Here is a 72089-nt window from a genome sequence, read left to right on the forward strand (position 1 = left end):
TGCATGGCCGGCAACACGTGGTGCCACTAACCCTGTTCAACACAAGCCGATCCCACATGCGAACACAGCACCAGAGTCCCTTCAGTTTTGTTAGTTGTTGTTTTGTTTAAATAAAATGTTTTATATGTAAATCTATACATGACTAAGATTCTTGTTTGTCCAACCGCACAGGGACAATTCCGGGTCCAAGAAGGTTGTTGGAGGTATGTTCGTAATGTGGGAAGAGGGTGCGTTACCTGCTGATGTGGGGAGAGGCAGCGTGAAAGGGGTATCTCTCACAGAAAGAACTCCGGTATGTTTTCAGAAATGCCTCGGACAGATGCCAGCTGACCGACTAAATCAAAAAATGGCTTTTCAATGCTTATGTAGTGTGACTTATGAACAGTTCGCACCCAGGCTCGCAGAGGGACAACTGCAGCCCGTCCGCTCGACTCACAGATGCAGCACTATGAGCCGCCCACTCCCAAAGGAACAGCAAAGTAGTTGCTCACAGAGGCACAGGCATAGCAGCGTACTAGCTCACAAAGTTAGAGAGCTGCAAGCCGACGGACTGGCCTTTAACGGCATAGCTGCAAAGTGGTGATGTTGGGCAGAGGGAGCGTGAAAGGGTTATCTCGCACAGGCAGAGCTCCAGTATATTAAATTGCCCCGGGACCTTTCTTTTATATTTTCACTTGATGCAAGAAAGCACGCTTTCTGGACCAAGACCTTTCTCCCTACCAAATTTGGCGTAATTCCGTTCAGCAGTTTGACCTGTAGCCTTGTCTAAAGTTTCCTATGGAAATTCCATTGAGAAAACACGTTTTCACACCTCCCACATAGCTCCCTGTCGCAGGCCTACTCGCTGTTGGTGTGCAGGTCAGTGGTCTAGTTGTCAACATGTCACGGTCACTCCCTGAGGGCAGGTTTGCACTAAGGGTGGGCGTAGTTCGCGAAGTAGCACTTCGCGAAGCTACGCAAAGTGAAGTTCGCACTACGCGAGCTACGCGTAGCACTTCGCGAACTGCAAAGTAACATGTTCGCACTGTGCAAGATGTTGTTTTCAATGATTGCACAGTGCGGACAAGCAACCGGCACTGTGCAATCATTGAAAATGGCATCTTGCACAGTGCGAGCTGTAGTTTTCTGCTGCTCGAGTAGATTTTTCCTCGAGCTGCAGCTTTCTCAACGCGAACTGGTAGTTTCTCATCGCGAGCGGTCGCGAGCATACGCGACCCCTCGCAATGAGAAACCTGACCTTCTCGTGTTGGGAATCTCGCCGGGAGGTTTATTTTCCATGCTCGCGATCGCGAACAAGGAAAAAGTCTCGCCAGGATGTCATTTTGCTTGCTCGCGGTCGCCAACTTGACGTTGAGGACCGCGAGCAAGCAAAAAATGACCGCAGCACTACGCAACACTACGCTACGCGTGTTCGCACTGTGCTACGTGCAGTTCGCGCAGTGCGAAGTAGCGCGAACTTCGCAAACTACGCGAGCGTAGCGTAGTGCTTCGCCCAGGCCTAGTTTGCACACACACCACACCCATCCGGCACATGCGTCACAGGCCATGTGACCATGGAAATATAATGGATCGACAACGTCACATTCTTTATTGCCGGTGGTGACTGGACGGCGGACGCTCCACAGATCTCAATCATAAAGAGTCCATGAAAAGTTGCGCAGAGGGTTAGTTGTCCTGATCTGTATGGCCATCAGGGGCCACTACACGTGGCGTGGAAATGAGTTGCACAGGGTTAGTGCCACCCGAAGCTAATGTGGCCATCAGGGGCCTGCCACCACATGGCGTGGACTTGAGTTGCACGGGTTAGTGCCACCCAAAGATAATGTGGCCATCAGGGGCCTACTACCACGTGGCACAGACTTGAGTTGCACTGGGTTAGGGCCACCCAAAGCTGATGGGGCCTTCTGGGGCCTACTACCACGTGGCACGGACTTGAGTTGCACAGGGTTAGTTGCACCCTAAGTTGTATGGCCGTCAGCGGCCTACCACCACATGGCGTTTACTTGCGTTGCACAGAGTTAGCGGCACCAAAAGCGGATGTGGTCTCTGCCATTGATGACTCAGTACTCAGCGACATGTGTGGGATCTGCTGGGCCGCGGAGCGGGTCCATATAATGTGCACCAAGCCATGGTGGCGGAACCGGGCCCTAGAGCTTTCACGGGCACATGGAGTGCCCACTGGTAGACACTCCGGTGGCAGCAGGTAATTATTTGGTCATGGATGCGCAGGGGTGGCAGTGTCTCTCTCTCTCTCTCACTTCCCTCTCTTCACTCTCTCACTCTCTTCCTTCCTTTCCTTCTATCTCTCTCACTCTCTCTCCCTTCTCCCTTTCTCACTCCCTTTCTTACCTTCCCTCTCTTTTTCTCTCTGCATTTTTCTTCCTTCTCTCTTTCTCTGTGTCTCACTCCTTTGATATGCACATTACACACGTCCTTATTTTGTGCTTTATTTTCCAGGCTGTGTCGACGACATTGATGGAACTGACAGGAGTCTTCCACCTAATTGTTTTGTGTTGAGTTTGTTAAATTCTAAATCCTGTATTGAATTGCACTGTGGTAGTGGGTGCATTTACAGTGTACACGCAAAATCAATGAAGAAATCTCATTGTATTTATATTGATTGGGAATAGTGGGTCACGTGCTGGATCTTGACGGGATACACTGCCCAGTTTGTTTATTTTTCTGTACACGAAAAAACCACATCACAACTTTCACAACGAAAGGCAAAAACTGCGATGCAAAACAAATTCCAGTGATAAGCCGCGTTAGCACCAGGGATTTTACACCTGCTTTCTGCTGGTGTTAAGCAGGATGACTACCTGCAGCATGAAAGGGAACACAGCCAAGAGCCACACCGGAACACCCACAGGTGCCATAGAGTCAATGAGCATGATGCACAGATACCCATGAGGGCCACAACACTCATCGCAACAACCCCACGACCGCCAACGCCCCCCGAACCCGCATCTGAGCAAGTGTGTCTGTGTGGTCATTGTGTTAGCATGATGGGCACAGGCCGTGCAACATCACAGTGTGCTGTCTGCAGCGGACGTTACCATATCACCTCAGATTTGGCAGTGGGCCTGGACATGTAGCTACGCATGCATACTCCTGCATTCACAAGCGGCGTGTGCTGGTCTGGCGTACACAGGTCAGCGCAGGGGTGTGGCTATCCGGCAAGGGGAACGGGGTGTCTCAGACATGTCCATGTGCAAGAAGTGCGGTAAGTGTGTCTCTGTGTTCTGGTGTTGGTGCCACAAGGGTCGCAGCAGTCGATGTTGTAAATTGGCATGCACCACCTCCAAACGGCAGTGTCACAGTGTGATTGGAATGCTGCAGGACATGCTGGAATAGGCATTACAATCGTGTGCTGTAGGACTGCACGGGATACAATAGCGCAGCACACAAAAGTGTGGGGGCTCGTGGGAGGGAGGAGCAGCTGTTTGGCAATGTAACACACAGTGAATCCACCCATGTGCCACGTGCTGGGCCATCTCATCCATAATGACCAGGGTCACAGACATCCGCACAACACCCACAACCGGTCTTTGTACACATCCTGTATGAATACAGCTGGAGAAGTTACTGTAGGGAGGAAAGGTTCTTTGTCTGAGCTATCTTGCGCTAATACATCTGCCATTCCGAGAAGGAACTTGCAAGTGGCCCCCCCCTGGCAGATACGATAATATTTGCATCCGTCTCTCACAATACGCACTGCACGATTTTAGAACAACGAGAACACATCCCACACTCAAAAGTCCTTTTTCGTAGTTAGCGTGCGTGAAATGGCCTTCACACGTACTCCCACCACACCCCTGCCCTGCACCCATTGCACACAGACCCGGCTCATTGGACCAAGCTGTGCCATTTCATCTACAAGCAAGGCACACGGCAAGCCAGTGCAGCTACAAGCAGAGCCACTGACGCAATGGCAGGGCATCCCGAACACATGGTCAACTCTATTCACATCCACCTATACCTTGCACGTCTGCTGCATGTCCTGGGTGCACTCCCTTTGGCAGTGCTGTGGATCACTTACCGGCTGAGTTTCCGCATTGCGGGCATCACCTGCATTCAATCTGTATTGTAATATCGCTTGTGCCTATCCGAGTGGTGCATGGATGTGTGCCTCTCCAACGTGTGGGTAGCTGACATGGATTACGATGGGTGTGTGCGCCCCCTGTTGGCCCATGACCAGGAGCGTCATGGTGATGCCCATTTATGGCATGCATGGATGTTTGGCATGCATGTTGGAAACTGGGCCTTGGAGATTGCACGTGTCGTAGTATGCAGTGAGCAAATTGACCCACATCCCGATTATGCTTTGGTGCACATTGGGTACAGTGGTTGGAGTCAGAAAATCTGTCCCGGTCAGCTGATGGATTACGTCAACGAAATGTCAAATATTGTGGACAACCATCACTCATTAGAGTTAGTGGCTTACACAGCTGCACTCGCGTTCATGGACGAGTGACAAGGTGCCTGCAAGCACGACTTGATGTGCCACATTGCACGTGTCCCACCGCATCATTGCACATTGTGCATCTGGTCACATGTTCCAAGATGACAGTGGACATGGCTGCATTGGCATCGACTCATGTCCGAGGCGCGGACAACCAACGCTGCTTGACACCGACGTGTGTTGGTGATGGACTACCCTGAGGTGAACATGGATGTTTTCCTATGTTCCTTATTCAAGCATGCTGCTGCATTTGTCTGCATATCGTGGCACTACTCTTGGCCGTACTGACACAGACTTTTTTTTATAAAGTTTCCACATTTTCACTTGTCTCCAAATGTGTTGTGTCTTCATTTGTATGCCAATGTGTGTGTCACGGACTCTCTGGCTGCCTGCCATACGTGAATTGCTACCCCATCCGGACTGTGACGCTTTTGGACGTTTATCCGCCACAGGCGGGTGCATTTGTGTCTTGTGTTCAATTGTGCGAATGTTTGTGTTTGGACAACATTGTGTTGGATGTTGGTGTGCTCTGCTTCCTATGTGTGTGTGCTGCATTGTGTGTGAGATGTCCCTTCATGTGAGGTTTTGTTCACCCTCCTCCCTTTCAGGCAGTGTGGTTTTCACTTCTGTGCTTGTTCAGCGGTGTGATGTTGGCAGGTTGTGTGACTTGTGCTCCTTGTTAGTGTGTTTCATATGTGATATCCTTTTGCCACATTTTCTCAAACATTTAACAGCACGTGCAAGTTAAAAGTTCACGATTGTTTTAAGTTCGAACAGTGCCTTTCAAATGCAAGTAGCAGGTGTGGTTGAGTTGACCAAAATTTATCCTATGATATGTACTTTTAAACTGCTTTTTCTTAACCAATCACAAAGATGGTTTTCCGCAAAACGAATGTGCACCCTACTTTTAAAAAACAATGCTTTTCATCTCCCAATCAGTTATCATTTTGAATGAAAAAAAAAAGTAGTTCCCCACCTTTAAACATATCTCTTATTCAACTAATAGACTGCATGAGCTACAAACATCTATCCATACTTCCCAGCCATACCTTCAAATGCTGGTGTGGATCGTAGGACATAGCTATGTTTTCTGGTGCAAGAGGTATGCAGAACAGAGACGTATTGACTTAGACCTAGGTTTACAAAATGTGGACATTAAATTGTTTGGACAGAGAGGATTGAAGTGGCACCAATTGTTGCCTTTGGTTAAAACCTTTTTGCATCTCCAACACCCTAACCTCATGATTGTGCACTGTGGTGGTAACGACCTAGGCACATTGACTGGTGTAGGTTTGGAAATGCTAATGAAAGACACCTTTTGACAATTGATGTTGCTTTTGCCTCAAACTGTCTTTGTATATTCCAATATAAGCCAAAGACAGAAGTGGAAATGGTCAAACCAATTTTGTCCTCAGATTAAAAAATCTAGGAAGAATGTCAACAAAGCTGTGTCTGCATACCTCAGAGACCATAGAATGGGGTCGATCTACAACAACAACATACGTTTTGATATGGCTGAAATCTACAAAAGTGATAGAGTACACTTCACAGATCAGGGAAATCAAGTTTTTCTGAATAACCTGAAGCTGTGCATCTGCACTTATATGTAGCTCCAACTAATAAACACAAGGGCTCTTTTTAGAGCCGCCTTATATTCCCAATATCGGTTTGCAGAGTGACAGCTGCGATCCGGCTAGCACAGGGAGACCTGCGGGCCATCGGGCAGGCTCGCAGAGGGGGAGCTGCGGCCCGTCGGCTCAGCTTGCACAGGGTGAGCTACGGGCCGTCGGTTCGCAAACGCATACCAGGGTGCTGGCTCACAAAGGGAGAGCTTGGGTCTAACTCACAAAGGGACACCAAAGGCCCTGCTAGCAGAGACACACCTAACGGACTGGCTCGCACATGTACAGCTAGGACCAGACGGCTCGCAGACACAGACCTGCGAACCGACGGACTGGTACTGTTTTATGCTTTAGGGTAGTACAGTGGTGTTTGTGTACTGTAGGGGGTTCGTGCTGGAGGTAGCGTTTTAGGGTTTAAGATAGTGCAGTGGTATTTGGGTAGTGTAAGAATAGTGCTGGAGGTAGTGTTTTAGAGTTTACGACAATGCAGCAATGTTTGGGTAGTGTAAGGGGTCATACTGGGATTACTGTTTTGGGGTTTAGGGTAGTGCAGTGGGGTTTGTGTAGTGTAGGGGGTCATGCTGGTAGTAGTGTTTTAAGGTTTACGGCAGTGCAGTGGTGTTGTGTAGTGTAGGGAGTCATGCTGAGAGTAGTGTTTTAGGATTTAGGGTAGCACAGTGGTGATTGTGTAGTGTGGGAAGTCATGCAGCGAGTACTGTTTTAGAATTTAGAGTGGTGCAGTGGTGTTTGTGTACTGTTTGGGGGTTCATGCTGGGGGTAGTGTTTTAGGGTTTAAGGTAGTGTAGTGGTGTTTGGGTAGTGTAAGAATCATGCTGGAGGTAGTGTTTTAGAGTTTTCGAAAATGCAGTGGTGTTTGGGTAGTGTAAGGTGTCATGCTGGGAGTAGTGTTTTAGGGTTTAGGGTAATGCAGTGGTGTTTGTGTAGTGTAGGGTGTCACCCTTGGAGTAGTGTTTTAGTGTTTACAGTTCTGCAGTGGTGTTTGTGTACTGTAGGGGGTCATGTTGGGAGTAGTGTTTTAGGGTTTAGGGTAGTCTAGTGGCGTTTGGGTAGTGTAGGGGGTTGTGCTGGGGATAGTGTTTTAGGATTTAGGGTGCTGCAGTGGTGTTTGCGTATTGTAGTGGGTCCTGCTAGGGGTAGTGTTTTAGGGTTTACAACAATGTAGTTGTGTTTGGGTAGTGTAGGGGGTTGTGCTGGGGATAATATTTTAAGGTTTAGGGTAGTGCAGTGGTGTTTGGGTAGGGGGTTGTGCTGGGGTAGATTTAGGGTTTAGGGTAGTGCAATGATGTTTGGGTAGTGTAGGGGATCGTGCTGGTGTAGTTTTTTAGAGTTTACAAAAGTGCAGTTGTCTTTGGGTAGTCTTTGGATAGTGTAGGGGATCGTACCGACAGACGGACTCACCGAGCTCCGAGCCGACAGACGGGCTTCTAAAGGGATAGCCGCGACCTGGTGATATGAAGAGAGGCAGCGTGTAAGGCATATCTCACACAGACACAGATGCCAATGTTGCCTCGCAGAGGTAAAACTACGAACTCGATGGCTTCTACACGGAGAGATGCAAGCTGACGGAGGAAATCACAAAATGGCTGCCAACACGTCCTGGTTTCAATCATTCACAGCCAATAAGCCACAAGCTGGTGCGTGTAACCCCTCATCCAATCACCTGTCAGAATTCTCAAATATCGATATCTGTAAAATTTGATATTTCTCAAAAACTACTGAACGGATTTACACCATTTAAACAAAAGCGTGCTTTCTGAACCATCACCTTTCTCCCTGCCAAATTTGGCGTAATTACGTTCAGCAGTTTCACCTGTAGTCTTCTGTAAAGTTTTGTATAGAAATTGCAAGGAGAAAACACATTTTAGGACCATCTTTTTTCTCAGCCCCTCCTACACCATTCACCCCCAAACTTTCAATATAAGAGCTAATCAAAAAAAGAGAAACGTTTTGGATAACTTCATAAAGATTCATCAAATGACGCCAAAGTTACAAGCACATAAAAGACTCCAGAGGGGGGCCGCACAACCCCCTTCCCAATACAAGTGAAGCCCAAGGCTGCGTGGACCCCAGTGCACCCCCGCAACCTCTGCGAGCCTCTGCTATTATTTTTAAGAAAACCTAGCCAACCCAAGGGCTTCATTAAAATGAAATGCGAGAACCCGTGACCCCAGCGCAAATTTTTGGGGCCCTGGGGGTCCTTCTGGGACCCCCTGAGCAGGCCTAGGGGGTCAGGGTTTTTCTACCCTGTCCCCTTCCCTTGTTTTCTACCTTTGTTTCTCTGTTTTTGGGTGACTCGCTTCTACTGAGCCATTAGATGGCTGCCAACACTTCCTGGTTTGGACTACTAGCAGCCAATCACAGTAAAGCTTGCGCACGCAACTTAGGCTCCGCACAGATATTGAAACTTTTATTTTTCTAATTCCTCAGCAACTACAGAATGGATTTACACCATTTTTAAAAAAGGTCGCTTTCTGACCCAAGCACTACCTTTCTGCCAAATTTGGAGTAATTCCGGTCAGTAGTTTCGGCTGTAGCCTTGCACAAAGTTGCCTTTGGGAAATTGATTTTTTGACCCTTATTTTTTGACTTTCTCAAAAACTTCTGAAAGGATTTACACTATTTAAAAAAAAGATTGCTTTCTGAACCAAGCTCTACCTTTTTGCCAAATATGGGGTAATTCCGTTCAGCAGTTCGGGCTGTAGCTCGTCGCAAAATTTCCTATGGAAATTAATATGGAGAAAATGAGTTTTGGGACCCCCCTTTTTTCTCAGCCCCGCTTGACAAATCACCCCCAAACTTTCAGGAGGGGAGCTGACCTGGATAGACTTTGTGTTTGGAGAATTTCAGGAAGATTCGTCAAACAACGCCAAAGTTATTATCAAATCAAAAAATGCTTTTCCTATGGAAACTAGGTTCTAACTATAACTACCTACTGACGACCACCAGTAGGTAATTTATATAGTAGAGTGGATTTTTTACATTTTAGCATTTATTTGTGTACATATATATACATATCTACAAAACTCCTACCTTCTATCCTCTCAGAAAACAGGAGCAAGGACCACAAATATGTGTAGATTTTTATTTTATTTAATCAAACAAGCACTAGCAGCATTACGAGTTTCGGCTCCAGGGAGCCTTGATCACGTGACTCGCTTAACGGTGCAGAGTCTGTTTTTATACAACTTTTTTTTACATTTTTTGCTTTTTTCTCTTTCCATTGTTAAAGTGACAAGTGCCCAATGTGCATGGTATAGCATAGACATAAAAAACATATTGTGAGCTAATGTTTTTTAACCATTATCATAATTTATACATTTTGGTTTAAATACCTTTACAAATTATGCATAGTTCTTATTTGTTTTTTAGAACATCCTGGTATAAATACCTGTTCAAACAACTTTGCAAATGGATACATTAAATGGTAGAGCAAAATACAGTACCTGTAAAAAAGTGCTTATGTGCTAACCTGCTTTTAATATACCGATTCATATCTAAAACTCGTGTAAAATACGCTGATAAAAGTGTATAAATATTCCTAAAACCCATCTAAAACCATGTACAAAATAGTGTAAAAACATTAGAAAAGTGGAATCTGTGCTGCAAATTGTCATCATTTTATTAAAAGGAATCTAATGTCCTATGGTCTTATGTTTCTATACTTTTCAAAAATTTCATGAATACTATTAGAGACAGGTGTATAATTCCTCAGTAATATTAGGACCTCCTGGAAATTTTGTATCGAGGTCTAGAATGTACCTAGTTTCTAAACGGCTGAGTGCCTTTTCTCTATCCCCTCCTCATTTGTATGGGGGAATAGCATCAATTATAAAATATTTAAGTTCTTTGGGGTCTGCATTCTGTGTTTCCCCAAAGTGCCATGCAACGGGGCAGGTAGTATCTTTATTTTTGATAGCTCTAATGTGCTGTAGTATCCTCTTGTGCCCTTGTATTGTGCTGCCTACACATCGTGGTTGAAAAGAACGTTGGTCTCAGGGAGTCCTAAAAGGTCCTCGTGTAGCCTCGGCTACTTTTAATGAGTGCAGTATTAATCTACAGAAACACTTTCATAGGGAGTCCAAGCGGGACTCAATGAGCAATGTATGCCGGGACACAGGGTTCGGAATGACGTCACATTTATTAGCAGAATAAATGGATTATCATTCAATACTTAGCGATAATAGTTCTGGTGCTCACACAAAAAAAGTGCAAATACATGAAGTGAAAGTGCTTAGTGACATTAAAAGCTTTACATCGCATTGACAACAAACTACAAAACTCCAAACTAATCAAATACAGTGGAGGAGTTTAGGTTGTCAGGTCGACGGCGTTTCGATCTTGTTAACTAAAGATCATCATCAGGACTGTAGTGTGAGCAAGTAGAATCTATAGGAGAAGAAAACAACGGAGTGGCCATATGTCCCGACGGAACTGAATTCAGAATTTTGAACGAGCATTAATTAAGGTGAAAGAAGAGTGACATGTAAGTTACGAAATAACAGTGATAAAAGGCGATGTATGACATTTCACAAGAGGCATTTACAGAGAAGCGTGCGCGGTATCCATGAAATTGAGAACCAGGAATTGGAGCGAGCAATGCTTGCATAAAGTGAAAGAAGGTGTACGTGATGACAGTGGAAAGAAAATGTATCCTGACATAAGGCATGCATTGAGAGGCCTGTGCAGTGTGGAAGTTGCCCTGAACAAACCTATGTTGGACGCTTCAAAATTAATTAAAGTCATGGGATTGCAGCCAGCAACTATGATCCAATTGCTGAGGTTGCGTGGGGCCGATGCCGGCAGACGGGAGAGCCCGGCGGAACTAATCAAGGTCATTGAGGGCACATGGTTCCTCCATGCCCTTACGCAAGCATTGCTCGGATTACATGGTGCTTGTCTAACAATTTCTTTCATTTTAACTACGAGGTATTCCAACAATCAAGAGGAGTCGCCATAGGGGCCTGCTTCTCCCCCAGCTATGCATGTTTACACTTGGGCTGGTGGGAGGAGCAGGTCCTAATGTTTGACCATGCTGAAGCTTGGAAAAATAATGTATTTTGGCTTCGCTATATCGATGATGTCTTTGTTATATGGAAAGGGACAATCTCCAGCACACAAGAATTTGTAGATAACATTAACTCTAACAATGTCAACCTTGAGTTCACTGCCCATATTAGTATTTTTGAAATGGATTTCCTTGATGTCCATATGTGGAAAAAACCAAAATTGAATCTCAATTATTTTAAAAAAACAACAGCAAGTAAATCTTCTTACATGCTCACAGCTTCCATCCAAGACATTTGAAGGACAGCATCCCCTAAGGGGAAATGCTTTGATTGCGTAGAATTTGCAGTCAAGCAAGTACTGCAACTAAATGTCAGGATGAGGCTACAACTAGATTCTCAGAATGTGGCTACTCAATGGCAACTATATCTTGTGCCATCAAATGGGCTAACAAGAAGAGCAGAGAATCAATACTATTTAGGGATTGTAGTGGTGATAAGATACAGTGTAAAAATAGTGACAAAACCACAGCATTAGATTAATTGTTCTGTTCAATCAACAACATTAATTAAGAACAATTTTTAATGAACAGTGGCCCATAATTCTGACGGATCCCAATGTAGGGCCTATGCTACCAAAAAAGCCCGCTATCGTGTTTAGAAAAGCCTCATCTATGAGCAATGGTCTAGTAACCAGTAGCCCAGAAGTAACTTCAACTAGTAATTGGCTTTCTGAGAGAAACAGATTTTTCAAATGTAGCTCTTGCAAAGCATGCCGCTATGGTGTGAATGTGTCTCAGTACACCACGGTTTTTAGTGACAAACCGTTAAAACTAAGGGGGTTGTTTACCTGTAAAACCGAATATGCAGTTTATATTTTAGAATGCACCTGCAAACTCAAGTATGTCAGAAGCATAAAACTACAAGCGCATGTGTGTACTTTACAATACCTAAGAGCCATCTCTAACTGAGATCCGACTTACCATGTTGCTTGGCACTTCAAACAAGTCCACAACAACAATCTTAGCTGCTTCAAATATTATGTAATTGATTTGATACCCAGGTTACGACGGGGAGGCAACCAGGAATGACTTTTGAGACAACATGAAAGCCGACATATTCTGAATTTAGATACCAGAATGCCCAATAGGTTGAACCTTGGGGAGGAGCTACATAGTTTTCTGTAGCGACTGGTTAGTGATATCCAAGTACGATCGAGAAAAACAATGAAAATAATTAAGAGAGAAATATGTAATGTGTGTCCGTGAGATATACCAGATTAGACTATAGGCAAATCACATTGTCAATCTTAAACAGTACGCTGCTATCTAATTTTCACTTTAACTATGCACTGCACTTTGCACACTAGGCACTTTATAGGGCTGAAAGCACTTGATACTGATGTTTTTGGGTTATTTTGCAGCTTGCTTAAATGTTGGTCATGACTGTAAACAATAAACTATTATTAATATCATACATCAGTATTCAATTGATATTTGCTACCTGCACATAATTGTACAACAATTCTTCTTTTTAAAACCTCTGATAATTTAGGATTTCAAGTAAGGCTGAATTAATTCTGTTAAATTAAATTTTATCAATAAGATGTATCATAATTTGTAGCTGTTTTCATTCCATTTCTTCCAATATGAGGCTATCGAATGGACTAATTTTTACTTACTCACTTTCTTCTGTTAATCTTGTTCATTGTTTGACAAATTTGTTGACTGCTAATATACATTGCCTTATATAAGTTTCTATATTTATGCATTTTATAATAAATTTAAATTATATCTGCACAATGAACTTTGATAGTTATGGAAGTGTTATACGCTCCTATATAAATGGTTTGGATAAACAAACTAATTGAATCACTGTACGAACAACTGTAGTCTGTTTTCCATAATCTCTAAACTTCATGCGGAGTCTGCTTTCAGTGTTGTTGTTTGCACTGTGTCATGTGGGAGTTTGGTAAGAACACAAAAGGAAACGCCTTCTAATTTTATTTATATGTGAACCAAGCCGGGGCGGGCCGAAACGCATTGTATCTTTTGGCAATGTTGTGTTGAAAATATGCAAACGGAGTCTGTTCCCAGTTTCTGTTCTGGACGTTGGGAGTACGAGTTATGTACATATATATATATATATATATATATATATATATATACACACACACACACACACACGCGCACAAACACACACATATATTACCTACTGGCAGTCGCCAGTAGGTAATTATAGTTAGGACATAGTTTCCATTGGTAAAGCGTTTTTTGTTTTACCAATAACTTTCGCGCCGGATGACGAATCAATGCGACATGTTCAAAACTAGATAGGCACTCCGGTCAGCTCCTGTCTTGAAAGTTTCGGGGTGATTCAGCAAGCCGGGACAGAGAAAAAAGGAGGGTCCCAAAACGTGTTTTCTCCATGTTAATTCCCATAGGAAACTTTAGACACGGCTACAGCCCGAACTGCTTAACAGAATTACACCAAATTTGGCAAAAAGGTAGCCCTTGGTTCAGAAAGCACCTGTTTTTAAAATGATGTAAATCCGTTCAGTAGTTGCGGAAAAAATAAAAAAATAGAGGTAAAAAAATCAATTTCCCATAGGAAACTTTAGACACGGTTACAGCCAAAACTGCTTAACGGAATTACACCAAATTTGGCAAAAAGGTAGTGCTTGGTTCAGAAAGCGCCCTTTTTTTAAATGGTGTAAATCCGTTCCGTAGTTGCTGAGAAAATAAAAAAATAAAAGTTTCGATATCTATGACCGCGGTTGATCCGCGCACCCTGCCGATCATGAGCTGTATTCTAATTGGCTGTCAACACTTCAACATGTAATCAATCTGGGGGACAGAAGAGCTGATATTTAAAGAGGTCCTGTTCCCATGCTCCTCAATGAACATATACAAAAACACACTGGGTGAAAAGTTCCTCTGTTAAGGCATGTATGTGGAAGGTGTCACTCTAGGCCAGTAGTGTTGTCGCTGGGAGATCTGAATTTCAGATCTTAATGCCCTCACACACCTGTTAGGGTATCATGCTTCATCATAGGGCACTCCTCGTTGGACCGGCGCTGCAATGTCCAACGGGCCTGGTGGCTACTTTGGCGGAGTTCTTTTGATCTGAGATCGCCGTATGTGAGAGGTGTATGTGGGCAGCTAGTGCTATGTGTATAATAACGTGAGTAGGTGAATTTTAAAACAGGCTCCAGATCTAAGAAAAAAGTAGAACTGGCATTGAGTAAAAACAGTGGTGCCACCAGCAGGACGTAAAGTACCTAGGTGGCTAGTGAGTTTATAAGGTTGACATGTTTCGTGTCATCTATGCTCCGAAATCGAGCAACACTTCTTCAGTTTTATATTGGGGAATTAATTCCTCTTCAATCCTGAGGGTCCCTGGGGGCCAACTATCCCACCAGGTACCTCCAGTAAGTGCCACAGAGCTGCGTTGCAGAGAGATGCAAAAAGGGGCGTGGCCTCTGAACACCTCTCTGCAACGCGGTCCCTGGCGCATAATGGAGGTACCTGGTGGGCTAGTTGGCCCCCAGGGATCCTTAGTATTCAAGGGGAATTAATCCCCAAACTTAAAACGTGCCACGGGGCGCATTTGCACAGTGGTGAAGGTAGGGGGCGGGGCCTGAGGTGACATGCATGCAAACACGCCCTGTGGCGCGTTTTAAGTTAGGGAATTAATTCCTCTTAAATCCTAAGGGTCCCTGGGGGCCAACTAGCCCACCAGGTATCTCCAGTAAGCGCCAGAGGCCTGCCTTGCAGAGAGGTGGCCAAGGCCACGCCCTTTTTACACCTTGTGCAATGGAGCTCTGTGGCGCTTACTGGAGGTACCTGGTGGGCTAGTTGGACCCCAGGGACCCTGAAGATTCAAGGGGACTTAATCCCCCAACATAAAATGCGCCACGGGGCGCATTTGCACAGTGGTGAAGGAAGGGGGCGGGGACTGAAGTGACATCTGTGCAAACATGCCCTGTGGTGTGTTTTAAGTTGGGGAATTAGGTCCCCTTCAATCCTGAGGGCCCCTGGGGGCCAACTAGCCCACCAGGTATCTCCAGTAAGCGCCAGAGGCCTGCCTTGCAGAGAGGTGGTCCAGGCCATGCCCCTTTTTACACCTCTCTGCAATGCAACTCTGTGGCGCTTACTGGAGGTACCTGGTGGGCTAGTTGGACCCCAGGGACCCTTAGGATTCAAGGGGACTTAATACCCCAACTTAAAACGTACCACGGGGCGTATTTCCACAGTGGTGAAAGGAGGGGTGGGGCCTGGGGTGATCTGTGCAAACACGCCCTGTGGTGCGTTTTAAGTTGGGGAATTAATTCCCCTTCAATCCTGAATGCCCCTGGGGGACAACTAGCCCACCAGGTACCTCCAGTAAGTGCCAGAGGCCTGCGTTGCAGAGAGGTGGTCAAGACCATGCCCCATTTTACACCTCTCTGCAATGCAGCTCTTGGGCGCTTACTGGAGGTAAGTTAGACCCCAGGGACGTCAGGATTCAAGGGGACTTAATCTCCCAACTTAAAACGGCCACAGGCCGTGTTTGCACATATGTCACCTCAGGCCCCCCGCCCTTCACCACTGTGCAAACGCGCCCCGTAGCAAGTTTTAAGAGGTAGTTTTAACCCCCCTGCCCTATTATGTACTAGGGCCTTACAGAGGAGGTCATGCTAATCACAGGGTTACCCCAACGTATAGTGTTCCCTAGTGTATGTAGGTGTTTTCACTGTATTCTAAGTGTCTTTTAGCAAACCACTGGCTCTAGGCCAGGCTAGTCAGTCAGTTACCACCAGTACCTGTCTGAAAACGTTGTGGGCACAGGATGATTTTGTAACAAGGCCTCTTTCTGCTCCTCTGTTGGTTCTTTCTGCACAAGTCTTGCTTCTTCCTGCACTTTTCTTCATCTTTGTGGACTTCTGTTACTTCGTTCTGCATTTCTTTTGCTTCTTTCTGTGCGTGTTTTCTTCTTTCTTCACATGTCCTACTTCTGTAGGCATAGTTAGAAACTAGAATTTGAAAAACCTTTGAAATTCACTGAAAAAACCATAGGTTTCAGGCACTTTATAGTTAGAAATTAGCATTTGTCATCAGTGATGTCACTGACCATGTCATGAGTGATGTAATATGTGATGTCATCAGCAGGTATTGTGGGGGCTTGAGTTATACTTAGGTTTTGTAAGAGTGAAATGTCCAACTAACTATAACGTCCCTGAAACCTATTGTTTTTTCAGTGAATTTCTATGTTGTTTTAAATGCTAATTTCTAACTATAACGTCTCTTAAACCTTTGGTTTTTTCAGTGAATTTGTTAGGTTTTTTAAATGCTAATTTCTAACTATGCCTACAGAGGTAGGACATGTGAAGAAAGAGGAAGAAAGGCGCAGAGAGAAGCAAGAGAAATGCAGAAAGAGGTAACAGAAGTCCAGAAAGACAAAGAAATGTGCAGAAAGAAGCAACAGAAGTGCAGAAAGAGGGAAGAGGGGTGAGAGAGAGGCAAGAGGGGTACAGAAAGAAGAAAGACAGGTACAGAAAGAAACAAAAGAAGTGCAGAAAGAAGGAACAGAGGTGCAGAAAGAGGCAAAAATGGTGCAGAAAGTCATAAGAGGGGTACAGAAAAAGGCAAGAGCGGTGCAGAAAGAGGGAAGAAGGGCACAGAAAGAGGCAAGAGGGGTACAGAAAGAAGAAAAATAGGTGCAGAATAAGGCAACAGATGTGCAGAAAAAGAAAAAAGAAATGTGCAGAAAGAAGCAACAGAAATGCAGAGAGAGGCAAGAGAGGAGCAGAAGGAAGCAAGAGTGGCTTGCCTACCATTAGGACCAATTTAACACCCACATTTAGCAATAAGTAACAGGTGACCATTCTATGTTTACAAAGGGTCTTCCACCATGCTTTTACACTTGTGGCTGTATTTTTGGTAACGTTTGAGCCGTTAGAGATAGAAACAAGGCTGTTTTTGTTCAAATCTGCAGATTAGGGAGCAGATGGCGAACTATGTGGCTAATGCAGAAAATGTATTATTGTGCGAAAGTCGGTGCAGCCAAACAGTCACATAGTTCTAGTGGCCCTGCTCATACCTTTGACGAGGTCCACAAGTGCTCCTCAGTGATTCCTTCTTTTTTGTCTCACTGAGTTCATAGTTGAGCTTCTAAGGAAACGAGGAAGACTAAACCTGAGGTTGCCACTCCCATACCACTTAATTACTCTCCATAACACATAATCCCACTCTACATAATTCCTATACACTAAATACCACATACTTTCTATCCACATAATTTCACTGCACAATATACCACATAATTCCACTACACACAACGTACATCCACTCCACTCCAAAAAACATTAGTAAAAAACCTTTGCATTTACGCCAATAGCTCTAATTCTCACAAATGTGAAACATATTACACTTCTTTAACTAGTAGTAGGGTTTGCAGAGTGGTGGAGAAAGGGTGCAGCGCTCTGGAATTCCGCTGTGTAGGACTTACAGGAAGTAACAGAAGGGCTTCTTGGCCCCCAAAGTCCCACAGGAGTAAATTGGACTTCATCCCCATCCCGTAGTCTGCCAGGAGGTGCATTTGCAGAGTGGTGGAGAAAGGGGGGGGCACGGCCTCCAAAGACGTCTTAGCAATCCCACTGTGTGGGACTTACTGGAGGTAACAAGAGGGGTGGCCCCCTCCTGGGCCAATTCTGGCCCTGGGGTCCCCATCCCCGGGGCAGGCCCTCACATTGGTGACTGTGGGGGGAGCCCCAATGCCCCCACGGTCCCTGCCAGCTCCCCACCTCCTGCGGGAGCTGGCATTGCTTTTGGGCAAGGGGAGCTGGTAACATGCAGCTCCCCATGCCCAGGTTTCCTGCTCTTGCTTCAAAGAAGCAAAGCAGAGTTTTGCTATGACAGGGCGGGAGCCGTGCTCCTGCCCTGCCATAGAAAACAGCAATGTTCCGAGGGTGGGCACCCCGGGACATTGCAGGAGCCGGCACTGGGGGGTGGCAGTCCCCAGAACCAGCTAGGGCTCTGGGAGGGGGCCGCGCGGCACCCATCCCATCATTTGCATAGCCCGGGTGAGGTGATGGTCCCCGGGGCAGTGTGGGGATGGGCAGGAGCCCCCCTACACTTTTTTACATTTTATTTAAGCCTTGGGGAGGTGGCGGTCCCTGGGGCTTGGGGAGGCCGTGAGGCCCCCAAGCATAATTAGGAATGCCCCAGGAGGTGGTGGTCCCTGGGGCTGTAAGGGGGCCGCATGTCCCCACACATAAATAATGAAGCTCCAGGGAGGTGGCAGTCCACAGGGCCCCCCCTACATAAATCAGCAATGTCTCCAGGACCTGACCCATCCAGGGGCTTTATAAAATGAAGCGGAGGAGCTGGCGCTTCATTTTTAAAACATTTTCAGCTGGAGTCGCACCAGATGCGTAAATCCGGCCGACATTTAAAAAGAAAATGCTTTTTTGGGCCCTGGGGGTCTCTGTGGGACCCCCTGACCAGGCCTAGGCAGGATGTTTTTACCCTGTCCTGTCCCTTTTCTTCTTTTTTAATGTTTTACTCAACTTTTTCCTTTTCCTCGTACCGAGTCACAAGATGGCTGCCAACACTTCTTGGTTTGAAGTGTAAGCAGCCAATCAGAGGCAATCTCGTGCTGGGGGGTCTCAGCCAATCCAATCTCACAATTTTCAAATATCGATATATGTACATTTTTAAATATCTCAAAAACTACTGAACGGATTTACACCATTTTAAAAAAGCGTGCTTTCTGGACCAAGAGCTATTTCTCTGGCAAATTTAGTGTAATTCCGTTCAGCAGTTCAGGCTGTAGCCGTGTCTAAAGTTTCCCATGGAAATGAACATGGAGAAAACAAATTTTGGGACCCCCCTTTTTTCTCGCCCCCCCTTGACAAATCACCCCAAAACTTTCAAGACAGGAGCTGAACTGAGTGAAACATTAGTTTTGAAAATTTCATGAAGATTCATCAAACAGCTCCAAAGTTATTGGCAAATCAAAAAAATGTTTTTCCTATGGAAACTAGGTTCTAACTATAACTACCTACTGGTGACCGCCAGCAGGTAATATATTTTATATATAATGTTAGACCTGGCATCCTTGGCTTGGGTTTCTCCTGCATTTTTGCCTTTGCTTAATGTATTTTTGCTGTCTGCTGGACTTTGTTTTGGCTGGTCTAGATGCTTTGGGCACTTTGCCACTGCTGTTCAGTGCCAAAGTGCAAGTGCTCCCTCTGTTAATTGTTGTCAAGTGTTTTCATAATTGGCTTATTTGATTTACTAGTAAGTGGATAGTACAGTGCACCGCGTGTGCCCAGGGCCTGTAAATCAAATGCTGCCAGTGGGCCTGCAGGAATGATTGTGCCACCCACATAAGCAGCCCTGCAAAAGGTTCTCAGGCCTGCTATTGTAATCTGTATACAGTTTGTGCTGCCATGTCGACCTGGCAAGTCCAATCACTTGCCAGGCCTTAACCTTCCCTTTTTTTTCATATGAGTCACTCCTAAGGTAGGCCCAAGGTACCCCTGTGGGCAGAGTGCTGTGTATGTGAAAGGTAGGACATGTCCTGATGTGTGTGGCATGTCCTGATAGTCAAATAATGCCAATGTTGTTTTTACTATTGAAAGGCTATCTGTCCCATAGGATGGAATGGGGAGTTTACTTATAACAACTTATAAGTATAACTGCCCATGGGTACAAGATGGGAATGTGGGTATTTTCTTGCTTAGCCATCCAGTGTACCTCTGCTAGGTTTGTGTATTGACTGGCTGGCTTTGGAGTGACAGGGGCCAGGCATGTGCATTCTGTTCAGACAGCCACTTGGGGGGTGAAGTGTGTCCTGCCTTTCCAGGGTGAGTCAGGGCTAGGCTAAATGGACCGGGCTGCATTTAGAGTAGGGAAGGAGATTTCCTTGACACCTTAATCGGCCTGGTCTGCCTTGGATAATGCAGTCTACACAACCCTGCCAGGAAGCTGGGCCAGAGACGATAGCACTGGTTTTTACTGAGCACAGACACTCTTTGCCACAAGAGAACAAAGGAAGATTGACTATAAAAATTGGGGCCCAGACCCAGATTTTTAGATTAACCCTGGACTCAGGAAGACCCTCTGCCAAGGAGAAGAGTTGAAAAAGCTGAGGGAGAAGTACTGCCCCTTTGCTGTGTGCTGTCGGTGGTTGGCCTGCAGTAGCTGTTTCTGCCAAGGAGAGGAACTGTGTGTGTATCCTGCTTGAAGACTGTCTCCAAGGGCTTGGAAGTAGAGCTTGTCCCTTGTTCAAGAAGTCTCAGGAACAGCAAAGACTTCACCATCCCTCTGGGCACTGTCTCTGGAACTGTGGGTTTAAATTGCCATAAAGAAGAGAAGAGCAGCTGACACCATCACTGTGTCCGTCACTGGCTTCGTGTCCTGCAGGCACTGTAGAAGGCACAGCTACACTTTGCACCACAACCCTGGTCTCACCAACGCTGTTTGGATGACCATCTTTGAGCCGCTACTTGCACCTCGTCCTGTGGCACCACACTCTGCCCACCCATGCTTCACTCTGCCACTTGGACTTCACTGATATATTGACCGGCTCCATCACCAGCACTGTGACCTGCCAGTACCGCATCAAGCACCGCATCGAGTACCGCCTAAGTCCGCATCGCAGCCCTGGTCTCACCAACATCAGTGGATGACTGTCACCGAACTGCTGCCTGCACCGTGCCTTGTGGGCACCACATGCTGTACCTTTTGACAATGGTTGCCCCAACCGACTCGTACCAATAGGATCGGACGCAATGAAAAAGGTACTGTATACGAGCCTGTCAATGCTACAGCTGACCCATATCAACATGATCAGCTGGAACTGTTAGACTCTGTTGTTTTCAGCATCGCGGTAGGCCCGGATAGAGCTACCAACTAAGAAGAACTGTGTTTTTGAGATATTTCTGCAATTTTAAGGATATCTTGCAAAGTACCTATTTTTAAGTACTGTATGTTGGATTTTTGTAATTTTTGGTCTTGTTTGGTTTAGATAAAGATTTGCTATTTTTCTAATGTGGTGTCCATTTGTAGTGTTTTCACTGTATTACTGTATGTGTGCACAAATTCTATACACACTGTCTCTGAGATAAGCCTATCTGCTCATGCATCGCCCTTATCCTGACTAAGAAGAAGGGTCCATACTTGGACAAAGGTGCAAACCATTGCCAAGTAGAGACCCCCATTTCTAATACACATATGTATATATACATATATATATCTATACATATACACACATACGTACATATATATATATATATATTCACTGAAAAAACCATAGGTTTCAGGCACTTTATAGTTAGGAATAAGTATTTAAAAAACCTTAAAAATTCAATGGAAAACCCATAGGTTTCAGGGGCGTTATAGTTAGCTGGACTTTTCACTCGTACAAAACCATTGAAATTCCCCTGTTATAGTTAGTTCATCTAACTATAACTCGCGCATCCGCAATGCACTGCTGATGACGTCACATATTACATCACTCATGACATGGTCAGTGACATCACTCATGACATCACGGATGACATCTCAAATGACATCACTGATGACATCACTGATGAAATCATCCAGTGAATGTGTGTTTTTCTGAAAATTACATATGTTTTATATATTTATATCTCAAGGTCGATGGAAGAATAAATGGGTATATAAGTGTCTAAATGGATGATTTGTTTTTGAAAAATTGATTGTATAACTGACTGATTAAGTGTATCTTAGTGAATACATGGCTTAGTGAGTAATGTTTAAATATGTAAATATCTGTATCAGTCTCTCACTTTGTGTATAAGTGGCTGCATGGGTTGGTGAGTAGCTACATGAGTGTCTTTATAGGTTATTAGTTGTTTTTTTGAGTATCAGTATGAGTGTCTGAGTGTCTGTATGGTTCAGTGGGGGGTATTATGTAGTGCATAGGTGCATGAATGAGTGACTCACTGTTTATATGTGTTGAAGACAGCATGTGTGCAGGACTGTAAGGGTGGATGAGTGTGTGCATGGGTGTGTTAGTGAGTGAATGACTCAATAGTGTCTTTATGAGTAACTACATATGTTTTAAAGTAGTATATGTGACTATTGGTGTATATAAGTGAGTATATGTGAGAGTGAGAGATTGGAAGAGTTCTTGATGAATAAGTATGTTGTGTTTCTATAAGTGATTGTTTAAAAGACTAAGTATGTGTAAGTTTCTGTAGAAGTAATTGTGGTGGTGTGTGTATAACTGTATATGCAAGTAAATGGATGTTTGATTCTTTATTAGCATGAGTGACTATGTGTGTGAGTAACTCTATGGATGAGTGGCGTTGTGTAACAGGATGTATAGGTGTATGAGTACATATGATGAGTGAGTACATGTATGAGTGACTGTATAGGACTGTTGGTGAATGAGTGGATGTGTATGTGGATCTTAGAATTACTGAATAGATTGTTGTAACTGATATTGGTAAGTCCATTGTTTTGAAAATTTTAGTTTCTATTTTTGAATGTGTGTATCTAAGGTTTTATTAGGGGGAGAGGAGGTCTGACACTCTATCACAAGGATGATGTCATCAGTAATGTCATCAGTGATGTCATTTGAGATGTCATCAGTGATGTCATGAGTGATGTCACTGACCATGTCATGAGTGATGTAATATGTGACGTCATCAGCAGTGCATTGCGGGCGCGCGAGTTATAGTTAGCTGAACTAACTATAACGGGGGAATTTCAATGGTTTTGTACGAGTGAAAAGTCCAGCTAACTATAACGCCCCTGAAACCTATGGTTTTTTCCATGAATTTTTAAGGTTTTTTAAATGCTAATTCCTAACCATAACGTGCCTGAAACCTATGGTTTTTTCAGTGAATTTCAAAGGTTTTTTAAATGCTAATTTCTAACTATGCCTACAGAGATAGGACATGTGAAGAAAGAAGAAAAAACGCACAGAAAGAAAAAAAAGAAATGCAGAAAGAAGCAACAGAAATCCTCAAAGATGAAGAAAAGTGCAGGAAGAAGGATAACGTGCAGAAAGAACAAACAGAAGAGCAGAAAGAAGCCTTGTTGCAAAATCATCCTGTACCCTCAACTTTTTCAGACGGATACTGGTGGTAACTGAGTCTGAATAACCAGTCCTAGAGCCAGTGCTATGTTAAAAGACACTCAGATTACAGTGAAAACACCTACATAAACTAGGGAACACTATGCATTGGGGTCCCCCTGTGCTTAGCATGACCTCCTCTGTAAGACCCCAGTATATAATAGGGCAGGGGATTAAAACTACTTCTTAAAACGCGCCACAGGGCGTGTTTGCACACGTCACCTCAGGCCCCGTCCACTCCCTTCCCCACTGTGTAAACACGCCCTGTGGCTGTTTTAAGTTGGGAGATTAAGTCCCCTTGAATCCTGAGGGTCCCTAGGGTCCAACTAGACCACTAGGTACCTTCAGTAAGCGCCACAGAGCTGCGTTGCAGGGAGATGTAAAAAGGGGCACGGCCTAGACCATCTCTCTGCAACGCAGCGCAGTGGCGCTTACTGGGAGCACCTGGTGGGCTAGTTGGACCCCAGGCTCCCTCAGGATTGAAGAGGAATTATTTCTCCAACTTAAAACGCGCCACAGGGCGTTTTTGCACACGTTAACTCAGGCCCCATCACCTCCCTTCACCACTGTGTAAACACGCCCTGTGGCCGTTTTTAGTTGGGAGATTAAGTTCATTTGAATCCTGAGGGGCCCTAGGGTCCAACTAGCCCACTAGGTACCTCCAGTAAGCGCCACAGAGCTGCGTTGCACAGAGGTGTAAAAAGGGGCGTGGCCTCAGAACACCTGTCTGCAACACAGCTCCCTGGCGCATACTGGAGATACCTGTTGGGCTAGTTGGCCCTCAGGGACCCTCAGTATTGAAGGGGAATTAATTCCCCAACTTACAACTGGCTAGGGGGGCGCTTGCAGAGTGCTGCAAGGAGGGGGCAGTGGTGATTACTGGAAGCACCTGGTGGGCTAGTTAGCCCCCAGGGGCCCTCAGGATTGAAAGGGAATTGTTTCCCCAACTTAAAACGCGCCATAGGGCGTGTTTGCACAAATCACCTCAGGCCCCGTCCCCTCCCTTCCCCACTGTGTAAACACGCCCTGTGGCCTTTTTAAGTTGGGAGATTAAGTCACCTTGAATCCTGAGGGTCCCTAGGGGCAAAATAGCCCACTAGGTATGTCCAGTAAGCGCCATTGCAGAGAGTTGTAAAAAGGGGCACGCAGAGCAGTGGCGCTTACTGGAAGCACCTGGTGGGCTAGTTGGCCCCCAGGGTCCCTCAGGATTGAAAGGGAATTATTTCCCCAACTTAAAACGCGCCACAGGGCGTGTTTGCACACGTCACCTCAGGCCCCGTCCCCTCCCTTCACCACTGTGTAAACGCGCCCTGTGGCCGTTCTAAGTTGAGAGATTAAGTCCCCTTGAATCCTAAGCGTCCCTAGGGTCAAACTAGCCCACTAGGTACCTCCAGTAAGCGCCACAGAGCTGCGTTGCATAGAGGTGTAAAAAGGGGCGTGGCCTCAGAACACCTGTGCAACACAGCTCCCTGGTGCATACTGGAGATACCTGTTGGGCTAGTTGGCCCTCAGGGACCCTCAGTATTGAAGGGGAATTAATTCCCCAACTTACAACTGGCTAGGGGGGCGTTTGCAGAGTGCTGCAAGGAGGGGGCATGGCCTCCGGTGCGATGCCGGTCCTTTAGTTATTTTATTTTTTTAAGAAGGAGGGCTGTGTGGCCCCCCCCTTCTTTTTCTAATTTATTGGCCCTGGGGACCCCATCCCCCAGGTCCTGCACCCTAATTTTTTTTGTTGAAAAAAATAAATTTAGAAGGGGGCCACGTGGCACCCCTCCCAAGGCCTTAATCGGCCCCGGGGACCCCAACCCTAGGCTATGGCCCTTTTTTAATTTTAATTCTTTAGGAGGGGGGCTGCGTTGCCCCCCTCCTCAGGCTACTTATGGCCCCGGAGACCCCATCCCCCGGGGCCGGCCTTTGTTTTTTATTATTTTTTTTCAAATATATTTATAGAAACACCTAGGACATGCTGGACAAACCGTATGTACCTATCACCATGAAGATTTGCGTGATATTCATTAAAAGGCGACTATCCATACAATGAATCCACATGGAATTTATTTACACCGCTAGTGAAGCTCTGACGTGTCTGACGCCCTACCGTGCCTAATACCGGCGCCCCCGCCGGGGGGTACTCTCCAAGTAGACACCCTCGTCGTTTATTTATACAAACATGGGTAGCTATTGACGGGCACATTTAATACACACGCACACCAAGCCATTCAAAGGGGATTTGACAAAAATTCGACCAAACTATGCAAGAAACCCCCCTCACGGTTAATAAAACACACATCCACCGCCGGATGTGTAATACTTTTTATTTTACTCTCTGGAAAGGAGACAAACCTCACTTGAGAGTCACAGCGTGCTCCTGGCCGAGCCCAATGCTGTGTTTTACCCACCAGTGCCCGCCGAGTGCCACACACCTCTGTGTTGTATTCCACCAGCTAGTGCGTATGCTATGATACTCTCTAGCCCATGTGCACTGTAACACCACCCAGTGAATATGTCATGCCACACTTGCCTTCACACGGGTTATATTGTCCCATCTAACGTGCCTTCCTCGATGCCTATGTTATAACGCACAGCGCTATGCCATACATATTACAATCTGGGATCCATATCTTTGTCACAGTGCATATGCAACGTTACACTCCTCAGCACATATTTTATATTACAACTTTAGAGACTAATTAGGTTACACAACACTGCCCTGTGCATATTACACTCCAAGGCGCATTTCGCATAGCACGCGCTAGTGCCTGTGCTATCTCACGCACTCCAATGAATCTGTCATTGCGCACAATGTATTGCATATTATATTTCACTACCCGGTTCATCTTATATCACACTTTTTGGTGCATAGTTTATACCATATACTATATCTAGTTTTCATTTTCAATCGTGCTCTCAGGACTATGTTCTATATAACACTGTGTCCACCTACCCTTTTCACGGGCATTACATTTTGCGATGGGGGTGGAGGGTCAGGGGGTGTTTCTGCCAAGTGAGCCCGGAGTCACAGTCACAAACATCCTCTTCTTCCTGAATAAAAGTGAGATTATGCTGCATACTTGTTCATATTTTAAGTAGTTCGCATAGACACACATTTTAAAAACAATAAAGTTCCTAATACCCACCTTCTCTGAACAGTTAGCTTGCTGCCCCATCCACCTCCTCCCTATCCTCTGTTGTCTGAATCCATGGACTAGCCTCCTCCCTCCTACCATGCATGGTCTGATGTGCTGCCACTGCCCTCCATTTAGCATGATGTACCAGTCCACTCCTCCTGCCCTCCATTGCCCAATTCTATGGCCCATCATTGACCTCCTGCTTAGCCTCTGTGCTTAGCTTGCTGCCCCTATTCTCCTCCCCCCTGCTCTCCGATGTCTTTGTGCAAGCCCTTGCTCCATCCTTTTTGCCCACCATGTTCCATGGACCTGCCACTCCTATCTACTCTGAGTGTTCTGTTGAGCTGCCACCTGCCTAGCATTGTCAGATGAGTGTAACCTGTCCCTGCCACCTCCACCCTGCCTGTCCACATGCCATGCCCCTATCCCCTTCCTCCTGTCCTCCATGGTCCATTTTACTGCCACACCCTTCTGCCCTCCCTGGTCTGTTGTGCTGCAACTGCTCCTCCTGCCTGCCCCTCATGGTCTGTTGTGAGGCCCCTTCCCCTGAGCTCTCTTGTCTGTGCCCAGGTCCTGACCCTCCCTTCTATCCTCCATGGTCCTTTGTGCATGCCCCTGCACCCTCCTTCTTGCCCAACATAGCCATTGTGCCACTAACCCTCCCGCTTGCCATGCATGGTCTTCTGTGCTGCCATGGCCCCTCCCACCTTCCCTGTGTGGTCAGGTAGCTGCCCCTGACCCCCACCCACCTTCCCTCCATGGTCTGTGTGTATTCCATCATAGTCTTACTATTGCTCTCCATGGTGTGTCTTGTTTCTAGTGCCCATCCTGCCTGACCTCCATGGTCATCTTGCTGCTCCTGCCCTGCCCCCTTGCCCCCAGCCCTCTGTTTCCATGTGCAGACCCCTATTCCGTCCCTCCTGGCTTGTCTGATCCATTGTTATGCCCCTGATCCGTCCCTCCTGCCCTTTATGGTCTGTTATGCTGCAGCTTTCTCTACTGTATGTCCATTATGGTCAGCTAGCTACCATTGCCTCTTTCCCCTCTGTTCTCTGTTGTCCATGTGCATGGTCCTGTCCCCTCCGTATTGCTTTCTATGGATTGTTGTGCTGCACTCCCGTCCTGCATGCCCTGTGTGGTGTATTGTGCTGCTGCAAACCCTGACGCCTGCCCTGCAGGGTAAGTTTGGTGCACCTCTCCATGTCCCTCCTGTCCTCTGTTATCCGAGTTCCTGTCCTTACCCCAATTCCTCCTGCCTACTATGATCCAATGTACCATACTTGCAAACATTTTGAACTTGGTAAGAGGGAGATTTTGAAAAAATCTGGGGTATTGATTTTCCCCTTTGACTTACATTGAAAAAGAGGAGATTGTCGACAGGAGACAGATCAAATAAAGCTCATTTGAGCTTAAAAACTTTGGACGTTTCCTGGCTGAAACGGGTCTGTTGGCATGTATGGTTCTACTACCACTGCCTCTTCTTTCTGCCCAAAATGGTCTATTATATTGCCACAGCCTCTCTTGCCAGTCCTGTATTGTTGGTTTGTTGCCCCTGGCCCCCTTTCCACTGCCTTCCATAGTCTGTTGTGCTGCCACTGCCCTTCCTGCCTGCCCAGTGTGGTCAAATTGTTGCCTCTGCACTCTCCTACCTGCCTTCAATTTTCAGAGTCCGTGCCCCTGGCCTCTGCCTCTCAACAGTATCCCAATGAACAACTAGATTGCTAACATTCTATATTTATTACAAAAGTGGGGAACGCCTGACGTCATCTTGATGTAATCAAAACTGTAATACCTACATGAGAGGGTCTTATTTGCATCAAAATTATGGTTAGTGCTCTAAAAACTAAAATGTGGACATATTTTCTGAGTTTTCAAATAGCGACAAAGAACTTTTAAATTATTTGTAATCTTTATGTTTTTTTATCCAGTTGACCACTTGATTAAATATTGCACTTAGGGGAGAGGATGTGGTGTTACTTCCAGAGCTACAGACTTTGCAATTGGGGAACCAGGTTGGAGTTTCTGCTTCAGCTCAACATTCTGTGATTCTGGTCAAATCACGTAATCTCCCCATGTCTACAACCAAAATGAATTTGATCTTGTGTGATGTAACCAATGCTCATGTAAAGCACTCCAATACCTGACAAGTCTGCACTATATAAAACTGCAAATACACAGAAAATAGGTGTTTTGCACACTTCTGTCATTGGGCTACATGTGGGCTACATCTGGGTGATATTTGTGCTGCATTTGGGCTCTTTTGTCTCTGGTGGCCATCTTGGGAGATTTATTTGTTATGAAGTTTCCTAATTTCCTCATTTACTGCAGTCTCCTCAGTAGGAAATGCTTTCAGTTTTTTACTTTGATTCCATCAAGAAGGTATTCAGATATGTCACGCATTTGCCATAAATTCTGAATGTTAGCACTCTAGTTGCTCATTAGATCACTGTAGTAAAGATGCTGCTCACCACTGAAGTCTGCTGCTGGTATTAAAAGTGCATGTTTCAGTCTGCATATCAGAATTTTTTAATGAAATAGAAGAGGATTTGAGAAGTCACTCAAAATGTGCCCTAATTCTTCAGCACTAATCATAATTTCTATGGCAAAATGAACCCCCTCATTGTGTTCCTTTTTAAATTAAATGTTTTAAGTGTTACCACTTTATTCCAATCAAGATGGCTTCAGGTGTGCCATACTTTTGTCATAAGTAAGACTGTCAGCGCTCTAGTTGTTCGTTAGAACACTCTGGGACATTCTCTCATTGGGCTATACTTGGGCTACATCTGGGTGATATTTGGGCTACATTTGGGCTCTTTTGTCTCTGGTGGCCATCTTGGGAGATTTATTTGTTATGAAGTTTCCTAATTTCCTCATTTACTGCAGTCTCCTCAGTAGGAAATACTTTCAGTTTTTTACTTTGGTTCCATCATGAAGACATTCAGATGTGTCACACATTTGCCATCAATTCTGAATGATAGCACTCTAGTTGCTCATTAGATCACTGTAGTAAAGCTACTGCTCACCAGGGAAGTCTGCTGCTGGTATTCAAAGTGCATGTTTCAGTCTGCATGTCAGAATTGTTTTATGAAATAGAAGAGGATTTGAGAAGTCAAAATGTGCCCTAATTTTTCTTTCGGCAGCACTAATCATACTTTCCATGGCAAAATGAACCCCCTCATTGTGTTCCTTTTTAAATTAAATGTTTTAAGAGTTACCAATTTATTCCAATCAAGGTGGCTTCAGGTGTGCAATACGTTTGTCATAAGTAGGACTGTTAGCGCTCTAGTTGTTCTTTAGAACACTCTGGGAAGCTGCAGTAGAACACAAAGGAATCAACTGACAGTCTCTGCCCTTGTTGGATGTACATGTTTTACTGAGAATGTCAGACTTCATTCTCACATGACTGAGAAAGATAATGTGAATTTACAGAAAATATGCTCTCAGTTTAGCTTATAGATCACCTTCCAAACCTCTGTGGCAAAAGCATGAGAAAATAGTTTTCTCTCAAACATGATTTAGGATATCACAGCAGAAGGCTTTTTCACATGGTAAAATCACCTTAGACCACACCACAATTCCTAAAATGAGTATGGTACCATCAACAAATGATTTATAATGTAACTAAAGTCTTAAGACCTTCTATTAACTGAAATGCTTTTTAATGAGGTGCTATCATGTATATTGGTCCCAAGATGGCTGCCAACACTTCTTGGATGAAGTACTGACAGTCAATCAGATCTCACGATGAGATGTGCGGTTAGGTTACGCCCAGATATATCTATCTTTTTAACTCTAATTTTCTCAGGAACTACTGAACGGATTTACACCATTTAAGCAAAAGGCACGAGTCTGAGCTGAGGACTACCTCTTTGCCAAATTTGGTGTAATTCCGTTCAGCAGTTCGGGCTGTAGCTGCGTCAACAGGTCCTATGGAAAAATGCATGGGGAAAACATGTTTTGGGACCCCCCTTTTTTCTTGGCTCCCGCTTGACGAATCACCGTGAAATTTTCAGGATAGGAGCGGACCGGAGCTGGGCAAAAGTTTGGAAAATTTTGCGAAGATTCTTCAATTGGCGTCAACGTTATTCCAAATAGAATGTTGTGGATTTCCTATGGAAAATAGGTCCTAACTATAACTACCTAGTGGCGACTGCCAGTAGGTAATATATATCTACATAAATATATATATATTTATTTACATATAAAACGCGAATCCAAAATGTTATCAAATAAATTATCCAGTTAATAAAGTAAATTTACTAAAAACATGAACATAAAAACAGTAAAAATAAAAGCAATGAGTATAAATTATAAAAAATAAACAAATAGTACTATACAAAATATGTAACCAACCAGAAATATATTGGAACCAGGAATATTAGATGTACTATTCCCATTCCAGTTTGTGTAACAGTAGGGAGAATGTTGGACTTCGGTAGGGCAATGTTAGGTTTACTAGTCCTACTGTTCCTACTTTAGTCTGCACAAAACTGGGGAAAGTGATGGAATTCGAAGGAGTTAAATTTACTATTCCAACTTCAGTCTGTGCAACAGTAAGGAAAGTGTTAGACATCGGCGGGGTTAAATTTACTATTCCCGCTCGAGTCTCAGAAACAGGAGGGAAATTGGTGGTCTTCGGAGGGGTTAGATTTACAATTCCTACTTCAGTCTAGGCAAAGTAATGAAAGTAATTCACTTCAAACACATTACATGTATGAATAACCTTATTAATGTATAAAAAATATTAAACTCTTACCATAAACATTATTACGTAACAAGTATAAATATATATTAAATAAGTATATATAAAAAATGTTCATAATAAATAATTAATTAACTATTCACTGTTAATTAAATTACTTAGCTGACATCTCACCCTCTACCCCTACAAACCCATCCCAAAATAACTAAGACTTATACAAACAACAGTAACACATAAAATGTATACATTAACTAAAACACATTAAAACAAATATTTAAAAAAAATCAACTATATTACTGAAAACGATATTAAAAACAACAATAATTCGTAAAACAATTTTGCTTACACAAAAACAATATTCTTGACAACAATATTTTTGCGTCATGATATTTTTGAATCACAATATGTTTTCTTTCCGATATTTAGGTCTTCCTATATTTTGAACTTGATTTTTTTTGTCTAAATACCAAAAATTCATCAAGCAGTTTAAGTAAAAGGTCTTTAGGCATCAAGACCACAAAGTAGCCTACAATTTAGGAATTCACACCATCTGCACCCTCAGTAGCCACCCAAACTGCAACTCTGGCAGCCATGCTACATACACCTTTGGTAGCCAAAACACTTGAAACACTTGAAATCTCTGCAGCTAAACCAACTGTACCCACTGGCACTGCTCTTTCTCAAGTGCCAGCCACTCAAGTCCCTTCTGAAGTTGATATATAATTAGCAGATACTGCTCAGTCACCTGCTGGGATCACTGCTCTGACACCTGTGGAAGACACTACTCTAGTAGATGCACCTTCTACCCTACTACTAAACCTATAACAACAGATATGTCTGCATATATTTCCAAGGTGAAAGCAGGTGTGAGTGAGCAGGCGTATTTCTATATTGCACATGAAGTATTCATCAATCCTAAGCTTCAAGGTGTGGAAGGTGACACCAATTGAACTTTAAATTCTGAAGATCAGCTGATAGAGAGGGGTCCTCCTTACCTCACATCCCATGAGGAAATAGACCTGCCACCACCAGGAAACAGGATAGTATTTCAAAATACTGCACACGTGCTTAAATTCCTAGAGTAAAAGATCAGTGCAATGGAGGCAGGGCAACAAGCTCTCATTGCAAACCATAGTTAACTTTTGAGACAATGTCAGCCTTACCTTCAGGAAGAGATGTAATGAGGGACCAACTGAACATCTTGAAGTAGCAGGCCCAGTCAGTGCACCTTTTGAATGGAGTATCTGGTCAAATCAAACACCTGTTCTCTCAGCATACTTACTGCCTCATCCCTATCATTAACCCTACGAATGCCGAAGGGCAGTGGGGAATTGGTACTGTGAAGTACACCCTGGCTTAGCTCCTGGAGTGTCAGAAGATCACTCAGGCACAGATGTTGCACACAGATTCTTTACCAGTTCACACTATTATCTCCTACCTGGCCAAGGAGGAGATAAGCTAGGTTGACACAACTGCCTGGTCCTGGGAATGTCCTTCCTGCTCAGAAATGTATGATATGATATTTTTTGCACATATGTTTCAGGACCTCATGGATGCTGGAGTTAGCGCATGCTTCATTTAAAATGTTCACCACGCTCAGTCCTGTGACATTTGCTCTTTATCATACAAGTGTGAAATAATTGTAGTGTGTGTCATGTTAAAAGTAATTCATGATAATGCTGTTTCTGAAAGTGCTTACATTGGCATCCTGCAGCTTTTCATCATCACTACTGTCGCCCCCATACTGAAGCTCCTCAGGCATGGTTATGCATAGCCTCACTGTAATGTTTTAAGACATAGTACATAGAGGTATTAAGAAGCACATTTTCTCAGACCTGTATTCCAAGGTACCACAACTATAATGCTGACATCTAAACATCCCCTTCAACAATAAACATACACGTTTGATGGTACTCTAAGTGCGGCTATTTTCTCTGTTGTAAAATTGCTCCTGCATAGTTCCTGCTTCCTGAAGTGGTGTCATGAATGACACTTTCAGGGGTACATTGAATCAAATGCAGAGGATATAGGGGCTCATAACGATGGCAGAACGAATGCCACCGTCGGGCTGGCAGTGGCGATCATTCCGGCATCCCAATGAGATTTACCCACCGCCATATTAGGATGGAGGTGGGTATCACGGCGGAAGCAAAGTTCGTCCGACGCTTTTCCGCCAGTGGCAATTGTAACAATTGCCTGGCGGGCAGAGCAGGGCCACTAATATGGCAGCGCTGCCTAGCAGCCACCGTCCACCATGTTAGGATGTGAGAAATGAAAAGCCTTTCCATGGCTGCGATGACGCCATGGTAAGGCTGGGGGGATTGGGTCTAGAGGCTCGTTGAGGGCCCCTCTTGTGTCTAGGGGAGGTGGGGTGCACTTGGGGGCTACCTATGGTACCCCCTATTCACTGCACCAAGTATCAGGCACCGCGTGGAGCCTGCCATGTGGTGCAGTGAAATGCTAGGCATGCTATTTTAACATTGTGGCGGGTGCTGCTGTTAGAAGCACCCGCCACAATGTTAAATTGCAGAATGCGACTGCTATGGTGGCGGTTGCATCCTAATTCATGGTGCGGGACCGCCGCATGTCTGGCAGACGGTCCAAACACCGCAGGGATGGCCATCCCAATGAGCCCCATAGTTATCTGAATGATTGTTCATGTCAGTGGGAAGTATTAGCATGATGATTTACAGGTGCCAAAGTATGCTGTTGATAATTGCACTTGCAAATTGATAATAAGTATTGGAAAGGGACCTCTCTATAGGATCAGCCTAGATTTTTACCTTCCTTAGCTTAACCTTTTTTGGCTGGCTTTTTGGACTCTCTGCACTATACTCCTGCTAACCTGTGGTAAACTGTATGTGCTCTCCCTTCTAAACATGGCTACATTGACCTACATGTGATTGGTACTTTTAATTGACTTATAAGTCACAAATAAATGGTACAACATGTATTCAGGACCTGCACATTAAGTGCTACTAGTGGGATGCAGCACTCGTTGTGACACCCACTAAAGTAGCACTGCAAATATGTCTCAGGCCTACCACTGCAGCCTGTAGTGGAGTTTTAAACAGCCACTTTGACCTGACAAAATAACCCTTTGCTCGGCCTGAACCTTCTTTTTTAATACCTATTATTTATCACTAAGGTAGGTAACATTTAAAAAGTTGGCCATGTATTTGTCACTTTTGCATGTCCTGGCAGTGAAAACCTCCTAAAGAGGTTTTTTCTCAGTTGTATGACTATCTACCCCATGGACTAACACTGGGTTACCTTATTACACTTAATAAATTATAACCTCAGTTTGGGAACAGATGGAGAAATGCTTCTTCCACTCATTGGAAAAGTAATTTGAAGTCCTCATTAATGGTAAAGTTGGGTTTTAAGTTACTATTCTGAAAAATACACTTTTAGAAAGCTGGCATTTTTCTTCTAAAAAATGTGCCTTTCTGCCAGTCTCCAGTGTCACAGGACTGTGAATTTTTCTCCTCTGGTGTGTTTTGTATTCCTTTCAGACATAGGCACAAAACAGCCTTGGGTGTGGGGCAGGGTGTTCCTCGCCTGAGCAGAATGCCCTGGATGTTGCACTCAGCCTTCCTGAACTTCAAAGGCTAGCCCCAGGGCTATGCCCACCCTTTCCTGAAGCATGCCTTGCCATTGAAAAATACCTTTCACACCTTGGCCTATTTCCCCTTTGTTCCTGTCAGGGGGTCCCTACCTGCCACGAGCCGGGTGAGGACTTTAATACGTGTTCGTTTCCGCCCCAAATGCAGGACGGACATGGTCCCTTTAAGGCGGAGTGGACATTCCCGGAGGAGGGGACCCCGCCTCTGACGTCACCGCCCATCCGCCAATCTGAAGCCTCGGTGCAGTTCATAGCACAGCGTCCGGAAGAACACGGCGCGACACAGACAGGAGAGGAGAAGTCGTCCCGAACACTCACGGAGGTCTTCAGTATCCAGGAGTCGGAGGTTTTAGAAGCAGTGCCACCGCAGGAGGAGAAGAGAGAAGACCCAGAGGCTGCGTCGTCCCAAGAGCAGAGAAAGCCGGGAGGCCAACGAGACCACGCTCCGCCCCGCCACGCTTCTGGAGAAGTGTGGCACCACAAGGTACGGGCCAGATTAAGGGAGCTCGTATTCTCACGGGGAGGGAATGGGTAGGGGTGGGTGAGGGTGGTCACGGGACGGTTGGGTGTGTTTTCGCAACAGCGCACCTCCCCCACACAAGTGCATTTCAACGGAAAAGGTCCCTGGTGATCCCCTCACTTCCCCTCCCCCTCCTTTCAAATCCGAAATCCCGGTATTGGAAGTAACCCCCGGTTTCTGTTTCCTTTTTCTTTGATAGAGTCCTCTGGATCTCTGTCGCCTTAATGCCGGAAGCGTCCCTGACTACCAAGGAGAACGACCGGACCGGACTACTCCGAGCATAACGAGAACTCCAACCTCTTTAAAGACTGTTCCTTGGGTGTTCTGATTATTTTATGAGCTGGAACTATGTCAATAAACGCTCATATCCTTTGAATATATTCCTGAGTCTGGGTCCTTGTATTACAGGGGATTGACACCCCTCCATCCCTTCTTCACAAGTGGCGAGCCAGATAGGAGAGACGACAACCTTCATCTGATGCAAGATGGAAAACCTCATTCAACAAATGAAGGAAGGCAAGGATAAGCTCGAATGGGCAATAGGACAAACCTCCACTCAAGCCGAAGCAGACCGCACAGCCTTCACCACTGCCATACAAGCTCAGGCCGATAGCCTATTGAAGTTGGCGGAAGATCAAAACCAACTCATGGCAGTATTGGGACAAGGGAGAACAAGTGCCCCTCCCCGGGAACGGTTGTCCCTCTACAGAAGTTCACTCCTGGGGATGATCCTTTGGCTTTCTTTTTAAATTTTGAAAGGGCCCTAGGGCCAGCGCTTGGCCCGGTGAGAGGTGGCCTTTTTACCTTGCCCCTCTTTTAACAGGGGAGGCGCAAGCTGCTTATCAGATGATTAATAAAGACGGCACTTCTGGTTATGCTGTGGTGAAACAGTATATACTCGGCCGTCTAGGGGTGGATGAAGAGACCCATAGACTCAAGTTCCGCCAAGAACGCGGCACACCAGGCGACCTTCCAAAGACACTCTTCTATAAGCTAAAAGCAGCTGCCGACCTGTGGCTCAAACCACAGGAAGGTAACATGGAAGAAGTGATGAATAAAATTTATATGGAACAGTTTATGGAAGCGTTACCTTATGGGACACAACGGTGGCTGAAACAACACGCAGGATTAACGCTTGAACATGCTATTGAGATGGCTACGTCATATGCGAGGGCTCAGGGACGACCCCCTTTAAGAGAACCTGAGAAGACCAATAAAACCATCCCGGGAAAACCTGACAAGAAATATATAAAGCCTCCAATAGAACCTCTCCGACCACGTCTACCTAAAACGGACTTTCAACCCAACCCTTGTCCTCAATGTTATGACTGTGGCGAGTGGGGACATATAGCAAGGTATTGCCGAAAAAGAAAAGAAAAGGAAGAAGAACCTATGGATGTGAGCTATGCCCCACATTCTCTTCTATACGCCCAGGAAACAGGTCCAATCTTCTATGTGAGTGTGAATATTCATGGGAGGGTGGTTCGAGCTTTACTTGACTCAGGATGCAGGCATTCGGTGGTTAGAAAAGAACTGGTTCCCCCCTCCTGCCTCATAACAGGGAAAAATGTTCACATAAAATGCGTACATGGAGATGTAAGGGAGTATCCAATAGCTAAAATCACCCTCTGCACTACCGCAGGCACTAGAACAGAAGTAGTCGTTGGGGTTTTGCCTACACTACCTGAACCTGTGATCATAGGAACGGATAATCCGGGCTTCGTCACTCTCATGTCTGATGCCTTACAGAGTACTCCCCGTAATAATCTTCTTACTTCTGAGCCATGGGCTAAGGATACCCATTTCAGGACCGCACAACTAAACGATTCTTCTCTTACTAATGCTTGGCAAATTGCCCGTTCAGGTCAGGATCCTGTAACCGTAACCTATCCCACCTTCATTGAAAAAAATGGGTTGTTATATAGGTTGGTCAAATCCGATTCAGTACCCCAACTCCTGGTACCTGTTGCCTTTAGGGACCAAATACTATTCTTTGCACATGCACACTTACTTGCAGGACATTCAGGTGTGGAAAAGACAGGGCAGGCCATTTTGCAACACTTCTTTTGGCCAGGGATCTATGCACAAATTCAACGTTATTGTCAAGAATGTCAGATATGTCAGCGAAGAAACCCCTATGTTCCACCTCCGGTACCTCTGAACCCATTGCCTATCATAGGTAAACCTTTTGATAGGATAGGAATGGACCTTATAGGTCCCTTGCCTAAGTCAGCAAGGGGCCACCTATATGCATTAGTCTTAGTAGACTATGCTACTCGATACCCTGAGGCCTTTCCCCTCCGGGCGGCTACATCGACAGCAATTGCCCAAAAACTCATCAAGGTTTTCGCTAGGATGGGCTTTCCTCGCGAAATCATTACAGACCAAGGAACACCTTTTGTCTCACGCTTAATGACCCAAGTCTGTAAACAACTCAAAATCACTCACATCAAAACATCTGTCTACCATTCCCAGACGGATGGTTTGGTTGAGCGGTATAATGGTAGCTTAAAGCTCACCCTGAATAAACTTCTATCAGGGGATGGTAAAAACTGGGATCAGTTACTACCGCTGGCTCTTTTTGTCCTCCGGAGCTAAAAACAAGCCAGTCTAGGCACCTCTCCTTTTGAATTACTGTTTGGTAGAACCCCGAGAACCCTTTTGGAAATCACCAAAGATAGCTGGGAAAGGGAACGAGCACACGAAGCAGAAACCTTACTAGACTATACCCGACAACTACAAACCAGGTTACACAAACTTAGAACTATGGCCCATGATCACCTGGCTATAGCCCAGACCAAACAAAAAACGTTTTATGACAGGGGCAAGAAGTAGAGGGAAATGGATGTTGGTGATTGGGTGTTGGTATTGTTGCCCTCATCAACGCACAAACTGAGAAAAGAGTGGAAGGGCCCTTTTAAGATTCTCAGGAAAATCGGTAGAACCACATACATACTACAAGTCAAGGATAACAAGACACAAATGTACCACATAAACTTGCTAAAAAGTGGCTGGGAAAACCTCCCCAAGCAGTCAATTCCCTTACACTTGCCAATGACACTGTTTATGACACCCCCATCAACTCTGACGTAACAACCGGACAACGTGAAGAAGTTTTATCACTTCTTCTCAGTTACTCAGACATCTTTTCAGATCAACCCGGGAAAACAAACATAGCCATGCATTCCATTCCTACATCTCCAGGGACGGTCGTCAAACAAAAGCCCTACCGTATCCCCGAAGCCAGAAGACATGCCTTCCAAGAAGAGATCAAACAAATGTTGCGCTCTGGAGTGATAGTACCCTCCCACAGCAACTGGTGTTCTCCGGTTGTCCTCGTCCCCAAACCGGACAGCAGTATTCGATTTTGTATCGACTTTAGAGCAGTGAATAGGGTATCTAAACAAGACGCTTACCCCCTTCCTTGGGTGGACGAGTTACTAGAACGCCTTGGTGAGGCTCGTTATATCACCACTATAGACCTCACCAAGGGGTATTGGCAGATTCCGCTTAACCCTGCAGATCAAGAGAAAACCGCTTTCTCTACCCCTTCTGGCCATTATCATTTCACAGTCCTCCCATTTGGACTGCACGGTGCTCCGGCAACGTTTCAAAGGGCAATGGATAAAGTATTGTCTTCTCATACTCAATATTCTTCCGCTTACTTGGACGATATTGTCGTCTACAGTAAGACGTGGGAAGAACATTTGACTCATTTGGAAAAGATACTCTGTAGTTTGAGGACAACGGGCCTTCACATAAATACCAAAAAGACTAGAATCGCCTTCAAGAAGGTGAAGTATCTAGGTTATGTCTTAGGAGATGGGAGGATAGAACCACAGACAGAAAAAGTTAAGGCTATCCTAGAAATCCCCTATTCCAAGACCAAAAGAGATCTGCGGGCTTTTCTGGGCCTAGTGGGATATTATAGGAGGTTTATTGCTCAGTTTGCCGATATGGCCGGACCTCTCACTGACCTCTTAAAGAAAACTCAGTCATCACCTAGGCTACCAGCACCTACTCCCAGGGAAACCAGTGAGTTTCATGCACTAAAGACTGTCCTTACCACGGCACCCGTATTGATTTCCCCAGACTTCTCGAAACCCTTCATCCTCCAGACCGATACCTCGGGAGTGGGTATTGGGGTGGTCCTTTCACAGGAAGATCCAGAGGGGTTGGAAAGACCGGTCCTCTTCATCAGTCGTAAACTGTTCCCCAGAGAAGCGGCTTACTCCACTATAAAGAAAGAGTGCTTGGCAGTCCGTTGGGGAGTGGACAAGCTCAGATACTATCTGGAGGGAAGACCTTTTGTTTTGTATACGGACCATGCCCCGCTGACTTGGCTTCAAAGGAACCGTGGTCACAATGATCGCATTCTCAGATGGTTCTTGGCTCTACAACCCTTTCAGATTGAAGTTCGGCATCGGAAAGGTCTGGAACAGGGGAATGCTGATTTTTTGTCCCGATTTCCTTTTTCCCCCGATCGGGGAGGGATGTGTCAGGGGGTCCCTACCTGCCACGAGCCGGGTGAGGACTTTAATATGCCCCGAATGCAGGACGGACATGGTCCCTTTAAGGCGGAGTGGACATTCCCGGAGGAGGGGACCCCGCCTCTGACGTCACTGCCCTTAGACAGTTAAAAGCCAAACCCAGGAAAGAGGAAATGTCAGACAAAGGGGTCATCAACTACCCATTTGCTGGCACTGGATATAAGAATAGCACCTTTATAACTTATCTTCATAACACTCCTGGACCTGTGGATGATTAAACAAATTCACTGCCCTGCTTTCTCCCGAAGGAAGACAAGGCCTTCTTACCTTGAACCTAGGAACCCCCAAAGTGACTCCAAGGGTCAGTTGGCTGACCACCTATTTGAGCAACAGGGACACAACAATCTTCCAGAGGCCTCCCTGCAACTGCCAAGCTGACCATGACAAACTGATCCTTCCTGGACCTGCTTGAGTCCTGCTGCTGGCCTCTGCTGGAGTGAGTCTTGATTACCAAATGGTGGACCTTTGGCTTGCATCAGAGTATACTCCTTCTGAACACCAGGTGCAAATCTAAAGGTTCAGGGCACTTTGCGACCAAGAACAGATTCTTTGAGATGAACAACAATTGCCTGCAACACCCGCCGATATGAATCTCCAGTGACAACTGCTCTTTGCATCAGCAAGACAGTCCGCGTCAGAAGAGACAGTCCGAATTGACTGCTAGCACGAAGCTCAAGTGACAACTATTCATGAAACAACAATGACCATCCATGATACCTGCTTCTTTGTTTTCTAAATTGGGATTTTTCTTGTGTTGTTGTTTCACTTTATTACTGTTTGAGTGCTGCAAAAATACTTTACACATTGCCTCTCAGTTCAGCCTGATTGCTTTTGTGCTTTTGTGCCAATCCACCAGAGTGTTAAGCATAGGTTTATTTAGTGACTTTTGCTGTACACCCTGACAAGGATTGTATTTATTATTTGAATCGAGCTTCCACTCCTCCCAACTTCTAACCCAGTGTCTTACAATGAGGTTACAATGAGGTTATGTGTTAGGCACCAACTGGGCTGAGGTACACAATTTGCACACTGTCCTCATAGACATTGTCAGTTATAAATGTGTACATCTTGTTCAGAGTTGTATTTGATGTCAGTAAGCTTGAACTATCACACCTTAAATAATACATCCTAATGACACAGTTACAGACTATTTCACTACAAAGGGGCATAGTGACATCTTTGGTGAAGAATGGTATATTGTGGATTATCACCTGAATCATTATGCTCATATCAAGATACATTTGCTGTCATCTGTTCACGGGAAAGCCAGGTTTGTAAAGCACTAAACAAATAGCCATGTTCTTTGGTGGTGATGAGTGGGCTATGCAACTGCACCTCAGAAATACGGAAGAGTACAACAACCAAATATTTGGCATAGTAACATGTGAAAGAGTGATCAACATTGGCCAACAGCTGTACATTTATGTTGCCATGCATTTTCTGAGTTTTGTGCAGTTGAGTATATTAGAAGTGAGTCTTGCTTCGGTCTGCGTGCAGGTGTGCCTTATTATTAGGCCTGGGCTAAAATTTCGTTCCGTTCGCGGAAATTGCGATAATTTGACATTTTCGCGTTCCGCGGAGAGCGCGAAAATGTCAAAATTTCCGCTTTCCGCAGCTTGGCGATAATTTGTTTCTTGCTCGCGCTGTAAAATAATACATTCTGGCGCGCGCGCGATCGCCTTACCTGAATCCCTGCGTTCGCCGACAAGTTTTCTTGATCCGGTCGCGTTCTCCATGAGATGTTGTATTGTTTTTAGCCATTTGCACTGTCTCGCGACAGTTCGCGCCCGCAGTGATGTCATGCGTTGCGCGATCACGTCTTTCTTCTCGCGATCATGCACCGCGAGACAACTCAAAACAAGATGGCCACGGCCGCGAGCAACCAGATGGGTAAGTTGGCGACCCGTAACTATGCAGAAAATTTCGCGAACATGCGGGAAAAAAACTTCCGCATCTTCGCGATATTTCCGTTTGTTTGCGATAATTTTAAACATTTTCGCGATAATTTGCGAAAGTGGATTTCGCAAATTCCGCCCACCCCTACTTATTATGGGTGTGTTATTGGTGTTATGTGTGCTTGCTTTATTGGTACTTGTATGTATCTTTATTTGTGAACACTGCTATGATGTCAAGCATGTCTGTTTTGATTCCCTTCAGTGATCATTCCCTATGTGGAAGTGGTTTTTATGGTGAAAATGTCCTATGTTTTAAACTCCCTGAAAGGCTTGTGATAACTTTCAATTTATTGCATCCAGTAGATAAACCTACTGGAATTTATGACAAGTGAAATATGCCAGTGGTTAAGCCATGAAATAATGTTCACATATGCTTTCAGATTATACTCATGCAAAGGTATCAATACATGCTATTTTATTGAGGAATACAGAACTGGCCCACCTATTTCTTATTCGAAGGGTATGTAACCTTTATCCAGCAGTCTTTACCATGCAGGTAAGTAACACAGGTAAGGTATGTTAATATGTTTTTACATTTACACCACATCCTTTACTACACAGTACTTTACTCTGCAGGTAAGTATATATTTTTGTGAATAACATTATTTTATAGAAAAAAGGGATACATGTGTAGGTAAAGGTCAAAGGGGGGTAAGGGTGATTTTAGGGTTGGGGCGGGTAGCGGTATTGGGCAGGGGTAATTTTCAGAGTAAAGGGGTGGCCAGAGGTAAAGGTAGGTAAGGGTGATTTAGGGCTAAGAGATGAGTAGAGGTAAAGGTAAGAGTAATTTTAGGGTTAAGTGATGGGTAAAGATTAATGAGGTATGGGTAACTTTAGGGTTAAGGGATGGTCAGAGGCAAAAGGAGATAACAAAAAAAGACTATATATTACAGAGTGGCAGTTGTCACTGTGTAGTTATAGTTAGGATTCTCAGGTATAGCAATTCCTCAAATGTTTACTCGCTAATAACTTTGTCACCATTTTACAAATCACCAAAGCAGTTTGTAGACCTATTCTTTTTTCTACATTGTCTCACAATGCAAATATTTTGTGCTGCTTAGTTAAGGGGTGCAAATTAAAAGTGTGGGTCCCAAACATTGTTTTTTCCACCAATGCATTTTCCATAGAGTTTGTGTCAGATGTGGCAATCAACAAAATGGTGAGATGTGTTTAGATGAGATTTGGCAGGAATGTAGACTATGTTGTGGAAGGGAGCCTTTTTGGTATTTGATCTTAATTGGTTCACTAGTTTTTAACTTATATGAAACAAAAACTTAGTGATACTTTGGGCCTCGATATACTACAACTACTTTAATGATACACGCCAAAACTTAATGAAATCTCTTGCAAAGTGAAAAGGCAGCCATATTGTTTAGACCACACTTTAGCCGTGTTGTGTGATCCAATCTAATAGATAGGGTATTACACATAATTTCAATGTAGAGGAAGGAATGAGCCAGTTTAGCAAACTCAGTGGAGATAGACAAAAGTAGTTTTATTGATTTATATATATTTTTTTAAGTTTAAAGAGTACTGCGGTACTATCGCAATAGTATATAGGATGTGCCGCAGTACTTAATTCATTAAAAAAATATCATATGTTATAAAATTAAATTAGAGACAATATGGGGTTTCTCTTAAAAGATCCTTTGTTTGTTTTTCCAACTAACCATATCTAAATGCGTCTGTGAAGCTACATGTTGAAGTTTGTAAGGAATAGATGATTACCATAAGTTGAAAAATGTAGTCAAACAGGACGAAACAGTGCCTTATTGGAATTTTTGATATCCAAATAAAAAATGGAAGACATTCCATAATTACAAAGGAATATTGATACACCCTTGTTGACAAGTCTCCAAGGGCCTCATGTAGGTAGCCAAATACCGGTCGGTAACGGCCGATTTTCGGTAATTATACCGTTACCGACCGGTATTTTGGCTTTTGAGATGTAGGGGGCTCATTTCTGTATTCGGTAATTTACCGAATCGGTAAAATTACCGAATCGGTAATTTTACCGATTCGGTAAATTCCGAATACAGAAATGAGATGTAGGGGGAGTGTGTGGGTGTTTTTTGGAGTCGGTATTTACCACCAACTATTAGTTGGTGGTAAATAATGAATGGATGTGTTTAAGCGTTTTAAAGCGCTTAGAAGTGTGCAATGTGGCAGACATACATGCCCTTAGGGCATGTATGTGTGCCACATGTGCACACATGGCCGAATCAGGGGTGCAACAGGGTGTCAATGTGACACCCTGCCACCCTTGCATGTGTTTCCCCCATTACCGAATCGGTATTTACCGATTCGGTAATGAGGCATACCTTCCCATCAATGGGAAGGTATGCCTCATTACCGAATCGGTAAATACCGATTCGGTAATTACCGAATTTTACCGAATCGGTAATATTTACCGACTCATTACCTACATAGCATTTACCACTTCATAAACACCGAATCGGTATGATTCGGTATTTATGAAGTGGTAAATGCAAGCCCACCTACATGAGGCCCCAAGTCTTTTCAAACACAGTACCATTTAGACAAAGACCACTCCCACTTTTGTCTGTGTCAAATCTTGGAGAAGATTAAATGTATGTTCGGAATCATAGACATTAAGGTGGAAAATATAGAGTCAAATTCAAGTTAAATGGCCTATATCATTGCCACCACAGTGGATAACAATAAAGTGGGGATGTCACATGCAGTAACAGAGGAAAGTAGATAGAGTAACTGATTCTATCTCATATCTCTTTCACCAATCCATGTTTTTTCTACATCTTTCAAACCTAAGTCAGTTTCCAAATCTGTTTTCTTGGCATGCTCTCTGGCCTAAAAAATTATACTATGCCAAACAAGTCAAACACAAACCGTTTTGCACATGCACTGATATATAAGAATGAGTAACACACAGCCAGACAAACAAATATATTCAGAGTTAAATGACTGGCCAGTAGGAAAGTACATAATTTTAAAAACTTAATTTTGAATGGAGGGCAATGTTTGGCTTCAATACAATGTGGGCTAGTATTGCAGTACAATGCAACCAAAAACCAAAATGAGTTAGGAAAATAAAGCAATAAAGTCTTACAAGTATTCAAAAGGCATTTGGAACACCTATTTCTGGTCACATAACTATGAAAACCAATAGAACAATAGATAAGAAATATAGTTAAGAAGAGAAACATTCTGTGACTGGTTATTAACAGAATATGGGCTATAAACACAGCCCAATAACACCAACAAGTATAGAAACTTTGCTGAGTGTTGGAAAGCAATGATCCTGTATTTCTTCTTCAAAGACGTTCCACAGAGATTAAAAATGTTACCTCTTTACCTTCATCTCTACACACACCACACCACTCTATCAAATGCCACTTTAATGTATGGCATCTACCTCTAATCTACACCACTCCACTCTACGTCGCTCCACTCTAACACACTGTATGACATCTCACTCTATGATATGCCACTACACTGTATGCCACTCCACTCTACAACACTCTACTCCACTCTAAGCCAATCTACTCCACTCTACCACACTGTATGACACACAACTCTACTCCACTCTACCATATGCCACTTCACTCTATGATGCCACTCCACTCTACCACGCACCCCTCCAGCGTACAACACTCCATACCACTGTACGACATTTCACACACTCTACAATAGTAAACTCTATAACACTCTACTTTTTTCTACAATACACCACTCTGTTCTAAGACACATCACTCCACTCTACGACATGCTACTCTACTTTATGACACTCCACTCTACAACAGTCTACTCCACTCAATGCCCCTACACTCCTTGGCTCTCTACTCCACTCTATGACACAGTTCTATACACCGCTCGACTCCACAGCATGATACGCCTCTCCACTCTGAGATGCTGCTCCATTCTCTCCCACTCCACAGCCTCTATGCCCCTCCAGTATACGCCACTCTAGTCCACTGTATAACACTGTACAACACACCCCTCCACTCAATGGTATGACATGCCACTCCACTATATGACTGTGCTTCATCACTGTAGTCAACCACACGCCACTCCACTCCATGGCACACCACTCCACAGTACGAGATGATGCTCCACTCTTCACCACTTCACTTTACACCCCTCAACTCTAAGACACTCTACTAAATGACACGTCCCTCATCTGCATGCTACTCCTCTCTACTCCCTTCCACTCTAAGACATTTTATGACATGCCATCATAGAACACACCACTCCACCTCATTCTAATTTATGAGATGCCATTCCACTCTATGCTACTCCACTTTATTAAATGCCACTCCACTCTATGCCACTTCACTTTACAACCACTACACTCTATGCCATTCTACTCCACTGTATGACCCTGTATGACACACCACTCCAATCCACTGTATGAGATGCCACTACACTCGAAGACACTCCATGCCACTTTACTTTTCCACATGGCACTACACTGTATGGCACACCACTCTACTGTACAAGATACCACTCCACTCTACTCTATTCCATTTTATGCTCCTCCACTCTAAAACGCTCTATGCCATACCACTCTATAACATGGCCCTCCACTGAATGCCACACCACACTATGCTCCTCCATTCTAAGACACTCTATGACATGCCAGTCTACAGTTTACCTTACAGTTACCTTTAATCTCTATGTTAATTACAATGTTGTATTTCTGAAGCCAAAATATGGTCAATATTGGTAGAAGCTCTTTTTTTGTGAAAATGTGGTTAGTTCTAAAAAAACAGTTTTGACTATTTGTTTTTTTAAACTTTTTTCTGGAAGTTTTTATTTCCACATGTCAGCATGACCAACCAACAAAAAAAGCTTAACAGAAAACAGGAGGACAACAAAGTAGATAATAAAAAACAATCGATGTTTCGGAGGGCACTGGTTAGCTATGAAAAACTCACAGTGTATGGTTAGATCTCTCTCTCAACAGTTACAGTATAACACATAATTTGAATCAGAAAACCTCAAAGGTGATGCTGGAGAGATAGATGTAGTGAGGGGTGGTGGAGGTCCTGCCAATGCTGAAGAAATGGACGGTCGTGCAGTAGCCGAAGTAATGGCCACTGCCTCTTCCAACTTCTCCTCATGCCTTCCTTCGGCTCTTGCCAACCTGGTTGAATGAGTCACCTGCTGGTGTTTCTGCACTCCTGTAGTACCAAAAGAGTACTGTTTGATGAGACATTACCTTCTTGAACATGTTGAAGGTTATCAGTTTGGCATTCACCTTCTTTCGCAAGCTGGCAAGATAAAAAACTTCCACACAACAGAGTCTTTAAGCTTCTTCCTTTGATTGACCTATTCCTGTTCCTCCTCCTGCATCCTTAGTTCAGTTGTGGCTGGTGCAGGTAAGAGTGGTGGAACAGGGCAAGGCAGGGGGAAGTCGACAGATGACGGAATAGGTTTATACATTTATTTAATTTTAACTATTCTGTCTTCAGTCGACTTACCACCCCCCACATCACCCTACCGTCCCACAACACATACCTGCACCACTCGCCGCTGCCTTCGTTCCACCTTTTCTTCCTCCTCCTCAAGCAGTACAGGATCTTGTTAGCCCACCATTGTAAATCACCAAAATATCAAAGGCAGTTTGGAGGAACCAGATTATCCCTGAGGTAAACAGTACACCCGTCACCTCTTAAGATCTCAAAGGAAATGGGGAAAAGTGGTGCAAACTTCCCATATCCTACAAAAGCCGGAGTTCTAAGCTAATGAAACTCTGTTTAACAAAAGCAAAGTACCACTGCACTTTATGATTGTACCTAAGACGTACTGCCTTACTCACGAAATACCAAAAGAAACATTATATATTAGCCTTCATAACTGACAACATCCTAGCTTTATCAGTCCGTTGCCACCAAGACATCAAGCAAAGCCAACCCCCATTTTTCTGCTGCTTTGTTGACCTGTCTGTAGCATTTGATAGGGTTGACAGACAGACTCTCTGGGTGAAAGTATTAAAATGGGGAATTCCACTTTCGCTCTTAAAGGCCCTAATATCTCTTTACTCGAAAACTTGGGTCGAGTGAAAACAGGCCCGTCATCTCTATCAGCCAAAATCTCTACGACTGGAGGTCTGAAACAAGGCTGCGTACTGACACACTTACTGTTCAACCTGTTCACAGTGGATTTGGGAAAAGCTCTGTCCAACAGCTGCCTGGTTCCAGCCCGTCTAGGCCATTGCATCACATCCTTCAATACGCAGATTATATAGTCATCATGAACCACACCAAAGTGGGACTTCAATGTGCACTGGACAGTCTACACACATACAGTGCAACAAATCACCTTACCATCAACCAAGACAAGATGAAGATCCTTGTACTCGGATGGCAAAAGAACAAAAAACAAATTGCATATACAATGGGCTCTATGACCATCAAGTCTGCTCCGAAATGCAAGTACTTTGGTGGTCTGATTCACAAAATCTGCTCAACCATATGCTCATAAAAAAGTCCTGACCTGACCAAGAAATAGGCGGCCATCGCTTAATCAAACTCAATAACAAGCTAAAAAGTCCGTCGGCAAGAGGGAATAAGGAAAGTCATTCAAACATCCATCCTTCCAGCACTCTTATATAGTCATCAAGCGTTCCCTGGTGCCTGCCTGGAAATCTTGGAGAGGGCACAGTGCGTGGTTATAAAAAGATATTCAAACTTCCAAAATACCTCCTCAGGGCGAGACTTAGGCTGGAGCTCAGACTGATTAAACAAGCACTAACCCTTGATGTCGACCTCCTCAAATACTACATTCGTATTTTGAAATGTCCTGAAAAATCCTTAAAATGCTGCCTTAGAGACATATTTGAAAAAACAGGATCTCTAGCTTACAAAATCCCTTGCCGCTACAGAAATAAAGCCAGCAGCACTCGCCCTTCCTTTTATCACATACGCAATCTGGAAAAAGACCCTTAAAAAACAAGTGAAATTAGCCTCATTTAAGCAAGACCAGGCTACTCTAAAAACATCTCCTTTCCTGGCCCTGTTAAATGCCTCATACCTGTTAACTAAACCCCAGCCTTACATCTCTGCTTCTCTTTATCCTAAAATGAGAAGAGAGATCATGTACATGCGATTCCTGGCACTACCGATAGTGGACTTCAGCTGGGCCTGAGCAAATCAAAAAACTGAAGGAGCATGCAGACTATGCGACTACAAACGATAATCATGGCTGCACCGCTTGTGCTGTTGCCCAGCCATAATGAACAAAAAGAGAATTCTTCTCAGGGAACTATACCTGAGTGAAAATGCAAGCACCTGCCTATAGGCTTCGGCAAATTGTTTCTCACAAAAGGAGCTCTTCCCCCTGGCTCGTTGCGCAAAATTTATACAAACAATCAGGGATGCTCTCCAGCCCCGTTCCGATCCTCTACCGCGTCCACGCATAACGCCAACCAGATATAAAACCAAGTAGTCATGCTCATATTCTCCAAAAGACACTTGCGTAGATGGAAAACTGAGCTCTCCGGTAGAACTTGGATCTGCTTAGAATGTTCAACAGAGGCTGGGGACTCCAACAATTTCATCCAACCAAGATCTGTTTTAAACTTCACAAAGCCCCAAAGCACAAGCACTTTATCATAGAACTAGGATCAAGGACAGTACACATGGCGCTAAAAGGCAAGGAAAGAATGGAAGAAACGGAAAACAGATGAGTTAGACAGGGGTCAATTTCCACCGGGGCTGGTTGTATATGAATGTGCAATTGTAAACATGAAATTCAAATCCTGCACCACATGACGGCACATAGCACCAACACCTTCCCAGAGAGTTGGGCCTATACACAAATCTTCGGCTGCTAATGGGAGACGGTCATAGACAGATAGTATGGACAGACCACAAAATTGGAGACTAAGCTTACTGGGCAAGGTCCAATGAAAAATGCGTAGCTTCCCGCACATTACTAGAAGTAATTTCGCTATTTTTTAACTTTGACGCAGGGGTCAAATGCAGATACTAGGGTTCTTTTAATGTCATTTTATTGTAATGCAATGGTTTTAATAAACTTATGCAAACAAACTTTAAACTGCAAACTACATTATATATTTCAAAAACAGCATAGCCATAATATAGGCTGGCTCTTCAAATAGCCATTGTTGTTTTATTCAAATAAACATATTTCACAAGTAATAACATTAATAAATAAGACATTATGGCCCTTACTATGATGTTGGGCGGACTCACTTCTGCCCGACACCATTGCGGAATTGGGAACGACTGACTTCTCGACCTCAGCATTACAATGCGACCGCACATGGTGTGGGCGCATACTCCCATTTGTCTATGGGACCTTGTGCTGCAGCCATAAACCCGCCATAACACTAGCTCCCATAGAGAAATAGGTGAATCTGTTCATCCCTGCACCCCATGGCAGGCACCTCAGGGTGCCTGCCATGTGGTGCAGGTTTTAACAATCTGCCCCCAACCGGAGGCCGTAGGTTGAAGGGGGCCCTGCTAGGGGCCCCCAAAGTTTCTTTCTAACAGACTTTCCATGTTGGAAATCCTGACATGGAAAGCCTGTGGTAAACTGACATCATAATGCCTATGGCAGAAACGCCGTCCATAGGCATTACGGGCAGACCTCCGACTGGACGATGGGTCCTTCAAGCCCATCAGAATCCAGCCAGAATGATAGGCTGGTTTCACTTTTGACCGCCTGCATCCTAATGTGGTGGTCAAAAGTGAAACCTGAGATGAAACCCAGAAAGTGGACCACAGGTCATAATGAGGCCCTAAGTGATTGCTTAATAAAACCAAGTAGGCGTTAAACACAGCCCAATACTATTAAATGCCACCAACAACTATTGCAGAGCTTTCCAAACTCTGTGTCGCGACACGGTACTGTGTCACCTGCCACATTTGGGTGTGTCGCGCAATGATGAGGAGATGCGCTCTATTCATTGATTGAGCAGGGCAGTACTGCGCATGTCAGTGAGGCAGTGCGAGGAAGAAGGCGAGGGAGACCATTAAGCTTGTATGCGCAGCTTCGTTCCCTTTGCCACACGCGTCCAATGAGCAGTCTAGTCCACAGAGCCCCCTCTGCTCCCCATTCCAGACACTCAGTATGTTTTGACAGTAGTGGTAGCCCGGGGACAAGCTGGAACAGGGGGAGTAGATGGTAGGTACACACTGACCCTCAATGACATAGCCTGGCTGCCATGGGCCCTAAAGCAAAAACGGAAAATGCACTCACTGTATAATTGCCCAACACATCCCTCCACCTGACATCAGTAAAAACTGCCTCTCTCATGGTATTTACAGGTCAAGGTTCTTGTACTACCTGTCTTTTCCTCTCTTCTCGAGGGCTTAATTTGTAATGCATAGTCACTAACAGGAACTCAGTGAAATCATGAGTTGGGCAGTGTTGTAATGCAGAACCCAAGGTGTGCAATTGGTTTTTAAATGCGTTGAAACGAAGGCGAGAAATGTCAAATTATGTTTGGTGCTGGTTACACAAGGAACGATTTTAAGGAGTGTAGCATATTTTAAAAAAAGTGTACTCCATGGCCTCTCAGAATAGTCCAGCAATCTCTCTTCTCACACCCCAATTTGGGAACGCCTTAATCTCACGGCTGACGAAACTCGGATGCAGTCACGACAGAACACTTTTCACAAAAACTTGTTCTTCAGCCTCAGATGTTCAAGACAGCTTATTAAAACTGAAAGCTTTCTAGCACTCACCTCTTTTCACAACTCAAAAGCTAGAACAGGTGGATACTTCACTGAACCAGTCATTTCCCCTCATGACCGTTTGCCAGGGAAATTAAGGTCCGAAGTACCGTACTTCGGACCTTAATTTCCCTGGCAAACGGTCATGAGGGGAATTTGTCACGTCGATCGGTCATCAGAGGCATAATCACCTCGATACCCAAGTATTCTCAAACGGAGATACTGTGAGTAAATCGCCACTACACTCACAGCACACTTTAGGGTGTGTGCTGATATTTACACTTCACCTGGCCTAGATCATGTTTTTACGGCCAGTCACCATTTCTTTTTTGGTCCTGATGAAAGCCTCTGGAACCAACTAGCAGGCTGAAACTAGTAGACCTTATTTACAAGGGATACTAAGGAAAATAAGATTCCTAACCAGTTATCCCGCATAATTTTTAACATTTGTCCTGGGACCCTTCTAATAAACTTTTTCTCAAAAGGGTATCTCTCAGAGACATTTTTAACCTATAGCCACATCTCACATAGTATGTCACTCTCTGCTCAACTTCAACAATCCTGCTCCGCTGTAACTCAGGCGTCGTAGCACAGCTGGAGTGTATTAGGCAATCCAGCTGGGCCCCAATGATGAAGCATGCCACCTACTAGGTAGGTGGGTGAGGGTTTTTTTCTACAACAGTTGTGCATTCCTTAAGTTTCCTATAAGGTGATAGAGCACAACGTCTGCTCGAAATCACCAAAAACTTGTCCATTTTGTTTTTCTACAGTTTAAACAAGTCACAGGTGGTAGTTCAGCATTCTAGTGTTAAATGTTAATAACCTGCCTGCTGCACAACTGTCTCTTTTGTTTGCTCATTCTTAGAAAAGCAGACAGACAAAGGGCGGTCAGGTGTTTTTTTTAAGAATGGGGTTGCCAAATGTGGCATGTAGCCTGCGCAGTTTGCTTTGATGAAAAGAAGTCGGGTGTTTCGTTTCTGGGATATGAGGAATCGTAATTTTATATTTCTGCTTTTTATCGCATTTTAGAGCACTGTAAACAAAGAAGCAGTCGCGACTGCTGCCTGAAAGCAGCAGTGGGGCGGGTGGGGGGAAGGGACAGGGGTGGAAACCACTGGTTTAAATTAAGCACTGCTCTTCTCCCTATCTCCATCCTCACTCATCTGTCCTTCTTTCACCTGGTCTCCTCCCCTCATGCCTTTCACTCCTTCTTATTGCCTCCCTCCCTCTCATTTTTCCATCCTCGTTCATCCTAAACCTAAACTCTTCTTTGTTTCTCTTTCTGTCCATTCTATATCCTTCTTCTTATATCCATCCCTAGTATTCATGTTTCTCTCTATCTTCCACCATCTTCTACCTGTTTGTTCTTTCCCTCCCATCCTTATTTCTGGTTCTTCCCTATCTCCTTTGCTCATTCTGATCTCCCTTTCTTTTTCTGACACTTTTTTCTCTTTTTTCAACCTTTCCTTTCACTAATTTGCTCTTATATGTCATTTTTGAGATATGAGAGCAAACTATTCTATACATTGGTCTCAGTTTTCTAAAATGGGCTTTCCCCCTTCTAGTGTGAACTGCCTTGGGTGTGATCATTGTCACTTGCCACAATGTTGGGCTGGTAGATTTTTCTAAAAAAGACTTCTTTTGGTTCTGGGTCTGGTAGTGTACATTTCTCATCCAACTCGTTTAATACGTTGTACACTGGAGGATGGCATTGATCCCTTGGCAAACCAGAGTAGATGGAACATAATTGAACATAGACATCAACAGAACAATTGTGTTGTCAGCATGATCTTTCATCAGCATATCTTGCATTATGCGACTCTTACTAGAGGAAACGTGTCATGACCTCAGTCTCTACGTTTTTAAAACACACCTGCAAAACAAAACCTGACGCCTACAATGCCACCATGCCCATTCCCCATTACCTTTTATGATACCAGTAAGAGACCTAGACTCTTCCCTCCCTTTTTAATACTTCTAAAATTACAGGCAGAGGAGAGGCTGACCTTGCAAGTGCAGTTTCAAAATCACATACCTGGAAACTGTGTTGAAATGTTTTTCCAAAACGATGTGTTTAGAACTGCAAAGGGTATTCTGCGCCAGCCTTCACTCATGTAAATTTAGAAGGCTGGCTGATGGCTTGAGCCTCTCTACTGAAATGTTATTAGAGAGAATGAGGACTGTTATAACAATGTTAAACTTTGTATCTCATGTTCTTCCCATCTCTAGAATTCCAAATTTCTTCCTTTTCCCGGAAGCAGCCCCATAGTTTTCTGGATGCAGCAGTACTAGTCACAGAAACAGCCTCTTTGGACAGAGCTGCATCATATAGCCACAATGTAGATACAAAGTGGTACAAAAGGGGGTGGTGATGGACGGAGCATCAGAACCAATCAAACACTCACACCCAGTCAACAGATCTGGGTTTGATCCATCACCGTTCTTTAGCCCACTCTGCCACCCCAGTTCAGACATAGCCATATGCAAATCAGTCTGACCCTGTGCCTCATGGGAACAGTCCAGCCCGAACTGCCAAGGCATGCCTTCCCTGGACCGAAAAACAAGCTTCCTAGGACAGGTTTCTGGCATTTCAGCCGTCTTCAGCCAGGCTTGCTTGAATCCAGTGGCAAAGTGAGCAAGGGACTCACGTCTGAGCATACCCTGCCAACTTAAGGCGAACAAAGTGGTACAAAAGGGGGTGGTGATGGACGGAGCATCAGAACCAATCAAACACTCACACCCAGTCAACAGATCTGGGTTTGATCCATCACCGTTCTTTAGCCCACTCTGCCACCCCAGTTCAGACATGGCCATATGCAAATCAGTCTGACCCTGTGCCTCATGGGAACAGTCCAGCCCGAACTGCCAAGGCATGCCTTCCCTGGACCGAAAAACAAGCTTCCTAGGACCGGTTTCTGGCATTTCAGCCGTCTTCAGCCAGGCTTGCTTGAATCCAGTGGCAAAGTGAGCAAGGGACTCACGTCTGAGCATACCCTGCCAACTTATGGCGAACAAAGTGGTACAAAAGGGGGTGGTGATGGACAGAGCATCAGAACCAATCAAACACTCACACCCAGTCAACAGATCTGGGTTTGATCCATCACCGTTCTTTAGCCCACTCTGCCACCCCAGTTCAGACATGGCCATATGCAAATCAGTCTGACCCTGTGCCTCATGGGAACAGTCCAGCCCGAACTGCCAAGGCATGCCTTCCCTGGACCGAAAAACAAGCTTCCTAGGACCGGTTTCTGGCATTTCAGCCGTCTTCAGCCAGGCTTGCTTGAATCCAGTGGCAAAGTGAGCAAGGGACTCACGTCTGAGCATACCCTGCCAACTTATGGCGAACAAAGTGGTACAAAAGGGGGTGGTGATGGACGGAGCATCAGAACCAATCAAACATTCACACCCAGTCAACAGATCTGGGTTTGATCCATCACCGTTCTTTAGCCCACTCTGCCACCCCAGTTCAGACATGGCCATATGCAAATCAGTCTGACCCTGTGCCTCATGGGAACAGTCCAGCCCGAACTGCCAAGGCATGCCTTCCCTGGACTGAAAAACAAGCTTCCTAGGACCGGTTTCTGGCATTTCAGCTGTCTTCAGCCAGGCTTGCTTGAATCCAGTGGCAAAGTGAGCAAGGGACTCACGTCTGAGCATACCCTGCCAACTTATGGCGAACAAAGTGGTACAAAAGGGGGTGGTGATGGACGGAGCATCAGAACCAATCAAACACTCACACCCAGTCAACAGATCTGGGTTTGATCCATCACCGTTCTTTAGCCCACTCTGCCACCCCAGTTCAGACATGGCCATATGCAAATCAGTCTGACCCTGTGCCTCATGGGAACAGTCCAGCCCGAACTGCCAAGGCATGCCTTCCCTGGACCGAAAAACAAGCTTCCTAGGACCGGTTTCTGGCATTTCAGCCGTCTTCAGCCAGGCTTCCTTGAATCCAGTGGCAAAGTGAGCAAGGGACTCACGTCTGAGCATACCCTGCCAACTTATGGCGAACAAAGTGGTACAAAAGGGGGTGGTGATGGACGGAGCATCAGAACCAATCAAACACTCACACCCATTCAACAGATCTGGGTTTGATCCATCACCGTTCTTTAGCCCACTCTGCCACCCCAGTTCAGACATGGCCATATGCAAATCAGTCTGACCCTGTGCCTCATGGGAACAGTCCAGCCCGAACTGCCAAGGCATGCCTTCCCTGGACCGAAAAACAAGCTTCCTAGGACCGGTTTCTGGCATTTCAGCCGTCTTCAGCCTCGTTTATATAATAAAGATTATATGAAACTTGGGTTCACATTTTCTGGTAATGAAAACCATCCTTGTCCCCAGTGTTTAGTTTGTGGGGAAATACTTGCAAATGAAAGCATGGTACCAAATAAATTAAAACGACATTTTACCACAAAACAGCCATTTGTCAGAAAAACCAGTAGAATACTTCTTTGAGCTTTCAAAATGTATAAGGAAGCAGTTTGCATCATTCACAAAGAGAATGAAGACATCAGAGAAAGCTCAAAAGGCAAGTTGCTCAAATAATTGCCAAAAACAAGGAACCACACACTGTTGCAAAAACCACCATAAAGTAATCTTGCTGTGCTATAGTTCTAACAATGTTTGGGCCAGAATTTGAGATAAAAGTTAATAAAAATCCCTTTGGCAGATAACACAATTGGAAGGCGTATTCAAGATATGTCTGCTAACATTAAGCTGCAAATGAAGGATATTTTTCAAGACGATAATATGATCTTTACATTGGCATTAGACGAATCAACAGATGTCAGTGGGTTAGCTCAATTACTGATTTCTATACATTTCATTCATACTGACAGAATTATTGAGGAATTCCTGTTTTGCCTAGAACTTCTATTGAGAACTAGAGGTGAGGATATATTTAAAACTTTAGATTGCTTCATGAAGGAAAATAATTTGCAATGGCTAATTTGTGTCGGGCTATGCACGGATGGTGCATCCTCAATTGTTGGCTCAACAAACGGTTTTATAGCTTTAGCCACGAAAGAAAATGAAAATATTATATTTACTCATTGCTTTTTACATCGCGAGGCACTAGTCGTGCAAACCATTGGAAATTAATTAAGAAAAGTTATGGACAAAGTGGTTCAAATGGTCAATTACATTAAAAGCAGACCTAATAAATCAAGATTATTTGCTCATATTTGTTAACAAATGGGGGCATAGTTTAAAAAGCTTCTACTGCATATAGACGTTCGTTGGCTCTCAAGCTGTTGAGTGCTTTGTCGTGTATACGAATTGGGGGAAATGATGCTTAAACTTTTTAGGAAAATCAGCAACAAGAATTCTGTGATCTAATTCAAAACAAGCCTTGGTGCACAAATTGGTATATCTTGCTGACATATTTGAACATTTGAATACAATTAACAGCAGTATGCAAGGAAAAGTGGAAAATATCTTAACAGCAGTAGATAAAATATGTGCTTTGAGAGACAAAATAAAAATGTAAAAAAGGAAAGTGAAAGAAGGCCATTTTGAAATCTTTTCCAAAACTGCTGAGTGCCAGCTGAAATGTGACATCCGCCCACTGATTGTTTACCATTTAACATTGCTCGGAGAGAAAGTTTATCATTACTTCCCAAATGTTGATATCCAAGACTTTGATTGGATCAGAAATCAATGTCTTTCAACTGCAACTGGTAACTTTTCACTTACTGAAGAATTAGCTGAAATAAAAAATGATCGAAGTATTTTTACTGATGCATTAAGAGGGTGATTTAGACAGCTTTTGGATTCGTGTTACAAAAATGCATTCAAACATAGGTAAAAAAGCGTTAAAAATTACCTTGCAGTTTTCTACTACATACATTTGTGAAGTATCCTTTTCAATGATGACAAACTTAAAGACACTGAAACGTGGAAGCTTGAAAATGCTTGATGATGAAATTTGAGTGTCTTTATCTAATATTCAACCAAATATTGACCAGCTGTGTTCATCCTATCAACCTCCTATATCTCATTAAAATAGTAAGACAAGTGCTGTTGTTTTTATTCAAATTGTTTAATTCTTGTGCTATAAGAGACATAATAGCAATTTGGAAAAGCAAAGTGAAAGAAGGACATTTTGAAAGGTTTTCCAAAACTGCTGAGTGCCAGCTGAAATGTGATATTAGCCCACTGATTGTTGACCATTTAACATTGCTCAGCGAGAACCTTCATCATTACTTCCCAAATTTTGAAATCTAAACACTATGATTGCATCAGAAATCCATGGCTTTCAACTGCAACTGGGAAGTTTTCACCTACTGAAGAAGAAGAATTCGCTGAAATAAAAAATTACACTGATACTTGAAGCTTGAAAATGCTTAATGACGAAATGCAAGTGTCTTTATCTACTATTCCACCAAATATTGATCAGCTATGTTCATCCTATCAACCTCATTCATCCTAATAAAATAGTAAGTGTTGTTGTTTTTACTCACATTTTTTAATTCTTGTGCTATGAGAGACAAAATAGCAATTTGGAAAAGCAAAGTGAAAGAAGGACATTTTGAAATGCTTTCCAAAACTGCTGAGTGCCAGCTGAAATGTGATATCAGCCTGCTGATTATTGACCATTTAACATTGCTCGGAGAGAACCTTCATCATTACTTTCCATATGTTGAAATCTATTCGAAAGACTGTGATTGGATCAGGAATCCATTTCTTTCAACTGCAACTGGGAACTTTTCACTTACTGAAGAAGAATTAGCTGAAATAAAAAAATTACACTGAAGCGTGTAAGCTTGAAAATTAGGCCTGGGCTAAAAATCCGTTCCGCGGAAATTGCGATAATTTGACATTTTCGCGTTCCGCGGAGAGCGCAAAAATGTCAACATTTCCACAATCCGCATTGTAAAATAATACATTCTTGCGTGCGCGCGATCGCCTTACCTGAATCCCCGCGTTCGCCGACAAGTTTTCCCGATCCAGTCGCGTTCTCCACGAGATGTTGGATTGGTGGTAGCCATTTGCGCTGTCTCGCGACAGTTTGCGCCCGCAGTAACATCATTCGTCGCGCGATCACGTCTTTCTTCTCGCGATCATGCACCGCGAGACAAGTGAAAACAAGATGGCCACGCCCGCGAGCAACCGCATGGGTAAGTTGGCGAGCCGTGACCACGCAGAACATACCGCAAACGGGCGGGAAAAAAACGTCCGCATCTTCGCGATATTTCCGCGTGTTTGCAGAGATTTTTAACATTTTTCGCGATAATTTGCGAAAGTGAATTTCGCAAATTTCGCCCACCCCTATTGAAAATGCTTAATGGCGAAATGTGAGTGTCTTTATCTAATATTCCACCAAATATTGACCAGCTGTGTTCATCCTATCAACCTTATTCATCTCAATAAAATAGTAAGTGTTGTTGTTTTTATTCAAGTTTTTTTAATTCTTGCACACATTTACATATTGTTAATCATAAAGGACAATCTGTTTTGGAAATGTATCTGTGTTATATTACAAATCATATATTTTTTTAAAAAATCAATGAAAGGTTTTTGTGACATATGTTGCGTCCCCATACATTTTGATATTTACAATTTCTATGACAGATGTATTTGTCCTTATCTCTTATATGCAGTTAATTTTACCTCACAGTGCTGAATGGAAAAACATATGATTAATCTTATTTTCTGTTGGCTTTAGGCGCGCTGCGCTGAGGAGAGCGGTCCCACCTGAGTTCAATGCGCAGAGACCAGATGATAAGTTGCATGATTGTTTTACCACTCAAAATACCCCCTTCCTGAACGGATTTTTGTATAACTCATATTCAACAAGGCAGCAGGCTGATTTTGTGCATGGTTGAAAGGGTTGGCAGTGCGTGAACCCGCCCTTTTTGTACCATAAATCACTGGGGCTTGTGTCAATGTGTGCATGATTATATTCTTATTTCAGGCACAAATGTAACCTTACACCCAATAGTATATTGGTTTCTTTTTGCGCAACTAGGATGTCAGCAGAACAAGTGATAGACAGTTTTGCCAGTCACTGTCTTTGGTAGAACAGATTCACAATTACTTTATTAACCTTCCTGCTTTCTCAAACTTGCTTGAAAACGCACCATTTGCCCACTCTTATTTCAAAATTTTCTGGGGGAGAACCCTCACTCGCTACACTGCATTACCATGTCGCGAAATGATGCATGTCTAAAAAGTGTGTCACCAACATGAAAAGTTTGGAAAGCTGTGAACTATAGACCCTCTAATAACTGCTGGAAAGTAGGACCAACTGACCTTCAAACAAAGCCCAATACTGCTAAATACTATCAACAACCTTAGAGATTTTGCTGACTGTTGGAAATAAATGGAGATTTATTTCTTCTTAGAAGAAGTAACAGAAAAATTAAAAATGATACCTCATAAGCTCCAGCTATATATGTTTCTAAATAAAACAAGTAAAGATATGAATGGATCTGTTTGGCTATTCTGAAAAATAATGATGTATTTACTTGTGTTTTGTTAGACAATTAATTTTATTATTTCTATAAAAAAACTACACAAACATGAGAAGTTCTAAAGTTATAGTTATAACATAAACTTATAATGTATGCCCTGGGCAAAACTTACTATAACTTGCCAACAGTAGCGGCTCGTGGAGGGAGTTCGGTGGGGCAGTGATGCGGGGCGGGGAAATGTAAACACCGGAATATGGATGAACGGAGGTAAGTACACATTTAAATTAATAAAACGAATATCGTTGTGCGCGCTGCATCATTTTGGAACAATTCTCTTTTTTAGATAATTTATGTATTGCATAATAAAATATCCCATAGCTTGATATCACTTGCCTAGTAGAGCTTTCTATTTGATCACAAATAAACAGCTAATCATAGAGATCGTAGCATGTTAGTAAAATAAATGTGGATATTCAAACATTCATCCTCTAGCACCAAAAAATATTTATGATCATTTGCCTCATTCAGAGGATGGTGGTAACAAGACTTCAGAGGAAAAAGTCAGATGTTCTTCCCAGGCACCTCTGTACTGCCATTTCATTTGGAAAAGATATAAGGTATTCTCAAACACTGAACACTCAATCAGTGGGCATGGTATCAAGATTAATGGTGTCAGATGGGCTGCCAGTTTTAAGATGGACCATGGGAGGTCACTTTTATCAGCAGACCTTCTATCTTAGTTTGTCATTGATACCATAGTGGATCCGCACAGAAAACCATTTAAATGTCCCTTACGGACAAGGAGAAAATTTCAAGAGCATCTTAGACATTTAATATGAGAATCCAAGAAATAGACTCCTACCTTGGGAGTCAATTTCCAGGACTCGAGCAAGTGTCACAATTTTTCAATGAACCCTTGCTATGGTTTTTATCTCCCTGGAGAAAATGCAGTGTTGTGAAAAGGAGCTGTTTCTGAGGAGAGAGGCTTACTTCTACAGCAGGGAAAAATACATTTGGCGAGACAGCTCCCGAAAGTATTATCAAGGTGGTGTACCATTACAATGATGACGTTTTGTGGCTGAATGAGGAAAGGCTATACTAGGCCTCATGTCACATAAAACATTTTATTTGTTTTCTTGCATAGTTAATTCAGCTGAGTTAGACATTGCAATGAAACAGCTAGCTAATCAGGCTCCCTAAATTATGTTATCATTTTTCATTATAAACAGCAAGACTGTCAGTGAGGGCACTAGTGGCTTCAGAATTGAGAAGAGCCTTTTGTGTAAAGTTGGTGTACTAGTTTCGCCAATGTTAAATTTGAAATGTTTATTTTTTTAGGTTATTGGACGAGAGAAGCTTAATACAATGGCTAATTCTGTAAAGGACTTCAAAACAGTCTGTGGTAACCTGTGTTTGAGTGAAATTGGAAATCATAGTTCCAAACGAGGGATGTTCCCTTCAGAATATTTTAAAGAGAATGTGTGACTACATTTGAAGTGGCTGATTTAAACTAGAGTTGTGCAAAGTTGCGGAGATATCTTTTTTGCAGCCTTTGACAGGGTGAGTGGAAAATTTCACAACTTTTGAAAGGCTGCAAAGTTGTTTGCTTTGCGTCTTAGCTTACAAATCTTTCCTTTTACAATAATTATGTCACAAATATACATATTTGACCTTTACATTATTCTGCAAAAGATCTGGGTCAATTTGCAAACCTTTTTTAAGTGGGAAACCCTAATATTTGGAGTTGGTGACTGTACTGATGCTTATACCAAACCCACTTTACCAAAAATGGGATTGCAACTGGGCACTGATTTTGTGTTGGAAGGAGCATGTTGTGGGTGTCCCTTCCAAATACTGAATCGGTATCCAGTGTGTTATTGGTTTACAACCCGAATTCCAGTCACAATCCATCAATAAATAATCAACTCCCAAGTTGGCCTGGTAACTGATTAACAGTGGCGAGAGCATCTCCTTCAGACCACTGCCAATTCTCAATAAAACGTTTAGAAAAAAACATTTAAATGCAGTGCCAGATATCGTGGTCTGGTGACTCTTCCAGGCATGGTGGTCTGCTGACCCTTGCAGGCCACCATCCCTGTGATTTTATCCAATCAGAATGAGTTGCAATTTGCAAACTACCTCATGAATAATAATGAGTTGGGTTAAACTCTGACCCACTTAGAGTTAGAATTTTACAAACTTTGAAAAATGCATTATTGGTCAGAAACAGACTGGTAGCAAACTGTGACTGCCCATACTCTCAAGAAAAAAAACAGTTGCTCTTTTCATGTGCAGCACCACTGTGCATGGTAAAATTCAGCAAAAAGTTATATTGTAGAGGAATATTCTGTATATATTTTACATGTATGTTAATTTAAAGTGAAAGTATATCACTCAGAGGGGAAATATCCTCACAATGAGCAAAGCTAATGTAAATTGAGACATTTTCTAATATTTGAAAAGGGTGAAAATTCTACAAAATTATGTTGGAGAAAAATATACTTTGAACTTGCCAAATTTAAAGAAGGTTGGTAGCATGTAGTCCTATAAAAAACAGCGACAACATGTTTTCCTTGTTAAGTGTCTAATTGATTCTCAACTTTAAAATGACTTTTGTCATGCTATGATAAGGCATTGGTAATGCAGCTAGCCAAGAATCCTCTGCAATTAATTACACACATGGATGAAATTATATATTGCCAGTGATTTGCCAAGGGTTACACTGTACCATTCTAGTCTACATTAGGCCATAATTGTGTAACTGGAGAGTGCAATACAACAGGGTCCAACGCTTGCTGCACTTAAAATCAAGGTCATCCTCATACATTTTTAAATGTATTCAATTAACTCAAACCATTTTTAAATGTTTAATTAAGTTAGAATGTGCATGACATCAGTGAGGAAGGATGAATGCTAGAGAAGGTGGTAATATTATTCTGTGTGTACTTCACTGTGTATGCTTTTACTGAGAGCATAACTGACTCATGTGCAGTGGAGCAGACGTGTTCCCTTTTCTTTTCTAGTAATTGAGAGGCAGCATTTTCTGCTGGTCATCGCTCTAATCTTCCTGTCTCTGCCTATGTATTGGTGCAGGGATACAACTAGAGATGATGTGTGCCTGCTCTGACTTAGATTCCAAGCTGTGCATTTTACTAGACTTTGTTGACCCCAGCACTTGATCTGAATTACTTCATGCTTCACTTAAAATTGAGGACATCCTTGTGCATTTTAGATCTATTCAATTAACTTAAGGCAAATTGTAACCATTTAACCAAAATCCTAGCTTAGTGCATATAATATGAATTGTTAGTACAATAAAGACAAACAGATTGCTGGCTAGCTGTAACTTTTACCAAAAGCATGAACAAAAAATCTTATCACCAAAAAAAAGCTGAGTTCTAATTTCGGAGATGGTTCGCACCTGCATACGTGTTTGAACAAAAAGGCTTCATGTTCAATAAAATAGGAGGCTCTTTAATTCTTGTCTCTGTGACAGCCAGTCTGATAAGCTTAGCAAGTGGAGGCTGAATCTCTCCTGTTAGCTTTTAGCAAAAGTAGGTGATGAGATTCTGCATGTCCTGTCTCATCTGTGGCACTTGACACAAAGCTCCTCTCTAACCCTTTACACCCTGTGCTTAGCCTATATACCATTAGCAGAAAGAGGCCTGCTGCCCTATTACTTTTTTTCATTCTGCAAGACTGTGTTCTTTAAACAATAATAACAAATGAGAAGCGCAGTTATCTAGTTATCAGCCTTGTGCACAACTTAATTAACAATTATTTGGAGCAGAACAGTCAACTCAGATGAAATACTGTACATATTTTTGAGCAGACTTAATGATCATGTCTCAGAGAAACTTGCTTGACAAAGTAATTGTGCATTCTGTATCACTTTTAATCACTCACATTTACATTTAAATTATTAACATATGTAACTTAAATGAGAACATCTTGAAGAGAAAAAACATATTTATAACAACCCACAGGGTGGGTTAAGTAAGGGTGCAATGTTTTTGCCAATCTAGACAAAGTAAAAAGTTATCACTATTCAATTGAGGTCACACCATACTAATAAAAATAATTCTGTTAACATTGATGGCCTTAATAATAAACCTATTTTTGCCTGCATCATTTCCCTAGCCTCTAATGTTCTAACTATGTTATGGATCATGTCTCCTCCATCCCTCCGACTACAAGCTTGCATTTGTTTCTCCCATCTACAGACAGCAGTAGCTACCTGTTGTCAACAGACTTATTTTATTACCTGCCTTTTGCTTCAGGCATTGATAAGCCCATGTTAGACCAGCCCACATTCAGATTATCTCTCCCACCTCATTCTAACCTTTGTTCCCTTCCTTATCCAACGTCGTCATTGCATTCTTGTGTATGAAGGATTATTTTGCCCAGTCTCTCCTTCTGAGCATGCTTACAGCTCCTTTCACAGCCCTTCTCACCCCTGCTCATCTTCTTCCTGCTTCCAATTCTCTATCCTGCTTTCCTAAGTCTCTCTCGCCACTTTGATTTTCAAAATCAGCTTTATTATGTGTGTGTTTTTTTCTTCCTTTTTTCATTTCTTTATGTGACAGCTCAGCAGCTGCACACTCTGCTACAGTACAGTGTAATTTGCATCAATGAATGTAAGCAGCAGTCCCATGCATACTTTAGTTCTTAAATAATTATTCAAACATGGCCGTAGAGCGTCTTGAAACAGTAAATTAATGGGTATGTGGCTTACATGTCAAGGCAAGATGGCGGTGAGCCGCTAAGCTCTGCCGCATACACGGAGATAAATCTTTCTGTTCAGCTCTTCATGGCTGTGCCTGCTATGTGTTGACAGTTTCTCCTGTTCCCTGTTCTCCCTGCTGGCTTGCGGGCTGGTGAGTACCCTTGGAGACTGTCTAGCCGGCTGCCATGGCGGTGATTTCCTGTCATACGCAAGCAGACGCCATTTCCTAAGCACGCCGTTCTCTTTAATTATCTCCATGCACAGGACAATAATCTTTCAGCGGTCTGGGTGAGCATTTCCTTCAATTGTGGCACTCTCTTTGGATATCTTAAAAGTTAAATATTTTCACATGCTCAATGCTCTTAAGTAACAGATTAACTAAATGAAAGGGTTTTATTTACTTCATTTGTCCCACAAAGGAGATTTCTAACAGCCATTATACAATTCTGTAGTTCCATGGGAGTTTTACTACAGATGGGACATGCAGTTTTATGGATAGTCATGCTCTACTTAATTTTGTATTTTATCAATTCATGCATTGACTTTGTGCGTGACCTCCACTTCAAGTTTAAGACTGCCTCCCTTATGTTACCATTGCTATTTGGATCTGGAGTTTTTGATTGTTAAGCGTTTTTTTATCAGGTCTCTTGTTCCCTTGCTTTCCTTCATGTTTGCAGGCCTTTGAGAATTATCAGAGACCCTCTCTCACTTACCTATTGCTGTGAGGGTATCTCTCAGTCAAATGTGAGTGATATCTTAACTGTATTTGGAATTTTCCTTACTACCATTGTATTGTATGGGCAGGATTAGACCCTTTCAAAAAACTTTCTCAATGCTCTGTACATTTTATCAAAATGGCTAGTGACTCGCATGTTACTGCTAAACCATCCTCTTCTGGCGCTAAACCCAAGAAAGCAAAAAATGACCCTCCATCTCCAATTCAGTCGTCTCATGATCTTGTTCTCTACACTATTTTAGATGCAATACGTGCCCTTAAACCTTTCATGAATGCCAACAATGAAAAATTACAATAAATTGAGGATCGTTGGATTGTAATGGAGGGCAAAATGCTTGAGATGGAACAACGTGTAGGTCACCTTCAAGATATGGCTACTAAAATTCCTGTGATGGAACAAGAAATACAAAAACTTAAATTACACACTGAAGACCTTGAAAAACAAAATAGAAGGAATAATAGTTGTCATTATGGTCTATCTGATAATATTGAAGGCCCTGAATTGTTAACCTTCTTGAAAACATTTCTAACTGATCTTCTAGACCTTCATTCTTCTTCTTCTAAAAATATTTAAAGAGCGCACCATCTGGGTTGCCTTCAACCTCATTCCACTAGACCTTGAGGTATCATAAAGCTATTTTTGAAATTCACTAACTTGATATGAGTCTTGAAAGCTGCAAGGAAAAAAGATATCTCCAATGCAACAAATGCTAGGCATAAAGAATTTCTGGCTCTCCGTCCTCAACTGAGACATCTAAACATTCACTATGGCATTTTACACCCTTGTCATTCCAAAATTACTTATGAGGATGTCTCTCTGTCTTTTGATGATCTCTTTTGAATTAACTTAAACTGTTTCTTCAAACTATTACTAAGCAACCTATGGATATAAATACAAAATGTTCTTAAACTGATCATATTTTGCATGGCTTCTTTCCTCTTCTCTTTGCTGATTTCTTATTTTGAATCTATTTGGCTGCTCTTTTTTTCCCTATCTTCATGTATCTCCATTGTCTCTCTTGTTTTTGGTGCAGACATGCCATGTACTCATTCTCCTTCCTTTTTACTTCAGATCTGGCTTTTAGTCCCTGATCTGTTTCTCTACTTTTTCTAATTCATAGTTTTCTTTTGTTTCCTTATTTTTTATTACATCATGTTTTCATTTTCATTTATTTCTGTCCCTGCTTTCTGTATAATTGTATTAGTGTTTATTTGTATCTTTTCTTGTTTTTTTAGCAGCATATTCATGTTATTTTATTGTTGATACATGATGTTTTCTGTTATGGTCAGGTACTGCTGAGTCCCCCTCCCTTACTCCATTAAGCATCCTTTAATCTTTTACTTCAACCCTTGGGGCCCCTCCTAGCCCTATTCCGACAGACCGGCCCTCTTCCCCCGAGGCAACAATGTAAACAACACACCATCTCTCACGCCCTATCTCTCTTCTCCCCTACTTGGCCAAAGTAGCCGAAAAACTGGTCAACTCACAACTGATGGATTTCGTCGAAAAAGCGGCATTATTGCACAAGACGCAATTCGGTTTTCGACCCCGTCATTCCACAGAATCTGCTCTCGTAACTGCAGCGGAGGCTCTTCGTCAGGGGGCGGATGAGGGTCAGACTATGGCCCTCATCTTATTGGACTTGAGCGCAGCATTCGACACTGTAGCTCACGCCAACTTGCTACAGTGTTTAAATGATGGGGGAATATCTGCCTTCCTGACTGGAAGAAGCTTCCAAGTCCGCCTGGGCGACCATTACTCGAAAGCCATGGATCTGGGACAGGGCGTTCCCCAAGGATCGTCCCTGAGCCCGACCCTATTCAATCTCTACATCTCCCCAGTGGCTTCGATTGCCGCGAGTCATGGGGTGGAAATCGTGTCATACGCAGACGACACGCAATTGGTCATCTCCCTATCGCGAGAACCCGGACTTGCTTCAAGTAGTTTTAAGGCCTGCATGCAAGATCTTGCTACTTGGATGTCTACCAATTGCCTTAAACTAAACGGAAGCAAGACAGAGGTGCTCGTGGTGGGGGGGAGCCCCTCCGCCTGGTCGTCTGCGTGGTGGCCCCCTTGCCTGGGGGAAGCTCCGGTACCTCGTCAGGAAGTTAAGAACCTTGGTGTATGGTTTGATGCTGATTTGTCCTTTGGTCCCCAAATAAACCGGGTAGCGGGTGTCTGTTTCAGCGTCTTAAAAATCTTACGCAAGGTCCTTGCCCTCCTCCCCATGTCCGCACGGAAAACGCTGGTACATGCCCTTGTGACATCACGCCTGGACTATGGCAACCTACTTTATCTAGGTGCCACCTGTAAGGCAGTAAAACGCCTCCAGGTATTACAAAATGCGGCAGCCCGCCTCATCTTAAAACTCCCCAAAAGATCAGACTCCAAGGCTGCTCTTCATAGCCTTCACTGGCTACCTGTAAGACGCAGAGTGGAATTCAAGGCCCTCTGTACTTGCCATCGCATTCTTGCGCAGAAAGCGCCGGTACCGCTCCAGAACCTAGCCACCAAGCACGTACCTTCACGTGCTTTGCGTTCCTCTCATAAAGGTCTATTGGTGGTCCCTAGAATCAGAAGGGCCCGTATGGGCGGACGCTCTTTCCGTCACCTGGCAGCTAAATGCTGGAATGCTCTGCCTCTTAATCTCCGCCTAGACCCCTCGGAATCCAGTTTCCGCAAGAACCTAAAAACTCACCTTTTTTCAAAGTAACTGTACCCCTCCTCTCCTCTGTTCTGAGTTTTTGCAAGTGTAGCGCGGGGACACGCTTTTGCGTAACCAGGCGCTTTATAAACTTTCCTAATAATAATAATAATAATAGCTTGGATTAAGGATCGTAAACCCTGGCCATATTTTATTTCATAACAATAAACAAAACATTGAAAACAATATTTACTTCATTTATACAATACGCAGAAAGTCCAGACCATTACATTGATATGTATAGTGTGTCATTAGGCTATACTTAACATGTTTCTAATACATGGCCATTCCTATCATAAGCTAAGTGGTCAGCAACATTATCTTTCTGCGTATCCCTGTTTGAGCCTACCGCAAGGTCAATGACTGGTCCAAGATCCAGATCAAGCTTTCTCCCACCCTCCTACTGGAGTGACCTTGCGCAGGGAGCCCAGTTTCCCAGAAGGCTACCTCATCTCGGGCACCCCCTATGCCCTCAACATCATCTCCATAAGGAGCTGTGCAGTTATGCCCAGCATACTTGCGATCTTGCCTGTGTGAGGGGGTTGGCCAAACAGTCTACCTGAAGTGGAACTTCCCCTCCCCCACACCTTTCCAGCCTACTGGCTGTAACTGCCCCTGGAGTTCCATGAGAGGCCATCTGTCCCCCCTTAGGCGTCCCCATTTGACAATGGCGATGCCTGCTAAGGACCGTAAACTATGCTCACCTATAATGACCTTACCGCCACAGGCCACCATAGTTGACCGACTATCTAGCCTCCCCTTTGCCTCCAGAAAGTCATGCCCTGCTCCTCATCCCCACTAGCCATGCAAGTAAATTTTCCAGGAACAACTCATTACCCTGCTTAGAGAGGTGCACGCCATCCTGTAGGAAAAACATCTCCCCCCGCATGCACCCATGCGTGATTGTCTGCAGTTTCGGGGATCGGAATAACTTATCAACCCGGTTGTTGATCCTTTTTACTGAATGATTCAGGATCCACACAGACTTGCCCCCTCTCCACTGAAATCTGGGAATCATGTTTGACCAAATCAGTACTGCTTCCGGGCATCTCTTTGCCAGCCACCCCACATCTGTAATCAGGGCTTCCACTACGCCTTTCCTGCCCAGGTGCACCAGGTCATTACCCCCTAGATGCAAGATAAATGCTGCAGGGGGTACCGGAGTCTTGCCCAGCAAGCTTACCAACATATCCCTGAGCTTGCAAAAGCGTAGATCCCCCTGATCGTGGAGAGAAACATTGAAGCCGGCCTCCCGTGCTCTGTGCGCATAATTGCCTGCAAAGAAAAATTGTCTCAACCTTTTTACATATGAGTGGCCAATAACCCACACGTCCATTTTCCTGTGCTCACAGGTAGGCACCTGGTGCGCAACAGGTGCTGACAGACGACAAACTGCTGCAAGCTTTCCCCCTGCGGGACAGGATGTAGAAACTGCAAGTCAGATCAGGGAGAGAAAACAACCGTAAGTGAAACACCAAAACTCTAGAGCATATGCAGCCGCATATAGCACTTGTAACAGTCTGAGGACCACCTACCAATCCTCTTTACTGCGCTCCCGGAAAAACCCTGGGCGGCCGCTTCAGTGGCAGCCCCTATTCTGAAATAGTGGGCCCCAAAACTGACTGGGTCTAAACCGGATAACTTGATGGCGGCGCCCATGACCCTTCTGAATTGAAATGTAGTGAGCGGGGTACCATCCGCATGCATTAGCAACAGCCCCTCCGCACCCCTTGACCAGTGTTCCAGGAATGCCTCCAGGTTGGTGATGGGGCAGCAAGTGCTCCCAGCTGGTGCCTCAGCTCGAGACCCTTGCATCCCTTCAGGCTGTGGAGCGGTGAAGAAATGGACCGATCTGCCGCTCCACAGCCTTTTTATGCCTCGTTCCAGCTGCGGAGCCAGTTGGAACTGGCTTCCCGGACGTCTGCCCAATGTAGGACACCTGTATGTCCAATCAGGTGCAGGCGAGGACGGGGGACGCACGCGTTGCAACTGTGCGCGGCAACCCCGCTCCTCGCCTGATCACGGGGTACCGGCGTGACCGCCATACTCAGCGGCATGCCCGAGTCTTGTCCCACCTCTGTATTCTCTCATTGTTTTTGCAGTGGGTCTTCATTGTTCCCATATACTTGTTTTTTCCCAAAAACATGTTTAATGTTGTCTCGTGGAACGTTCGTGGTTTAGGTCATCCTGTCAAGTGTCAAAAGTTACTTTTGCATTTATCGAAATGTAATTGTCACATTGCTCTTTTGCAAGAAACTGATTTTAATGATGCTGAATCACTTGAACTTAAATGTCAATGGGTGGGTCAGGTTGTCTTCTCTCCTGCTGTCAATCGTAAGGATGGTGTTGCTATTTTATGTCATAAATCGTTAAATATTCAAGTTTTATCAACCAAATGTGATACGAATGGACAATGGGTATTGCTAAGTGCTATTATCTTTAAAAAACAACTAACTTTTTAAAATATTTATGGCCCTGTTAATTCTGACCTGGATTTTTTGCATAATGGTAAATTAAAAGTATCCTCCATTACTAAGCCTAACAATATTGTAGCAGGTGTCTTCAATGATTGGTTAGAACCATTTTCTTATATGAAATCTAAATGTAAATTTAAACCAGATAAATCACATAAAGCATTTCAATCTGCCATTGCCTCTCGTCCACTCTTGTAATACTGATACTTATGAATTTACATTTTTCTCAAATATTCATCATACTATGTCTAGAATCAATTATATTTTAACATCTAAATATTTACTTTCTTCTATCCAATCCTCTGAAATTGGTTCTATTTTTATTTCTGATCATGCCCCTGTTTTATCTAATAAACATGTTCTTTAGAGATTTACCAATTCCCAATTATCTGATCCAACTTTAATTTTGTAAGCCACCTCTTTAAAAATATTTTTTTTCAATGCAATCAACCTATTGACATATCAGTTCATAATAACTGGGATGCTTTTTGAAGCTTAATTTAGAGCTTTTACTATTGCTTATACTGCCAGGAAAAAAAAACCGATTGAACTCCCAATACCAATCTTCTTTACAACATATCAAGACACTAGGGGGCATATTATCAACCGCCAGCGATAATTATCGCTGGCAGTGCATAGCGACAGAAATATTATTGCCAGCTATCGCTGAATATTATCGCCATGATAACGCTATATTTACAACGCATAGCGCTATGGCGATAATATTTCAGCGATAGCGGTGTTTTCAATGGAATATTGCTGGTTTTCCAGCGATGTTCCATTGAAAACAGCGATAACATTGCTGATAGGACCCTGTGGTCCTATCAGCATAATCCAGCTCCCATTACAAGTATGCCTTAGTCATTTGTTTATCGCTGCACCTCCTTGTTAATATCGCGAAGCTGCCTTCACGATATTAACATTTGTTTTTTTCACAGCCACGCCTTCTTTGCATCTCATTAGCGATGCGAGGCGAGGCTGTGAAAAAATGGGCTCTACATCAAGGAAACACGCGCTAGCGTGTCCTTGATGATATTGCAATATAATTATCGCCGCTTTTCGCCCAAAAACGGACGCTAAAGTGGCGATAATTATATCGCCAACCCTTGCTAATATGCCCCTAGAACATGTTTACTTCACCTCTAAATCACCCTATCATTTACAAGATCTAATCAAAGCTAAATCCTCCTTAAATAAAATAGCTAATGTTAATGTATGTAACGTCCTCCTGAAAATAAAATCTAATTGTCATGGAGGTCAAAATAAAGCTAGCAAAATGTTGACCAAATTTATAAAAATTCAATCGGAAAAGAAAAACATCGAACCCATCCGGAATGACCATATAAATAATTTATTGCACTCTGACTCTGATATTGGTAATGTTTTTCACTCTTATTATGAATTATTATCCACAAAAGATACTTATCCCTCTGAACATAGTATCCAAGAATTTTTCAACGGCCTTCCTAATACTTTATCTAAGCCACACACTATGGATATTCTTAATAAGTACATAACTCTCCAAGAGATTTTAGATGCTATTAAATCTTTAAACAATGTCAAAACCCCTGGGCATTATGGTTTCTCAAATGAACTATTTTCTTCTTTCTCATCTCTTTTTGCTCCTAAATTTCTTGACATCTTTGCTTTCTTTTTATTTAAATCTC

Source organism: Triturus cristatus, chromosome 2_1, assembly GCF_964204655.1.
Source record: "Triturus cristatus chromosome 2_1, aTriCri1.1, whole genome shotgun sequence".
Lineage (NCBI taxonomy): Eukaryota > Metazoa > Chordata > Amphibia > Caudata > Salamandridae > Triturus > Triturus cristatus.